General features: G+C 45.1%; 1 protein-coding gene across 2 annotated transcripts; it reads right to left on the bottom strand.

Annotated features, from left to right (window-relative positions):
• Nucleotides 1–13,209: 13,209 nt before the first annotated feature.
• On the bottom strand, nt 13,210–67,709 carry LOC121002330 (sodium-dependent neutral amino acid transporter B(0)AT2-like). 2 transcript variants are annotated; one of them, XM_040433758.1, is made up of 12 exons: nt 67,592–67,709; nt 44,732–44,964; nt 40,360–40,517; nt 39,185–39,311; nt 37,231–37,403; nt 34,876–34,986; nt 23,685–23,926; nt 20,845–21,019; nt 20,567–20,768; nt 18,799–18,958; nt 15,597–15,759; nt 13,210–15,326 (listed from the first exon to the last, which is right to left on the bottom strand). In XM_040433758.1, exons 2-12 carry the CDS (start codon nt 44,916–44,918, stop codon nt 15,009–15,011), a joined length of 2,016 nt encoding a protein of 671 aa, XP_040289692.1. In that variant the 5' UTR covers nt 44,919–44,964; nt 67,592–67,709; the 3' UTR covers nt 13,210–15,008. The 2 variants fall into 2 exon arrangements, with proteins under 2 accessions (XP_040289692.1, XP_040289681.1); XM_040433747.1 differs by having other exon boundaries at nt 37,231–37,407; nt 39,186–39,311.
• Nucleotides 67,710–72,089: the final 4,380 nt, after the last annotated feature.

Here is a 72,089-nt window from a genome sequence, read left to right as displayed (position 1 = left end):
TATCCATGCATGCCTGCAAACACGTGCGGGCATGTATGGTATATATATGTGCATACATTAGACATAGCATCATGGGACGATGTGCGCAGATGTGCCCAGCATCTGCGCACGTCTGCCCATGGTGATCCGCAGGGGCTCATGGTGGCCCCTGTGGGAAATATGTGCCCCCTTATAGTGTAGGGGCTTATGCCCCCTTATAGTGTAGGGGCTTGTGCCCCCTGATGTAGGGGCTTGTGATGTGTCCCTTATTATATGTGCCCCCTTATTTATATATATATATATATATATATATATATATATATATATATATATATATATATATATTAATGTGGTTCCTTATATAATCCCCCTTAGAAGTATGACTAATGTATACATGTGTATGGATGTGCCCCGAGCATCGATACACATGTATATTCATATTATGCCCCCTTGTCATATCCCCATACCATATATATCCCCCCCCCTCCTTACATGGACACAGATGCATCAATGTAAATGTGCCCCAAGCATTTACATTGATGTAATCTGAGTGAAGGCGCCAGGATGACCGGACAAGGTCCGGTCATTCTGGTGACCTCAAAAGGATTCAAATTCAATAGAATTTGAATCCTTTTGTTCTAATTATCTGCAGTCCTGCTGGAGATAATTAAGCATAATAGAGAGAGAGGAGATACCTCCGCTCACTCTATTATGTGCATTCTGGCATCGCAATTCCCTTGCGATGTCCGGAATGCTGGGAGCTACAGGCAGGAGATCAAAGGATCTCCCGCCTGTCAGCAAGTGCACGCGGCGCGCGTGCAGGGACGCGCGGGCAGGCGCGGTGACGTCATCTCACCGCGCCGGCCCACGTGTCCTGCACTGTGGTGTGGGTGCGCGCGCGCGCCCCCTGGTGGCGCGGGAGTGCGGGCCGCCGGGGGGATAAATATCCGGCGGCCCTGGCACTCGGGCAGTTAGGAGAGGGCCCCCCCACCTTGAGAAGCGCATCGGCGCTTAGGCTCTGGGCCCCCACGTGGAGGAACGCGTCTCGTCCTCCGAGGGGGTGAGGATCGGGGCCCCCACTGGAGAGCGCATCGGCGCTCAGGACATCGGGACACCCCCCCCCCCCCACCTTATAGAGGAGCGCGTCCTGCGCTGACCCGACCGGACCCAACCCCTGCAGCCCTTACCCCCCCTTCAGGAGGAGAGCGCATCCTGCGCTCAGGAAGAGGGACCCTGCCGGACATCTCCACCCCTGGACGGACGAGCAGAACCCTAAGTATCACCCCCTTTATCCTAACCCGGTTACCCCTGGTCAACCCCTGGTTACCCCTGGTCACCCCTGGTCTCCCCTGGTCCCTGTGTGCCTACTCTCCCCTGGTTCACCCCCCCATAGCCCTGAATAACCCCTGATCCACACCACCTCCCCTGATTAACCCTTTATTACCCTGATCCCTGGTTAACCCTATATCCCCTGATCCCCTACTGACCCCTGGAACCCTAACCCTGATTAACCCCTAGTGGTTACCCTGGTCCTGTAGAGCATGCTTCTGCTCTGCAAACAATACCCTGAACCCTCTTGTAACCCCGTAGGGACAGTGAGTAGCCAGGCGGGTGGGCTGTTGATACTTGAATGTGTGAATTGTATAGTTAGTTGATGGGTAGAATTGGGAATAGGTAGTGTAGTTTAGGATGGTATATTTAGTGCTGTATTGTAGTGCACTGTGTGCGTAGTGTATTGTAGTGTACTGCGTGCGTAGTGTATTGTTAGTGTATTGCTTGGTGTAATAAATACTGTTATATTTGTACCCTTTTGTGTAGCGTGTACTTATTGGCGATAGTTTAGTAAGGCGCATGCAGCTAGCGTAGTGATTTAGTGTAAAGCATAGTGAAAATATTGTTATCTTATAAAGGCATAAATAGGTGGAGTTATCACCAGACGGCTCCTCCTATTTATGAATATTAATTATCGATATTTGCATAAATATTGGTGATTATTATTCCCCCTTTACACAGGTGGTAACCCTTATCTAACAGTGGGTGCATAAGGTCCCACACAAGTTTCCCGCTAACACCCAGAGTGGGGGCACATTCTGGGGGTTCAATATGGGAATCTCGCCCCTTGTACACACATGCTGCATTATCTGCATAATGCAGGCATTTCCAAATGGCCTCAAACCGGGTACGTGTCATGGCCGTACTGTAAAGTGGGGTCTGGTAGAGGACTTCCCCACTCCAGTAAGGCCTGACACTGTTTTTTTTCTTGACTGGGCCCATGTGCAGCATGAGGCCCCAAAACGTCTTCATCTCGGCTGCACTGACCGGAGTCCAGCCACCAGCCCTAGCCAAAAAGGAGCCCGGGTGTTGAGCAATAAACTGTTGGGTGTACAAATTTGTTTGCTCCACCATCAGATTCACAAAGTGGTCACAAATAAATAATAAAGACAAAAAAAAAGTCATATTCAGTGAAGCCCACTGTGGGAATCTGGATTCCTGGTTGGCCAACAAAGTCAGGATCACGGGCTCAAAATGCTCTGGGGTACACCAGACAAGTTCACAGGTAGGGGGCTCAGGTGGACTTATCTGGTGGGCCGGAAAACTAGTACGAGCCCCAGAGCTGCTCGTACTAGTGTGGGCCACAGGGTCCCTGGCATGGCGGTCCCCTTGCTCCCCCTGCCGGCGTCTCCTCCGCCTTGGGGGCTCATCATAATCGCTAGATGAGGAGGACGCGGATGACAAGAGGAAAGTGGGGTCATCCTTGTCCTCACTGGGGCTCTCGGAGTCTGAGGCAAGCTGGGCGTATGCCTCCTCGGCCGAGAACATCCGGCGGGCCATAGGGGAGTGTGTGTGTGCATGTGTGTGTGTGTGTGCGCGTGGAAAGCTTTATTCAGTGAGCGTGTGTGGGGGATGGGTGTTCGCGTACTTTGCCCTACACCTAACAGAAAAAAAAACAAAAAACGATTCAAACGCACTGATCAGCGGTGGGGTAGGCGACGCTAAGAGTGCCGGCCACAGTCAGCGCACGCAAAAAAAACCAAAAAAACACTTGCGCCCCAAAAAATGTGTGTGTGTGGTGGGGGGCAAGCTGCAGCACCCCTGGGGGGTCTAGGGTCGCACAACTGAGTGCTGTGGTCCCCAGACACCCGATCCGGGTGCTAAACTGCAATAAACCCCCCCCCCCCCCCCCCCACCAACTCTCCCTCACTATCCCTGCTTAATCTACCTCTCCCTCACTGTCCCTAACATGCTGTTTTTTGCCTGATGGCTCTGCAGCCGGAGGCTCCTCTCTCTCCCCACTCCACAGACGTGTATGAGCGGGGAGAGGAGCTCCGGCAATTCAAAACTGCCGCTCCGCCCGCCCAGCCAGCCAATCAGAAGCGATCCTGAGAGATGGAATGACCGCCACCTCTCAGGATCGCAGGATGGTGATTGGTGGTGTATTATTACACCACCGATCACCATCCTATTCCGGGTTATCGGGTCTGAATTGACCTGCGGTTTGCTGCGATTGCAGACACGGGGGGGGTGGGGGTGTGGGGGCAGGGGCCTGTCACAGGACCCCCCTGGGTATTGTACTAAGGTGCCTGCTGAATGATTTGAGAAGGCACCTTAATCCTATCACCGCCCGCCGGTGATCGGAACTACACAGGATGTACAGGTACGCCCTGTGTCCTTAAGTACCAGGACATCAGGGCGTACCTGTACGCCCTGTGTCCTTAAGAGGTTAAAGGTTTTATCCGGGAATTAATAAAATTGATGAATATACGTAATTATTACTTTATTATAAACACATTGCCAAATAGCATTTATTATTTATAATGGCTTGTTTTCTCTAGGGGCAAATCATCAGGGAAAATAAAATGGCTGTTGTCCTATTAGCACACACAAAACCCATCGTACTGTAACTCACAGCTGGACGGGGTCGTTCAATGCAGGGAGCTCAAGAACTGTGTCTCAGGTCTCCTCACCACTCTGGGTGTCATGAATTGTGTTCCTACACACAGCTGATAACTATGTAGGAACTAAGGAAGTGAAAGTGCAGACAAGAGTGGTGTGGGCCTGTGGTAATGTGGCATAGCAACACCCCCCACCAGTCTGTCCTTTCATTGTTAGTTCCTACACATACAGAGGTGAAGGTATCAGCTGTGTGTAGGATCGTAATTCACGACAACGAGAGCAGTGAGGAGACCGGAGACAGCTCTTGAGCTCCCTGCTTTGAACGAACCTGTCCAGCTGTGAGTTAGGACGGGTTTTGTGGGTACTAATAGGTCAGCGGCAGTTTTATTTTCCCCAATGATTGCTCCGTAGAGAAAACGAGCCATTGTAAATAATAAATGCTATTTGGGAATGTGTTTATAATGAAGTAAAATTTATGTATAGTGAGTAATTTTATTATATTAATTCCCGGAGAACTCCTTTAATTAAATGTATTTCCCCAGATCATACCCTGACCTCCTAAATAATTATGGACCCCAGAATAAATACAGACCCCCCCCCCCCCCCCAGACCAGACCTCCTAAATACAGACTAAAATAGACTCCCAAACCAAATGGAGGCTCCATAAATGCAGATGTAGCAAAAGGTAACTTGACACTTAAATGATTAAAGGGATTGTGAGTTTGGGGAATATAATATATATATATATATATATATATATATACACACATATACATATACATACACTGCTCAAAAAAATAAAGGGAACACTTAAACAACACAATGTAACTCCAAGTCAATCACACTTCTGTGAAATCAAACTGTCCACTTAGGAAGCAACACTGAGTGACAATCAATTTCACATGCTGTTGTGGAAATGGGATAGACAACAGGTGGAAATTATAGGCAATTAGCAAGACACCCCCAATAAAGGAGTGGTTCTGCAGGTGGTGACCACAGACCACTTCTCAGTTCCTATGCTTCCTGGCTGATGTTTTGGTCACTTTTAAATGCTGGCGGTGCTTTCACTCTAGTGGTAGCATGAGACGGAGTCTACAACCCACACAAGTGGCTCAGGTAGTGCAGCTTATCCAGGATGGCACATCAATGCGAGCTGTGACAAGAAGGTTTGCTGTGTCTGTCAGCGTAGTGTCCAGAGCATGGAGGCGCTACCAGGAGACAGGCCAGTACATCAGGAGACGTGGAGGAGGCCGTAGGAGGGCAACAACTCAGCAGCAGGACCGCTACCGCCGCCTTTGTGCAAGGAGGAGCACTGCCAGAGCCCTGCAAAATGACCTCCAGCAGGCCACAAATGTGCATGTGTCTGCTCAAACGGTCAGAAACAGACTCCATGAGGGTGATATGAGGGCCTGACGTCCACGGGTGGGGGTTGTGCTTACAGCCCAACACTGTGCAGGACGTTTGGCATTTGCCAGAGAACACCAAGATTGGAAAATTCGCCACTGGCGCCCTGTGCTCTTCACAGATGAAAGCAGGTTCACACTGAGCACATGTGACAGACGTGACAGAGTCTGGAGACGCCGTGGAGAATGTTCTGCTGCCTGCAACATCCTCCAGCATGACCGGTTTGGCATTGGGTCATTAATGGTGTGGGGTGGCATTTCTTTGGAGGGCCGCACAGCCCTCCATGTGCTCGCCAGAGGTAGCCTGACTGCCATTAGGTACCGAGATGAGATCCTCAGACCCCTTGTGAGATCATATGCTGGTGCGGTTGGCCCTGGGTTCCTCCTAATGCAAGACAATGCTAGACCTCATGTGGCTGGAGTGTGTCAGCAGTTCCTGCAAGACGACGGCATTGATGCTATGGACTGGCCCGCCCGTTCCCCAGACCTGAATCCAATTGAGCACATCTGGGACATCATGTCTCGCTCTATCCACCAACGTCACGTTGCACCACAGACTGTCCAGGATTTGGCAGATGCTTTAGTCCAGGTCTGGGAGGAGATCCCTCAGGAGACCTCCCTACAACGCCTGTGCATGCTCCTGATGAGGTGGCGGACGGTCATACAGGCACGTGGAGGCCACACACACTACTGAGCCTCATTTTGACTTGCTTTAAGGACATTACATCAAAGTTGGATCAGCCTGTAGTGTGTTTTTCCACTTTAATTTTGAGTGTGACTCCAAATCCAGACCTCCATGGGTTGAAAAATTAGATTTCCATTTTTGTGTGATTTTGTTGTCAGCACATTCAACTATGTAAAGAACAAAGTATTTCAGAAGAATATTTAATTAATTCAGATCTAGGATGTGTTATTTTTGTGTTCCCTTTATTTTTTTGAGCAGTGTATATATATATATATATATATATATATATATATATATATATATATGCATATATATATATATGCATATATGCAATATCACCTTTCCAGGGGTGAAAGGTAGGGGAATAGTCAGTCTATTACGCACAAGGAGGACTTAGGAGACAGAAGTGAGTTAGGCCGAGTTCACACGAACGTGTGTGACCCGTGCCTGTGCTGCGGGCCGCAATGCACGATCGCCGGCCATAGGTCAGCCGCATCGGATCGCGGACCCATTCACTTTAATGGGTCCGCGATCTGCCCGTTCCGCTAAAAGATAGGACATGTTCTATTTTTTTGCGGAACGGAAGTACGGGACGTAACCCCACAGAAGCACTCCGTAGTGCTTCCGTGGGGTCCCATCCCGTGCGGCCGTTCCGCGATTCAGGATTTGCGGACCTATTGAAGTGAATGGGTCCGCATCCGTGATGCGGAATGCACACGGAACTGTGGCCGTGTATTGCGGGCCGCAATACGGCCACGGATCACACACGTTCGTGTGAACTAGGCCTGATACTGACGGGTCCTGCCAGTTTTATTTCCACAGGTTGCATAAAACAAAATCATAAAACACAACACCTAGCCTTGTCCAGGCTCCAACTAAACATTAGGTCCCTCTCTAGGACGTTGCTGAGCTATCATCAGTCCAACCAAATAAACACACCGTCTGAACAGCAACCTGTGATACTTGCAGCTTCCTTGCATAGGACCTTCAGGGTCTCTCCAAGAGATGTGGCTTCTCCCTCTCCCAAGGATGAGAGACCAAATGAACTGGGGAACCTGGTTAACTAGCACCTTGTCAGGTGCTCCTCATTAGGGATCGACCGATTATCGGTTTGGCCGATATTATCGGCCGATATTGAGGATTTTGAACGTTATCGGTATCGGCATCTATTTTGCCGATATACCGATAACGTATTGGGAACACAGAACGCGCTGCTCTCAGCGCTCTCTGTGTTCCCTCCGCAGCACAGGGGAGAAGGAAGCAGTGTCTCCTCCCCCTGTGCTGCTGCTGCCGCCAATGACAGAAGACAAGAGGAGGGGAGGGGCTGTGGCCGCTGCGCCACCAATGAAGATAAGCCTTTCATTCATTCATATACAGGAGGCGGGAGCTGGCTGCAGAATCACATAGCCGGCTCCCGACCTCTATGAACGGCAGCTGCGGTCCGCGGTAGTTAACTCCTCAGGTGCCGCGGATCGCAGCTACCGCTCATAGAGGTCGGGAGCCGGCTATGTGATTCTGCAGCCAGCTCCCGCCTCCTGTATATGAATGATTGAGAGACTTATCTTCATTGGTGGCGCAGTGCGCCCCCCCCAAGCCCCCCAGTATTAATCATTGGTGGCGCAGTGCGCCCCCCACCCCAATCCCGGCCAATAGTAAAAACATTGGTGGCGCAGTGCGCCCCCCCACCCAGTATTACTCATTGGTGGCAGTGGCCACAGGATCCCCTCTCCCCTCCGATCGGAGCCCCAGCTGTGTAAGCCTGGGGCTCCGATCGGTTACCATGGCAGCCAGGACGCTATCACAGTGTGAGCTCCTATTCACCCTGATAGAGCTCTATCAGGGGGAATAGGACAAGGGTTCTAGTCCCTAAGGGGGCTAAAAGTTAGTAAAAAAAACACAAAAATATTAAGTATAAATGAAAAAGATTTATAAAAAAAAAATACACATTAACAATAAACAAAAAAATACACATTAACAATAAACATATTAATTTTCAGCAGATTTGTGTAGGAATTTTTTTTTTCTCAAAAATGAAAATTCCCAGAATATCGGTATAAATTATCGCCTATCGGCCTGAAAGTTGACAAATTATCGGCCCTAAAAAATCAATATCGGTCGATCCCTACTCCTCATCAGGACCCAGGCTAGAGGTTTTAACCCTTTCAAAAATAGCTTTCCTCAGCATATGTTAGGAAACTGGAGACACATATACACCCCCAATTACTTCACACTGTGAAATACCATGTGAGACACCACTATAACACACATACATACTATACATAATACATACACACCATGGTAAAAAACAAAACAAAAAAACAATCCCCCTCTGCTCCTGTGTTGAAGATGACAGGTGCCCTGCTGTTCTCTACTTCCTGTCACAGCAATGACGTCCTGACACAGGAACCTGGCATAGGGGAGCCAAGACAAAGAGGGGCAGTGAGAGGGAGGAGAGCGAGCAAGACATAGCTCTTTATTTAACCCTTTAAAAGGAATTTTAAAGATTCTCACAATTAGGGTCCATTCATACATCCGTAGTGTATTGCGGATCCTCAATACACCCAGCCGGCACCCCCATAGAACTGCCTATTCTTGTCTGCAATTGTGGACAAGAATAGGACATGTTCTATTTTTTTCCGGAGCCGCAGCCCGGAAGTTAGGGGGCGCGCTCCGGAAAAACAGATGCGGACAGCACACTGTGTGCTTTGTGCATCCATTCCTGCCCCGTAGAGAATGAATGGGTCCGCACCCGTTACGCAATTTGCGGAACTGATGCGGACCCATTCTACGGACGTGTGAAAGCAAGCATAAAGAGCACCTGTCACATGTGAGGTAGAAGAGTTTTTTTTTTGGTAAGGCACTAACAAACTCATATTGTGGCGTCTCACGCCCCCATAGTAATGTACATAGGAACTAAAGCCTTCACCTTGTAACAGCACACAGAGACCCTATAGGTCTGTATTACGGAGCTGTAGGCACTCCTTGAGCCTCCATGTCGCACCATATTCTGTCAAGAAAGCAATAGGGCAGATTTACCAAGACTGGCGTGTCATAATGGCACATGCCTCTTAACCCTTTCAGGACCAATGGTCATCAATGTCTCAGTGACCAAGCCTAGATTTGAACATTTGCTGTGCATTCCGTTATATAGCCATTACCCTTTTTTTTTTTTTTTTTTACATTCAGAACACATATTTTCAAATAATAAAGTCACTTTACCAAATATAGAGCATTTTTTATTTCACAAATGGATAAAAGATTTAAAAAAATATTTTATATGTTTTGACCATATTTAGGCTACTTTCACACTAGCGTTCGGAGCGGATCCGTCTGATGTTTCAGACGTTCGCATCCGTTCAGAACGGATGCGTCTGCATTAAAACTTAGAAAATTTTCTAAGTGTGAAAGTTGTCTGAGCGGATCCGTTCAGACTTTACATTGAAAGTCAATGGGGAACGGATCCGCTTGAAGATTGAGCCATATTGTGTCATCTTCAAGCGGATCCGTCCCCATTGACTTACATTGTAAGTCTGGACGGATCCGCTCGCCTCCGCACGGCCAGGCGGACACCCGAACGCTGCAAGCAGCGTTCAGGTGTCCGCTCACTGAGCGGAGCGGAGGCTGAACGCTGGCAGGCGGATGCATTCTCAGTGGATCCGCCTCCACTGAGAATGCATTGGGGCCAGACTGATGCGTTCGGGGCCGCTCGTGAGCCCCTTCAAACGGTGCGCACGAGCGGACACCCGAACGCTAGTGTGAAAGTAGCCTTACTTGCTTTACAATATGGATGACATTGTCATACATGTATAGAACATAGCGAGCTATTTCACCTACATTGCAGAATACCAAAAATATGTCTAAAGTGAAAAACTGCAATGGGTTCTGCCGGGGAATGAGCGTTAATTTTGCAGAGGCAAAATCCACTATGTTAGTATAGCCTTACTCATTTTAGGAACTCTCAAAACTTAAAAAGGTTACGTGCACCAAAATTTGTAGCATTTTTACTTAAAGGGAATCTGTCACCTTGTTTGAGCATATTAAGGTGTTACTACTGCCATGTACAATAAAATACCTTATTTTTTGCTGTAGTCTTCATTTTTTGTTTCATTAGCGATAGAATCCACATTTTATGTTATGCAAATGAGTGTCCAAGGTGCCGAGAGGGGCGTTATTATTCTAATCTGGAGCCCAGGAACTCCCCCGTACAGTGCCCAGCTCGCCTTCCTTTAGAGCCCAAGCACGCCTCTTCCAGCATAAGTAACTGCCCACACCCAAACTCTTTGCTGCCGCCCCCCTCCGCTATGTGCAATCTCACGCAGGCGCAGTACCGTGGACTGCCTGCGCCATGTAGAAGCTCCTGAGGGCAACCGCTTCAAATTTTCACACAGTGCCTTGCAAAAATATTCACCCCCTTTTGACTTTTTCGTATTTTGGTGCCTCACAACCTGGAATTAACATGGATTGTTTGAGGATTTGCATCATTTAATTTACAGACCTGAGGGGTTAATTGCGGCGGATAATAGAGGCCAGGTATGGAAAATGGCCGGCACATGCAGGCATATTAACTATATTCATTGGTGGCGCAGTGGCCACAGTCCCTCCCCTCCTCTCTGTTCTCATTGGTTGTGCAGCGGCCACAATCCATCCTCCTCCTACTCTGTTCTCATTGGTGGCGGAGTGGCCACAGTCCCTCCCCTCCTCCTCCTAGTCTGTTCTCATTGGTGGTCAGCGATAGCCGCACACAGTGGGGAGGGAGGGACTCAGGAGAACATGGCGAATGCCATGTTCTACCGCGATATGGCGATATAAACTAAATCTATCGTTGGCCAAATTTATATCGTTTATATTGCATATCATCTATATCGCTCACCCCTATCTTTGATGGCAGAAAAGTTAAATTTTAGTCTCATCAGACCAGAGCACCTTCCTCCATACATTTTGGGAGTCTCCCACATGCCTTTACGCAAACTCACAACGTGCCTTTTTGTTTTTAGCTGAAAGTAATGGCTTTCTTCTGGCCACTCTGCCATAAAGCCCAACTCTATGGAGCGTATGGCTTATTGTTGCCTTATGCACAGATACTCCAGTCTCTGCTGTGGAACTCTGCAGCTCCTCCAGGGTTACCTTAAGTCTCTGTGCTGCCTCTCTGATTAATGCCCTCCTTACCCGGTCCGTGAGTTTTGGTGGACGGCTGTCTCTTGGCAGGTTTGCTGTTGTGCCATGTTCTTTCCATTTGATGGTGCTCCTGGGGATCATCAAAGATTTGGATATTTTTTTATAACCTAACCCTGACTTGTACTTCTCAACAACATTGTCCCTTACATGTTTGGAGAGTTCCTTGTGTTCTGATCCATCACATAAAATTCAGATTAACAAAACATTGAACTTAAAGGGATTCTGTCACCAGTTTTTTACCCCCCCATTTAAAAATATGGTTATGTTCATGGAGTTCTAGCGATTCCTAATGTGGTCTTATAACCGAAATCTGTAGGCTCATTTTGTCTAAAAAACGTTATAACTAACCTGTCATTCATCTCACAAAGGTGCCCAAGGGGATGCTCATGTCTTCCAGATGCCGCCCGCACCCGCTCGTGCCCAGCTCCTCCTTTGCTGTCATCAGCGCCGCCTCAGAATCCTTTGCTACGCCTCCGGCTCTCCCTCACTCCCCCCTCCTTCTTCTCTAACATCCCGCGCGTGCGCACAGGCCTGTGCCTGATGCGCCCGTGCGGACTTCTCCGTTCGGCTTCATGGAGCGAAGTGCACATGCGCCGGCACTTCGCTCAACCGCCCGATGACCTGAACATTGGCGCCAGCCTGTCAGAGGCCTGTGCGCACGCGCGGGATGTTAGAGAAGAAGGAGGGGGGAGTGAGGGAGAGCTGGAGGCGTAGCAAAGGATTCTGAGGCGGCGCTGATGACAGCAAAGGAGGAGCTGGGCACGAACGGCGGCGGGTGCGGGGGGCATCTGGAAGACATGAGCATCCCCTTGGGCACCTTTGTGAGATGAATGACAGGTTAGTTATAACGTTTTTTAGACAAAATGAGCCTACAGATTTCGGTTATAAGACCACATTAGGAATCGCTAGAGCTCCATGAACATAACCATATTTTTAAATGGGGGGGGGGTAAAAAACTGGTGACAGAATCCCTTTAAGGCTGTAATGTATCAAAATGCGAAAAAAGTCAAGGGGGTGAACACTTTTGCAAGGCACTGTATATACACACGCAGTCAAGTCACATTATTATGACGACTTTCTCGTGTAGTCAGCAAGTAACTCATTGAGTCAGTCATGAGCTGGATTGGTGGGTATATAAGCTGCGTTAGTGTCATGGGTAAAAAGGTTATTGTGCAGCAGCTCATTGCCAAGACAACAGTTTGGTGAACCCTACTGCGTATCGGGCTCTGAAGTAGATGGATGGTCACCGCACTTCTGCTAACAAAGTTGCATCGGCAGAAAAGGCTTCAATTTTCATGGCAGTATCGGAATTGGACCTCCACTGATTGGCAAAGGGTTGTCTTCTCAGATGAGTCATGTTTTCTGCTTCAATAAATGGATTGACATTGGACAGTCAGGTGAGAAACATCAGAGAACAAAACACCCTGCAACTATTTCTGGAGGAACACAAGCTGATGGTGGTAGCGTTATAGTCTGAGGAATGTTTTTGTGGCATTTTTTGGCCCAACTGATCCAGCCCGTTCTCAACCAATTTGCATATGAATCCATCCTAGCAGATCATATACATCCACACATGCTGACTGTCTTCAGTAGGGCGGATGGGATCTTCCAGCAAGACAATGCTACATGTCACACAGCTAGAAATCAACAGTGTGAAGGACCTATGGCACCACACTGAAGGACCCAAGGATAAAAGACATAATAACTAAACTTCAAAACATATATTCATTTATTTAAAAAAAAATGTACAATTATGCATGTCCCGTTCACACACTAAGGCTAGGTCTACACGACGACATAAGTCGCGCAACATTTGTTGCGCAACATTTTGTTGCACCAATGTCGCGCTGCAATTTTTATAATGGCAGTCTATGGTGTCGCACTGCAACATGCGACATGCTGCGACTGCGACGCAACAGTCGCAGAAAAATCCATCTCGATGGATTTTCTGCAGTCGCAGCATGTCGCATGTTGCAGTGCGACACCATAGACTGCCATTATAAAAATTGTCGCGCGACATTGGTGCAACAAAATGTCGCGCGACAAATGTCGTCGTGTAGACCTAGCCTAAATCTCTATTTTGCTCTCACCGGTAGCATGAAGCAGTGACAGACACTCCGAAATCACCAGTCTGTGGTTTATCTGCTAGTTAACACCTCTGCTGAGAATTTACAAGTTAATGCTGGCAGTGTACGAAACAGAACAGGTATATGCTGTCGGAAAAGAGTCGGGCTTATGCCAGAGTCCCACCCCCTCTCTGCCCACCCAATGATGATTGACAGTTCTTACTTTAGTTGTTGGGCAATGGGGAAAGAGGGAAACGCACGTATTCCCTGAACTCTTTTCTGGCAGTGCAGGACTCTTCTCTGGCGAGCACTGACAACATTAAGTTCTCAGCAGCAGCACAACTTTAGCAGATGAAAGACGATTTCTGCCTGTCACTACCATATACTGCCTGCCGTGAGGATGGCATTAAAAAGGGCGACAGGTTCCCTTTAACAGTTGGCCAGCTAGGACATCCCAATTCCCAAAAGCATCTCCGCCGCTGATGAGCTGGCTGCCAGAAGTACAGCTTATCTGGCAGAAGGTGCCACATGTATTTTGTATAGAAGCTGTAGTATTGGATAGAGTGGCTCCAAGTAGAAGACCCCTGTTCTCTATGACGTCCCCTTAATTGGCCATATGGACAGGGGCTGTGCTGCAACATTTTTTAGAAAACCAGGGGTTGTGCAAAACTTGCAGTTGATTTGTTACACAACAGCTTCTTTCATTAAGAACTCCATGGTAAAGGTGATTTCGACAGTATGTGCAAAACCTTGTGGGACCCTCAAATCCACCAGACATTGTATGGCTGAATCTACAGTGCAGCCTGGGCCTTTAAGATCAGGGGGCAGCAAATCACTGCAGACTTTTTTACGAGAACAGAAACCATCCAAAAAGCTGGAACTAGCAGCACATTTCTGTGCACCTTGACCCCATAGTTTAGCCAATGATAGTCTCTATATGCCCTGTCAGTTACCTTATACTCTGAACATGACTGGCAGAGAACCGAGGAACTCACATACATAACAGACACCTGGGCGCACATCTGATAACACTATAGCAAGCACTGTATATTACAGTAAGGAGGTGAGACATAAAATAAGAAAAGCTTCCCCTATAAAATATAAACATTATTTACTCCTAAAAGCCGTAGCTTGCTCAAACCCATAAATAATATCTACAGGTCTATCGGAACAGATGAATGGTGTAGTACCGCCAACTTCAGTTCTGACAAATAGCTATATATCTATCCATTTGTTCTTCAGTATTGTCTTTCAAGCTTTTGCAAAGTAAATCACAATATGTTCTGATTTTTATCTCCAATTAAAAAAACAATATATATATATATTACATATGGTGCAATAGAAAGAGCTGTTGTAACAGGTAGGTCCCTTCTTCGTAGGATCAGTAACTACAATCCAGCAGCAAGGTAGAAAATTGGCTCTGGTCACACCACATTACGGTGATGAAAATCATCAGATTAGTTTTGGTGGTTTTCTGCCTACATCAGGCAAGGCTCTTCCAGTCTGTGATTGGCATAAGAAAAGTGCTTGGGGTGAGGTCACTGTTCGCCATTTATACCATTCGGTGAGAGAGGTAGGAACTGAAAATACTGGCGAAAACAGCCAAGACCCATAAAGAACCAGTCTCTGGTTATTTGGCACAGTAAGATTTTCAGAGTGGCACTACCAGGCATCTATTTGCCCCGGCCCCCTCCAGGCTAATGAAAAGTTTGATCACCAGCTCTGGAAGTCTGCTTGGCACCACTTTGGAAAACATCTGAAGGTGCTTCAGAGACCTTGACCTACTTAACTGGGTTTGCCATGAGTTTAGCTCCTTACATTGCCCTTGTCCTCCTCATCTCCTTCGGTAAGCAGTTTTCCACTCTCTGCAAGATCTTCCATCTCCACATGTAGGTAACCATTCGAACACCTTGGAATGCCCTCTTCGATGGGTTCCAGCACTTCGTCAACAGTACAGCCCTGACTGTATTCACACTGCCCATATGTCTTTGTTCTCCGACTCTGTAACCAGTCTTGTATAGTTTGTTTCAGGAATACTAATGGGATGGGCAAGGAAGCCAATACGATCAAGCTGATCAGGATGCCAAGAGCCCATGGTGGATACTCCAACTTTTTTTCAGCTGCCTAAAGGATAGAGCAAACAGAAGAAATATAAAAAACAAATTAATTTAGTCGGGGCTTTGTCAAAACTATTCTCAGCATCCATTTTTGATCCACTATGAAACAGAAGTCCTCTTTTCTGCTAACTGAGACTTCCGCTGGATGGTGGATCATAACATGCATGGTGGGGATAGGTGTAAACGTATGAGCAAAAGCCAAAGTGAATTAGATTGATCACTGGAATCATCTAATTGCTCTAGGTTCCCAGAAACACACAACAGCATACAGTCATACCTCTTCCATGTTCCAGGACTGGTACGTGGGGTGCGCAATACACATTCTAATCAAGCTGGCAAGTAGGAGACCAATCATGGCCAAAATGCTGAAGTACTGCCACATATACTTGTACACACACCATGGTCGGAAGCCCAACATTCCTTGAATATCATCCATAAACCTGAACACAAATGAAAAAAAGTGCATGTATATACTGACAGCTGCAAAAATAGTGGTTACATATCATCGTGAAAATCCATCTCTGAACACCATTTAGTTTTATCATCTAAAAAGATACAAAATTCTGTGCTGATTAATTACAAATATATTAATTAGACTATAATATATTAGACTATAATATATAAATATATATATATATATATTAATTAGACTATAATATATATATATATATATATATATATATTCAAATAAAGACATATAAAGATAGTGTATTTTCCGAGAAAAAATGGCAGTGCGTCTTACAAAGCGAATACTAATGAGCGATTCCATTATGGAAGTGCTCATTAGAATGTAGGAGGCACTGGAGGCAGTGAGTATAGCGCTGCTAGTGCTGGCTGTACTTACCGCTCCCTGCTCTTCTTCTAGGCATCAAGCTGCACTGTGTCCTGACTGTGTATAGTATCAGGATGTAGTGCAGCGCAACACCGGCAGAAGACCAGAAAGCACTCTGAGTACAGGATGAACAAGCTGCCCGGAGCAGGATAGACAAATTCTTTAATTCTTTTATGTCTGATGTGATGTCTGAAGAGGATTGGGGGTCTGATCTGATCTGTGGTCTGGTGAAGATTGGGGGGTCCGAACTGAGGCCTGATAAAGATTGTGGGGGTCTGATGAGTCTGATATGAGTTCAGATTAAAAATATTTTTTTTTTCGGATTTTCCTTCTCTAAAACCTAGGTGTGTCTTATAAATTGAAAAATATGCTAGTTATAAATCGGCAAAATTGCTAGACCTAAAATGACAAGGGGTTAAAAGGTTGAGGTAACCTTCAAAGTTTAACACTGGGAATAGTGAAAAAAAACTAAGGAGCAATCTCTCATCACCCTATAGTTTCCCATCTCAGACATTCATGCAAACCCACAGGATATGCCATAAATGTCTGACAGATGCAGATGTCACCTCCGAGACCCGCACCTATCTCCAGAATGGGGTCTCCCGACCCCCTGAACGGAGAGATGGCAGTACATATGCAGTTCTCTCCGTTCACTTCTAAGGGAGTTCTTTAAACAGCCAAGTTTGCTTACTCTGCTGTTTTTGAAATCCCAATATAAGTGAATGGAGAGAGACGTGCATATGATCGCCACAGGACAAGTCCACTGAGGTCAATAATTGGCTGCAGTGGTCACCTGGGGTATACGGTATATCACTGCTGCAGCCATGTAAAACAAAGAGCAGTGAGGAGGGAGACTAAACTGGTTAGTATAGTTTTTGTTATTTTGGTTACAATTTCTTGCATTGGGAAACCAGTGACAACCATTACTTAGAAGTAGGGATCGACCGATATTGATTTTTTAGGGCCGATACCGATAATTTGTTAACTTTCAGGCCGATAGCCGATAATTTATACCGATATTCTGGGTATTTTTATTTTTGAGAAAAAAATTTTTTTTCCTACACAAATCTGCTGAAAATGAATATGTTTATTGTTAACGTGTATTATTTTATTTTTTTGTAAATCTTTTTCATTTATACTTAATATTTTTGTGTTTTTTTTTTACTAACTTTTAGCCCCCTTAGGGACTAGAACCCTTGTCCTATTCACCCTGATAGATCTCTATCAGGGTGAATAGGAGCTCACACTGTCCCTGCTGCTCTGTGCTTTGTGCATACAGCAGCATGGAGCTTACCATGGCAGCCAGGGCTTTAATAGCGTCCTGGCTGCCATGGTAACCGATCGGAGCCCCGCAATTACACTGCTGGGGCTCCGATCGGAGGAGCAGGGGAGAGGGGATCCTGTGGCCACTGCCACTAATGATTAATACTTGGGTGGGGGGGGGGGGGCGCACTGCACCACCAGTGATTAATACTGGGGGGCTTGGGGGGGGGGGGCGCACTGCGCCACCAATGAAGATACCTCTCTCATTCACATACAGGAGGCGGGAGCTGGCTGCAGAATCACATAGCCGGCTCCCGACCTCTATGAGCGGTAGCTGCGATCCGCAGCACCTAAGGGGTTAACTACCGCGGACCGCAGCTGCCGTTCACAGAGGTCGGGAGCCGGCTATGTGATTCTGCAGCTCCCGCCTCCTGTATATGAAATAATAAAAGACTCATCTTCATTGGTGGCGCAGTGGCCACAGCCCCTCCCCTCCTCTTATGTTCTCCCCTCTCATTGGCGGCAGCGGCAGCACAGGGGGGAGGGAGACACTGCTTCCTTCTCCCCTGTGCTGCGGAGGGAACACAGAGAGCGCTGAGAGCAGCGCGTTCTGTGTTCCCCATACGTTATCGGTATATCGGCAAAATAGATGCCGATAACTGTCAAAATCCTCAATATCAGCCGATAATATCGGTAAAACCGATAATCGGTCGATCCCTACTTAGAAGGCAAAGCAGTAATGGAATCCCAGGAGTAGAAGTACGGCACAGTCATCAGAAAGGGATTAAAATGCCTCTGTAGTGTGCTTTTACTACTAAAACTTCAATCATATGATATTAGGGTACTTTCACACAAGCGTTTTTGTTTTCCGGTATTGAGTTCCGCCACAGGAGCTCAATACCAGAAAAAAACTGATCAGTTTTATCCTAATGCATTCTGAATAGAAAGCAATCCGTTCAGGATGCATCAGTTCAGTCCCTTTTAAGTTTTTTGGAAGGAGAAAATACTGCAGCATGCTGCAGTTTTATCTCCGGCCAAAAATACTGATCACTTGCCGGAATGCCGGATCCGGCATTAATTTACATTGAAGTGTATTAGTGCCGGATCCAGCATTAAGTGTTCCGGCAAAACGGATCCGGCTTTTCGGTCTGCGCATGTGCAGACCTTTAAAAATGCAAAAAATAATAATACCGGATCCGTTTTTCCGGATCACACCGGAGAGACGGATCCGGTATTGCAATGCATTTGTCAGACGGATCCGCATTCGGATCCGTCTGACAAATGCCATCAGTTTGCGTCCAGATTGCCGGTGACGGAACAGCCTGCCGGAATCCTCTGCCGCAAGTGTGAAAGTACCCTTAAGATAATGATAAGAAAATGGTACCTGTCTGCCCCGTACACCCAAGCCACAGCCACATTTTCAAAGATCACAACAATAATAAGAGGCAAAGTGGCTGAATAGTCATCAAACATGGAGACGAAGTACGATCCGGATCGCTGAACGAAGATCAACCCAGTCAAAAGACCAAATATACAGCAGAAAACTAAAAAAAGCAGAACACACAAAGTGAATAAAGGTTGTTATAGAATTCAGAAGTTTTACATAAGATGTACAGTGCTACAATGTGTTCTATGGAGGGGACTCAGCTCACAGACTGATGTAAAGGCAAACTTCTAACATGTCTCTATCACAGACGTTTGTTAAAGAGGGTTACATTAAACTACACCAAAAAACTATATGCCATCAATTACTGATCGAGGGCATCCAACTACTTTAAAGGGGTTTTCCCACAAATAATTATCTCCTATCTATAGGGAATGGGATTCTGATTGTAAGGGGGTCCAACAGCTGGGACCCTTTAGAAAAACTAGAGCCGAGCTCCCTGTTACTCCATGTGAACGGAGCAGTACTGTACATGTGTGCCAACCATTCCACTCATGGGACTGACGGAGATAGTTCTGAGCACAATCTCCATCAGTGGCCATGTATGTATGGATCCACTTCTCATGAGCGCTGTAGGTCCCCAGCATTGAGACACTTCTTTCTTGTTCTGTGGATAGGGGATAATTGTTTTTTTTTGTGGAAAAAAAACAAACTTTTAAAGTAGAGAAAGGGCTGGTTAATAGCTGTAGCTCTTCACATAGTCTCCCTGCACAGTGACACTGCCAGGAATAAGTGGAGAGACCTTGGTTCTCATGATTAGTGGCGGTCTCAAAGGTTAGACCTCCATTGATTATAATGTTATGGCATAATCTGGTGGTATGCTATAACATTATAAAATTGGACAATGTTTCTAATGGTTTTATAATGCCGATATACCCATTATTGACACTGCTTGCCATGTGAGAGCTTAAAGGGCATTTGTCAGCAGATCTGTACCTATGAAACCGGCTGACTTGTTGCATGTGCACTTGGCAGCTGAAGGCATCTGTGTTGGTCCCATGTTCATATGTGCCAGCATTGCTGAGAAAAATGACAGGGATCAGCAACCTCCGGCACTCCAGCTGTTCTGAAACTACAGTGGGATTTACAAGAACAGCAGAGTAGGTTTGCATGCTGGGAATTGTAGTTTCACAACAGCTGGAGTGCCGAAGGTTGCTGATCCCTGCACTAGGAGCAACAGGGGCGTTGTCATTACACCTAGAGGCTCTGCTCTCTCTGCAACTGCCGTGCCCTCTGCATTCTGATTGATAAGGCCAAGTGGGATGACGTTTTTTACTGCCTGGCCTTTTAAATAAAGGTGGAGACAGTGTGGCAGCTGCAGAGAGAGCAGAGCCTCTAGGTGTAAAGGCAATGCCCCCGTTGCTCCTAGAAGCAGCCACAATGAATGTTCAAAGCATTGCAGTGACTCATTAATTGGCACGGTTGCCTTGCAGCACTGGATCCTGCATCAAATTCGACCAAAGACAACATTTGCATGGAGATAGCATGTTTTTCATTTTTTGTGAGGGTCTTCTTGGATACTTCTGTTTTCTCCCACATTCCAAAAACATCCCGAGAGCTTATGTGGCTTCCTATAAAATTGGCCCTTGTGTGTAGGCGTGCTTGAGATGGGGAACTGGGGACATGGACTGATATGAGTGATGACCATCTCTGTACAGTGCTACAGAATACGTTGGCACTATATTAGTAATATAAATAACGGCCTTACTTGTGAATAAGGTTTTCCTCTTGCGTAAACATGTAAAGTTGTCAAGCAGTGGGGTGATTATTCCTTGCATGTTTCCAAACATAGTGCTGAGACCCAAGTTCAGTAACATGAGGAAAAATAACAAAGACCAAAATGGGGAGGCAGGAAACCGAGTCATTGCTTCTGTGAAGGCGATGAATGCCAATCCCGTTCCTTCCACACCCTGCAAGGTAGAACACGAGGTTTACACCAACAGTATTGACGCTACACCAAGAAAGTATTGTGAAAAGTACTCAAACCTTGTTCATCTCATCTTCTATCCGGCAATTTGTAATGCCATGTTGCGTCAGGTTGGCCACAGCATCCACGCTTGTGTACCAGTCATTGTACTCTGTAAGTGTCATGTTGTCCAACAGTACAGGGAAATCAAAGAAGGTGCGATCCTTAATTAAACCCCTAATCTTCTCCAGGTTTCTATAAAATAGCAAGAGAAGAGTGAAGTTCACACAATGTGGGAGACCAGACAATCTTTTGGATCTGCTGCATCATGGGTATTACCAGCACCGCATGGGACACTACTGATTCATAACGGGGTCTGTTGGGTTATTGACTGCCCATATGATGTGTAAAGGTACCAATAAACCTTCACTAGCTGTTGGCTCTAAGAGCTGGATGTATAACCATCATCTCTGAATTCTTGACAGCTCATAAACACTCATTTAAAAGAGAATGTGTCATCAGAAAGTGACCTGCTGTTTAAAGGGATTCTGTCATGAGATTTTAGCCCTATAACCTAAACATATGCCGATGTCCGTACTAATAACATGAATCCTAAACTGGCCTTATTAAACCTGCTTGCAAAAAAAAAGGTTTTTTATACCCTGTCAATCGCCTACCTAAGGTGCCCAATGGGACGTCCGTTAATACAGGGTCCCCGACCATCTGGTGCCCAGCGCCTCCTTCCCAGTCTTGATCGCCGCCCTCCCTGTCTACAGTGCCGCCTTCCTCACCTCAGCGCCGCCTCTGCCAGATCCGGCACCTGCGCACTATGCTCAGCCTGATGCGCCGCGGGATCCTGGCAGCGGCTTCGTTAAACGAAGAGCGCATGCGCCCGGCCTGATGCGTATGCGTACTTCGCTCAACGAAGCCGCTGCCAGGAGTCCGCGGCGCATCAGGCTGAGCATAGTGCGCAGGTGCCGGATCTGGCAGAGGCGGCGCTGAGGAAGGCGACACTGTAGACAGGGAGGGCGGCGATTAAGACTGGGAAGGAGGCGCTGGGCACCAGACGGCCGGGCACCCTGTATTAACAGACGTCCCATTGGGCACCTTAGGTAGGCGATTGACAGGGTATAAAAACCAGTTTTTCGGGCTAATAGAGCCACAAGCAGGTTTAATAAGGCCAGTTTGTGATTCATGTTATTAGTACGGACATGGGCATATGTTTAGGTTATAGGGCTAAAATCTCATGACAGAATCCCTTTAAATCACTCCTATGTATAAAGAAATTTTGATGATGTTTTTAATTTTCCATGTATTACATATAAACAAAATAGATATTATCCTCCCACTATGTCTTCTTGGTTTGTACAGATCACTTTACTGCACTTTAACTCATTCTAATCCGGTCTGTAAAGATATCACCTCTGTGTATAGATAACACAAGATCCACCCATTCCCAAAAGGTGATTGACAGATCTTATCTATTCTTTCCTTGTACAATGACCTCTGCACAGGTCACAGAACATGCCTAGAAAACTCTCCCATAGAAGTCAACGAGGTCCCCTCCTGAACATTGTGTCTAAATGCTGTTAAGAACAGCTGAGGCAAAAATCTTGTTCAGGAAATCAGAAAAATTTAAAACAAAGTAGAAAAAAGGAGATGTGTGGAGATCTGGTTTTAACTAGCAGATACAATTTGTGGCATTTTCCTGTAAGCCATATTCTTATCAGTGTGAAACTGAAAGTAAGGTAACCTGCAGATGAGGTGAAACTTAACCCTGTAGCACAAAACTTAATAAAGAGCAACATAAAAAAATATTTTTAGCCCAAAATGCAATCATAAAAAAAATCCCCCCCCGAAGGTGTTCATAGCCTTTAAATCCATTACTGTGAAAAGAGCACTCCTGTACACGCACAAGTCCTTCGTTTCTTGTCGATTTCAGGAACTCAACTATAAGATACTCATGCGATGGTATAGAACTCCAGTGAAGGTTCACCGACTCTACCCTTCGGTCCCCGACACATTCTGGCGCTGTAATGCAGCGGTGGGCACCATGCTCCATATATGGTGGGAGTGCCCAGGAGTCTCTACTTTATGGTCAGATGTTTTTGCCCTATACAATGCTTTACATCACCCAAACATCACACCCTCGCCATTGATCGCCTTACTGTCCATATATCCGGGGCGCCCCCAACAGATAAGAGGGACACTTAGAATCTTTATTCAGGCCATGAGGCAAATTATTCCCTGCAGATGGCGGTCCACAGACAGCTTGCAGAGAATATCCTGCACCTCAGCCCTAGATACCCTAGTTGGTTTGGAGGAACTTGGGTCAGAGGCCCATAACCGACTACAGATTTTTTTTCTCGCTTTTGGGACCCATGGTTCCAATTTCGAAACTCATCCCGTTTCGCAATCTGGTTGACTACTGGTACTATTGAGACTCACGGTTCCTGATGTGGCTCCTGGGACACTAGGTAATAAAGAACATTCTCAGCTTCCTTACCGGCTATTCTATGTCCTCCCCCCCTGATCTTGTGTGCCTGCTAACCCTGATTCCCTACAGCGGGTAAATTGAACAGCATTACATTACTCATACAATATACGTGTTACCTGCACCCCTCTCAACACCACCCGCCCCCTAGTCTGTCCCCCCTCCCCTCTGTCTTTGTGTATTTGTACCTCCGATTTCATACAGTTGGTAAATCGAATAACTGTGTATTTCTCATGCATTATGCTTGTTCTTTTGGATTATAATTATTTCACCTATATTTGGATTAATGTGAACGCGCTGACTATTCTATTCATTTTTTCTACCTAATAAAAAATGATTGAACCATAAATCCATTACTGTGGAAAACTAGAAAGATCATAATGCACCTAATTATCGTGGCAACAGAATCAGAAAAAGACAACTTACTCCAAAAAACACTGATTTGCAATGTCATTTGCGCGAAATCCCAGGACAGCAAAAACAACCAGTGTGGCCAGTATAGAGGTTATGAAGTTGATAAATGACACTAAAATGGCATCAAAGTGGCAGTTATTGTGGCGATCATTGTAGCTGGAGTAGGCAATCACACTTCCAAATCCAAGACCCAAGGCAAAGAAGACCTGGGTAGCTGCCTGTCGCCAAACCTGTATGTCTCCCCAGATTTCCAGCTAAAAAGAAAAAAAACAATACAATACACATTTTAGTTCATTTAGGGTCCATTCACACGCCCGTAGAATGGGTCCGCATCTATTCTGCAAATTGCGGAACGGGTGCAGACCCTGTTGTGCCTTTTCATAGGTAAATACATTGATATCCAATTCATTATTGTCAAGATGGATGTTCATTTCCTTTAAGAGCCATGCTCGACTATAGTTGCAATTTTGTATGTCTTGAGTAGGCCAAATTAAGGTCACACAAAGGTTTATACTCTTCAGTGTTATCCTTCCCATGAATGTACCAGTCTGAGAAGAGGCCTTCTTGTCTACTTTTAAATTTATGACTGGAGGTAAAGATAAGCTCTATGCAGCTGGTGATAATTACCTATACAATTAGGCATTTATTAATGAAGCAAAATATATAATATGTATGTATTCATTTAATGAGCCTTAGTTAGTCCTTAGCATAAGACAATCAGTAGGATATATATATATATATATTTGTTTATATTATATTGTTATATGTTACGAAGACAACATGTATCCAGTATATTATATATATATTTCTCATTAGGGGAATATCTGTCTCAAGAAGAGTGTCTGTGAAGATGTGCGTTTTGTAACAATTAATCACATCTTTGGTATGACAGAGGAGGTACTGATCTCTCTGTGAGAAAACAAGTTATTTATGATCCATAAATCAACAGTGTGAGAAACTTTAAGTGAGACGCCTAGAGGTCTGTCTCTAATTGCTACAAGTGTCAGAATTAATCCCTATGGCTTGAATTAAAGCTTCTAAGGTCAAAATGTATATTCAGACTTATATAAGTTAACCCTTTATACTATGATGCAAATAGCTTATACAGTAGTGCCACTTAGGTATCAGTAGGTGACATTACAACAGTAGCAAAAGTGCATTCTGGGTAAGGTTATGATGTCACATCTTTTATCAATGGTCACGCCCATCTGACAATGATTGGAAAGTTCCAAACTAGGAAGGTGTGTCTAACTGATAAGTTTGTGATCATAAACCATACACAGGAGGTAGAGCAAAAGAAAAGAAAAAGGAGAAAGAAAAGAAGGAAGGAGAGGAGAAGTTGAGGTCTATCAAGATGAAAGCCATAATGAGATGCGCTATGATGGACCACCCAGCTTTCCTAGGAGCAGAAGTGAGATTCCTACTAGGACTTGGTAAGAGACACAGAAAATTATATTTCATTTTATTAAGACTAATTTGATAGTGTGGGTGAAATTATACCATCTAGATTGGCGAATAAATAAATAATTTAATTAATTGATCATCTCCATATTGAGATGTAGTCTTAGGATATTGTGAGGCTTCATTCTACCTGCAGAAGAATCTAGACTCATAATCTAGCAAAACATTATATAATTGCTTTTATATATATTATATATATATATATATATATATATATATATAGATATGGGAAAGTGAGGAGGCAGCACACTGTAGAAACGAGGGGTGCACGACTGGCCAATGCGGACCAGCACCTAGGTCCAGTAAATGGAAAGGAAAAGAAGCCAGCAGCACTCCAGATAATAGAAGAAAACTTGTGGTTTATTGACCCAAAAGATGAAGCTTCATCTTTTGGGTCAATAAACCACAAGTTTTCTTCTATTATCTGGAGTGCTGCTGGCTTCTTTTCCTTTCTATATATATATATATATATATATATATATATATATATATATATATATATATATATATATATATATATTAATAGAACATTCTTCGCCAAGCTAAGTGATGGATTCCCACAGGAAGGACTTATTTCAAGTCCCTCCCATTTAAGATATGGTCTAGCAAGATCCTAGATCCCTGTTATTCGTCTTAATAGTCTTACCAAAGTTATATATGTGAAAATAGTCCAGGATGGGGCGGAAGGACACAGTTGTCTCTTCTAAGTTATATCCTTGGATGGATTTGCCCATCTTGAAGTCATGTGATGTATAGTTGGTTAGAGGGGGGCAGAATGTATTTAGCATTCTATATTGATGTCTAGGATTAGACATGCCCATCCTGATATCATGAGGTTTTCTCTGAACAGAAGTATAACTTAGGTTCCTACTTTGATATCCTAACCTAATAATAGCTTGGTTATAATGTGACAAGTTATTTCCACTCACATGCATTAAGCTTGTAATGCTTCATATTAATGCTATATATATTCATTTGCATGTATCATTGTGTTTATTTACTTATATATGTTTATAACCTTGTAACCAATAAATCTGCATATTTTTATAATACCTGTGTATTATTGTATAATGCAGAATTACATTTTATCATTAACATCATCTCACGTCAAAAAGAACTTATTTATCTGAGGAAATAGTCGGACTCAGATGTGAATTGTATCAATTAGGTTGTCTACAATTCACCAGGTCATGATTTTAAAGGGTTTCTATCACTTGGTATGACATAATTAGCTGTCAGACACTAGCGATCCGCTAGTGTCTGCTCTGGCCAACCATCCTAATATAACTGTTTATTGGGCAGCCGTTTTGCTAAAAAAATAACTTTTATAAATATGCTAATGAGCCTCTAGGTGCTATGTGGGCGTCATTAGCACCTAGAGGCTCCGTCTACCTTCATACACAGCCACCGCCCAGCGCGTCCCTCCAGCCCGCCCATCTCCTGCTGAATGCGATCCTCCGTGTGACGCAACGGACGAATTCTCGCGCATGCGCCGTGCGCGGCTGTATTCGGCGCATGTGCAGTGAATGTCTGACCGCTTCCCTGCTCAGACATCTCCACTGCGCCTGCGCCAATGACGTCATAGTGCTCCAAGGAACAGGCGCAGTGGAGATGTCTGAGCAGGGAAGCGTCAGACATTCACTGCGCATGCGCCGAATACAGCCGCGCGGCGCATGCGCGAGAATTCGTCCGTTGCGTCACACGGAGGATCGCATTCAGCAGGAGATGGGCGGGCTGGAGGGACGCGCTGGGCGGTGGCTGTGTATGAAGGTAGACGGAGCCTCTAGGTGCTAATGATGCCCCCATAGCACCTAGAGGCTCATTAGCATATTTATAAAAGTTATTTTTTTAGCAAAACGGCTGCCCAATAAACAGTTATATTAGGATGGTTGGCCAGAGCAGACACTAGCGGATCGCTAGTGTCTGAGAGCTAATTATGTCATACGAAGTGATAGAAACCCTTTAAGAATTTATGACAAATTTAATAAATTTAATTTTTTATGGTTAATAATTTTTATGACCATAATTAATAATTCTTAATTGAATTATTACCACCCGACAACCCATTCATTCTCTATGGGGCAGGAATGGATGCGGACAGCACACAGTGTGCTGTCCGCATCCGCATTTCCGGAGGGCGCCCCCGATCTTCCGGTCCGTGGCTCCGGAAAAAAATATAACATTTTGTGCCGGACGTATTGCGGATTCGCAATACAGTACGGACATGTGAATTACCCTGAGTCGGCAATGAGTCTGATATTACTGGTGACGCTTCTAAAAGTGCTGGGACCCCAGCGATCAGCTACTATCTGTGGGACACCTAGCAGTAAGTGTTCAATTTCCACAGTGAACATTAAAGGGGTTGTCCCAGGAAAAATATTCTACATTTTTCATATGAATACTTTTGTAACTTCATGTAATTAACCCCCTCCAGACATTTTTCACCTGTCTGACAACCTAATTTTTTTTTTGTGACACATCATACTTCGTGTTGGTGGTAAATTTGGGTCGATATACTTTCATTTATAAAAAAAAAAAAATATATAATATATATACATCTCTATATATATATATCAAAATTTACAGCAAATTTTGAAAAACTTCTAAATTTTCTGAGTTTGAACTTCTCGGCTATTAAGACAGAAAATGATACCTTGTAAAATAGTTATTAACCACCTCAGCCCCCAGTGCTTAAACACCCTGAAAGACCAGGCCACTTTTTACACTTCTGACCTACACTACTTTCACCGTTTATTGCTCGGTCATGCAACTTACCACCCAAATGAATTTTACCTCCTTTTCTTCTCACTAATAGAGCTTTCATTTGGTGGTATTTCATTGCTGCTGACATTTTTACTTTTTTTTTGTTATTAATCGAAATTTAACGATTTTTTTGCAAAAAAATGACATTTTTCACTTTCAGTTGTAAAATTTTGCAAAAAAAACGAGATCCATATAGAAATTTTGCTCTAAATTTATAGTTCTACATGTCTTTGATAAAAAAAAAATGTTTGGGTAAAAAAAAAATGGTTTGGGTAAAAGTTATAGCGTTTACAAACTATGGTACAAAAATGTGAATTTCCGCTTTTTGAAGCAGCTCTGACTTTCTGAGCACCTGTCATGTTTCCTGAGGTTCTGCAATGCCCAGACAGTACAAACACCCCACAAATGACCCCATTTCGGAAAGTACACACCCTAAGGTATTCGCTGATGGGCATAGTGAGTTCATAGAACTTTTTATTTTTTGTCACAAGTTAGCGGAAAATGATGATTTTTTTTTTTTTTTTTTTTTTTTCTTACAAAGTCTCATATTCCACTAACTTGTGACAAAAAATAAAAACTTCTATGAACTCACTATGCCCATAACGAAATACCTTGGGGTCTCTTCTTTCCAAAATGGGGTCACTTGTGGGGTAGTTATACTGCCCTGGCATTCTAGGGGCCCAAATGTGTGGTAAGGAGTTTGAAATCAAATTCTGAAAAAAATGACCTGTCAAATCCGAAAGGTGCTCTTTGGAATATGGGCCCCTTTGCCCACCTAGGCTGCAAAAAAGTGTCACACATCTGGTATCTCCGTACTCAGGAGAAGGTGGGGAATGTGTTTTGGGGTGTCATTTTATATATACCCATGCTGGGTGAGAGAAATATCTTGGCAAAAGACAACTTTTCCCATTTTTTTATACAAAGTTGGCATTTCACCAAGATATTTATCTCACCCAGCATGGGTATATATAAAATGACACCCCAAAACATATTCCCCAACTTCTGCTGAATACGGAGATACCACATGTGTGACACTTTTTTGCAGCCTAGGTGGGCAAAGGTGCCCAAATTCCTTTTAGGAGGGCATTTTTAGACATTTGGATACCAGACTTCTTCTCACGCTTTGGGGCCCCTAAAATGCCAGGGCAGTATAAATACCCCACATGTGACCCCATTTTGGAAAGAAGACACCCCAAGGTATTCAATGAGGGGCATGGCGAGTTCATTGAAAAAAAAAAAATTTGGCACAAGTTAGCGGAAATTGATTTTTTTGATTTTGTTCTCACAAAGTCTCCCTTTCCGCTAACTTGGGACAAAAATTTCAATCTTTCATGGACTCAATATGCCCCTCAGCGAATACCTTGGGGTGTCTTCTTTCCAAAATGGTGTTATTTGTGGGGTGTTTGTACTGCCCTGGCATTTGAGGGTCTCCGCAATCATTACATGTATGCCCAGCATTAGGAGTTTCTGCTATTCTCCTTATATTGAGCATACGGGTAATGAGATTTTTTTTTTCCGTTCAGCCTCTGGGCTGAAAGAAAAAAATGAACGGCACAGATTTCTTCATTCGCATCGATCAATGTGGATGAAAAAATCTCTGCCAAAAAAAGAAAAAAGAGGGGAAAGGCGTCTGCCAGGACATAGGAGCTCCGCCCAACATCCATACCCACTTAGCTCGTATGCCCTGGCAAACCAGATTTCTCCATTCACATCAATCGATGTGGATGAATAAATCATTGCCGGGATTTTTTTTTTTATATATACAAAGTGTTTGCCAAAGTATATGAACACCGCCACCTCCTCAGCTCATATGCCTCGGCAAACGTATCTTTTACTGCAGAGGAGAAATCTCGTCTTGCAGCGCCGCATACACCGACTTGCGTGTAATCTGACAGCAGCGCAATGCTTCTGTCCGAATGCACATCAGTGCTGCAGCTAGTCGATCGGTTGGTCCACCTGAAAGGTAAAAAAAACAAAACAAAAAAGAAAAAACCAGGCCGCAAAGCAATAACTTTATTAACTGTTGAACAGAACATAGAAACTTTTTTTAAACTTTTTTAACTGAACATTTAACTTTTTTACTTACCGGTATTTTTTTTTTTGTTTAGTTTTTTTTACCTTTTATAGAACAAACCTCTCCTTCCCCATGGGACAATGTGCAAAGCGCAAATCGCCCAAAGATGTGGCGAAGTACATTATGCACTTTATCCCAGGTGAAAGGAGAGGTTTGCAGCAGCTGTGAGTGAATGGGCCCTAATAGCCCTGTGTGCCTGTCCTGGTGAGATGTGATCCCTATGCTAAGTGTACCTGTGTGTGGTACTTCCGGAAACACTCTCCATAGCATAGGGCAGGGTGGTCAGCACAGTCAGGACAGAAATAGCGGGTGTCACGCCTTATTCCACTCCTGCTACAGACACGACATCTTTTTCGGGGTGACGGTTGGGTTGAGGTACCAGGAACGACACTGGGGAAATGTCGCTCGTGTAGACGGCTAACTACACTGGTGGATGGGGCCACGGAACCTCCTGGGTAAAGGAGGTTCTCGATGATCTCTTCCTGGAATTTGAGGAAGGATCCTGTTCTCCCAGCCTTACTGTAGAGAACAAAACTATTGTAGAGCGCCAATTGAATTAAATATACAGACACCTTCTTATACCAGCGTCTGGTTCTGCGGGAAACTAAATACGGAGACAACATCTGGTCATTGAAGTCCACCCCTCCCATGAGCGCATTATAGTCGTGGACACAGAGGGGCTTTTCAATGACACGGGTTGCTCGCTCAATTTGGATTGTCGTGTCTGCGTGAATGGAGGAGAGCATGTAAACGTCACGCTTGTCTCTCCATTTCACCGCGAGCAGTTCTTCGTTACACAAGGCAGCCCTCTGCCCCCTTGCAAGACGGGTGGTTACAAGCCGTTGGGGGAAGCCCACGCGACTAGTTCGCATGGTGCCACAGGCGCAAATCCGTTCTAGAAACAAATGCCTAAAGAGGGCCACACTTGTGTAGAAATTGTCCACATAAAGATGGTACCCCTTGCCGAATAAGGGTGACACCAAGTCCCAGACTGTCTTCCCACTGCTCCCCAGGTAGTCAGGGCAACCGACCGGCTCCAGGGTCTGATCTTTTCCCTCATAGATCCGAAATTTGTGGGTATAGCCTGTGGCCCTTTCACAGAGCTTATACAATTTGACCCCATACCGGGCACGCTTGCTTGGGATGTATTGTTTGAAGCCAAGGCGCCCGGTAAAATGTATTAGGGACTCGTCTACGCAGATGTTTTGCTCAGGGGTATACAAATCTGCAAATTTCAGGTTGAAATGGTCTATGAGGGGCCGAATTTTGTGGAGCCGGTCAAAAGCAGGGTGGCCTCTGGGACGGGAGGTGGTATTGTCGCTAAAATGCAGAAAACGTAGGATGGTCTCAAATCGTGTCCTGGACATAGCAGCAGAGAACATGGGCATGTGATGAATTGGGTGCGTTGACCAATATGACCGCAATTCATGCTTTTTTGTCAGGCCCATGTTGAGGAGAAGGCCCAAAAAAATTTTAAGCTCGGAAACTTGGACTGGTTTCCACCGGAAAGGCTGGGCATAATAGCTTCCCGGGTTAGCGGTTATAAATTGTGTGGCATACTGGTTGGTCTCTGCCACGACTAAGTCCAAGAGCTCCGCAGTCAAGAACAGCTCAAAAAATCCAGGGCCGAACCGATTTGAGCCGTCTCAACCCGAACTCCAGACTGGGCGGTGAAAGGGGGAACTACTGGTGCGGCTGAAGTTGGTGACTGCCAATCAGGATTTGCCAGCACCTCAGGGACTCTAGGGGCTCTACGGGCCCGTCTTTGCGGTGGCTGCGACGGGGTAACTATTGCACGTGCCACCGTACCAGCTTCAACTGCCCTTCTGGTGCTCGCTACTTCACCAGGTTGTACGGCAGTGCTGGTACTAGGTCCAGGAAGGGCTGCGCTGCTGGTGTATGCCTCACCACGTGATCCGGCAGCGACAGCCCCACTCTGCTGCTCTTGAAGCGGATCCTGCGTAACCTGTGGTCTAGCGACATGGGGCCGGGTACGCCTGGTGCTGCCAGGGACCTCCACCTCCTCGTCCGAACTTTGGGTCAGAGAGCCACTGCTTTCCACAGGTTCATATTCTGACCCGCTAGATTCGTCAGATGAGGGTTCCCACTCCTCATCCGACTGGGTCAGAATCCTGTAGGCCTCTTCAGAAGAATACCCCCTGTTTGACATTTTGGACTACTAAATTTAGGGGTATTCCCTGAGACTACCCAAGAAAAAAAGCAAACCTGTCTTACAAAGGGGAGGCTAGCGAAGTACCGGAGGCTGCTGCGGTTGATAAAAAATATCAAAACTGATTTTTTTATCGCCGCAGTGCGTGTAAAATGAATGTGCAGTGATCAAAAAATAATAATTTTTTGTCACTGCGGTGGGGCGGGCGTGGGTGAACGCACGTGTGGGCGACCGATCAGGCCTGATCGGGCAAACACTGCGTTTTGGGTGGAGGGCGAGCTAAGGTGACACTAATACTATTATAGATCTGACCGTGATCAGTTTTGATCACTTACAGATACTATAAAAGTACAAATGCTGATTAGCGATACGCTAAACAGCGAATAAAAGTGACTGCGGTGCGGTGGGGTGGGCGCTAACTGACGCTAACTACCTAACCAAGGGGCCTAAACTATCCCTAAAACCTAACAGCCAATACCAGTGAAAAAAAAAAAGTGACAGTTTACACTGATCACTTTTTTTCCTTTCACTAGTGATTGACAGGGGCGATCAAAGGGGTGATCAAAGGGTTAATTGGGGTGCAGGTGGGTGATCTGGGGCTAAGGTGTAGTGTTTGGTGTACTCACAGTTCAGTCTGCTCCTGTGCTGGATCCAACCGACGAAAAGGACCAGCACAGGAGCAGACAAGCCATATAACAGATCATATTTACTAATATGATCTGTTATATGACTTTGGATTGGATTTTTTGAAAATCGCCAGCCTGCCAGCCAATGATCGTTGCTGGCAGGCTGGTGACGAACTTGTTCTTTGAATTTTGCCGGCCCGCGATGCGCATGCACGGGCCGGCTTGGAGCGAAATCTCGCGTCTCGCGAGATGACGCGTATATGCGTGACTCTGCGCAGCGCTGCCACCTCCGGAACGCAATCCTGCGTTAGGCGGTCCGGAGGTGGTTAACAATTACCATATGTCTACTTTATTTTGGCATTTTGTAAATGTCGGAGGATGCGCCTAATTTATGACAAGGTGCAGGCCTCTTTATAAATTAGACGCATCTTCCTGCAGTCCATGAGACCAACCAGATATCTACGACAGCTCAGAGCTGTCTGGCTTCACTTATGCCAGAAAAGTGGCGTAAATTAACATAAATGTGTCGTGACTGCTGGCCATGCCCCCTTCCCATGTTGCTTTTTAGAAAAAGGGGAGATGCGACCATTATTTTAAAAGTCACAGTTAAAAAGTCGCACCTGCAACTTTTTAACACCACTTTTCAGACGTACAGGGAATGATAAACCTCACCCATTAACTTTATGTTACAGAGATACCAGTTTTAGGGTATGTTCATATCTGCATTGGAGCCTCTGTTGGTTTCAGTTCATGTCAGTAATGTGCCGAATCCGGTACTTCTGATATTTCCGTTCTTCTGCTCCTTTAATGGAGCAGAACAACAGAAAATAGCGCTGAAGTGAATGAACCTTTAATTAATTTTTTTTTTTAAAGTTTTGCCACTTTTACACAATTAAAGCATTTTTGAAAAAAAAATGTTTTTAGTGTCTCCATTTTCTGAGAGCCATTTTTTTTTACATTTTTTCGTGATGGTCTTGACGGCTCGTTTTTTTGCAGGATGAAATGGCGTTTTCAATTGGTACCATTTCGGGTAACCAACTTTTTGATCGCTTGATAATATGATTTCTGAGAGGCAAGGTGACTAAAAAATGGCTGTTCTGGCATATTTTTTTATTTATTTATTTTTTAACGGGGTAGATCGTGATATTTTTATAGAGTCTGTCGTTACGGACTCCGAATACATATATAGGTCTATTTTTTTCTGTCTTTTTTTACATCAGTAAATGGCTTGATAAGAAATAAATGTAGCTACTGAATTATTCAATAATATATATTTGTTTAGCGTCACCTATCTCTCTGTCTGCCTTGCTGAAGTGGACGCACATGCTCAGTTCCATTTTAACTGCTACCAGCAATAACTAATGTTAGAAACTGTAACACTTACAGGCAGAGAGCTGCAGCAGAAAGGACGTGCCCCCACGAAAGGACACGCCCTGAGTGGTCTGCTTGAAATAAATCTAGCAGAGAAATTGGAGCAATGAATGGGGAGATCTCTGGATCCATGTGAGGTACAGGGCTGGTTCTAACTGTTAGAAAAACATTGCCATGTACTATGTTATGTCTGATTTTCATTTTTTATATTATTCATGAAATAACCCTTTTAAGCATTTCCTAGTGGCCACTCAAATCAATGGGTTATCTGTGTAATGGAAGACAGGTCCTCCAAAGCTGTGGATGCTCTTTGTAACCCCTCCTCACTCTAAGGGCTCATTCACATGACCGTATGAATGAATCTGCATCCGTTCCGCAATTTTGCAGAACAGGTGCGGACCCATTTATTTCCAGGGGGCCGCAAAATATGCGGGCAGCACAATGTGTGCTGTCTGCATCCATAGTTCTGTTCCGCGGCCCAGCAAAAAAGATAGAGCATGACAAGCGGACAAGAATAAACTTTTTCTATCATAGTGGTGGCCATGTGCGGTCTGCAAATTGTGGAACGCACACGAGCCGGTATCAGTGTTTTGCGGATCCGCAATTTGCAGACCGCAAAACACTACGGTCGTGTGAATGTAGCCTAACCATGAGATGAGGATGTTGAACAGAGGACCCTTCTTACAATTCCCTAGTAGAGGATCCACCAGACAACCCCTTTAATACTCAGAATTGTACCTTTGGTGTAAACATAATTTTGATCCCATCTAGAGCACCGTCCAGTAGAAGTCCACGGATGAGAAAACAGAACAGGACAACATAGGGAAAAATGGAGCTAAAGTACATCACCTGAAAATAGAAATAGGCCGCAATTAGGGCAAGTTGAAATATGCAATGCAGTACTCATCAGTGCAAATAATCTACATTCATTACTATGTGTACTGAGCTCGCCAAGCCAAGAGCTGAATAAGATCTAGAAGCTGCTGGCTGTACCTGTGGCCTGCAAAGGCTACCTGTATTCAGTGTATAGTAGGTGAGATGTAGTACCTCCTGAAATAAGGTATGCTGAATTTTGCCCTTTTAAATTGCATTTGGGTCCATATGCAATAAATCACAGGCTCTCTCTGAAATGCCGATTTGCTTACTAGTGTTAGGAGGAAAGCTTTTTTACTAGGATATGCCATTGGTACCTAATCAGTGGTGGTCTGGTTGCTGGACCCCCACCAATGGCTAGAATGAAAGGGCCAGCAGTCTCCTAGCTATATCCCAGACACTGCGCCACTTCTGTTGGAGGGGTGCAGTGTTAGAAAAGGGGCATGGTTTGAGGTTTCAGACGTCAGACCCATATTGATGGTATTCATGCCATCAATAGGCTCTAAAAGTCTATGGTGGACGTTCATCCTCTTCATGCGCAGGTTAAAGAACTGCTGCCATGTAACGTTCTGAATGAATAAAGATGCTGTTCGAGATAATTAAAAATCTCAGACAACCCTTACAATGTCTTGAAATAAAAGTTTAAATAAAAAATTAAAATTAGTTTCCCCAGTGCTGTTCTATGTGGCGCCAGGTGCTCCCACCACTGTTCATTTACCAACAGCGGCAGCATACGGCACGTCAACTCTGCTGCCAATCACTGTGCTCAGCAGTAGTCCGCTGAGTGATCAGGGCACCACTGCGGACGAGCAGTGGTGGGAGTACCGGACCGATGCTGAAGAAATGGGTTTTAAAAAACTCTCTTATTTTAAGATACCATAGGGGATGTCAGAGATTTTTTTTAAATTATCTTCGATAACCACTTTAAGGAGGACTTGTCACCTGTCCTGAAATGTCTGTTTCAGTAACTACTAACTGGTGTTTGCAATAAAGGTCCATTGAAGTTTTACTAGTTGGGGGTGTGTGCCTGCATAGTCTGACATTATCCAATCAGTGCTGCCAGTGCAGGGACACACCCCCAACTGGTGAAAACCAGTTGGCCCGTTACGGAGGACTGGTGGCAATTCATTCATTAATTTCTGGTGGGAATAATAGAAGAATGACAGAACACAGAGTGCTAAGAATAGGCGAATGGTGAATGCAAGCAGTTACTAAAACAGCAGATTTTGCACTGAAAATAAGTAATGTACAGTACCCTGCATGGAAATTGGTTTTTCAAATCATCCCCGACACCTCACTATTACACACCAGTCACAGTGCTCTCTGTTGTATACGAGTCATACAAAGAGAGAGGTGGGGGGGGCTTCCTATGTTGGTATCGGACAAGCAGGAATAGGCTATATGGCCTTGACATCAAAATAGATAGGCACGGACATATCTACCCTTAGGGGACATTAGTGATGCCCAGACTGTCACAGGCACTTATGGTGAACATTTAAGGATACATTTTATCAATGCTTGGTGCCATAGCAGCTGCTCCTGCCATAATCTTCTGACAGAACGTACTCTATTGTTTGGGGTCAGATGCTTTGTATCAATGGTGGCCCCCAGCAGTATGTACACGTTGTGTACCTGGCCTGTTACTGCGTGGTACACCGGCAAATTAAAGTGCCCTCCATGGTCTTGTGCATTTACATTGGTGTTGGTGCTTGGGGTGGGGAGGTCATATCTACCCACAGATTCTTTTCTAGACTATGTCCAGTGAGGGAAATGTGTTAGGACTTCCGATTTGGCACAACTTATTCCGTAATGCAAGTGTCCTATTCAATTTGACCATTAATACAATAATCTGTGTCATTGGGCATGGCTTTGTATTGGAGTATTTATCATATGATGCCTCCCTGACATCTCTCCCTGTATAAGATGCTTTTTCTCTAACGGTGTGGTGGTCTCTGCCACTGTTTTAGGGACCCCCTGGGGTATACTAGGTGGGTCCCCGATACGGGATCTCTCCTATTGACAGTTCATTCCTAATAACATCCCGTCCTGCCTTCATCAAGATTTGGTTTTCACACAATGATTACCATAAAGGTTATACTTTAATGGAGGTTTTTCTGTGACTGTGAAGAAATGATAGACCTTCTATTATGTTCCATATTCACCGACAGTTGACAGGGCAGATTTGTGGGAAAATCAGAATCAACTAATGTATGATCTTACTTTCCCAGAAGACTTGATTCCTTTGAACATTCCTCCACACACCAGAACCCAGGCGAGGACCAGGCATCCGGTCATTGGCCAGTTCATCTCCGAGGGCCCAATGGAGTCAGTGATCTTCAGGGCCTTTCTGTACCAGAAGTATGTAGTGGGTGAACTCTTGGCACACTCTGCTTCTACGAGGGATACAAACATATGCAGAAGATTAATACCTTAAGTGCAGAGAGTAAAGGGAATTCACCACTACCCACAACTCTGGGAATGGAGGTGAAAGTGACCAGGAAAGGGGTGATCACAAACCTATCACTATTTATCAGTAGATCAACTGGCTTTGTGGTGTCCAGCCACATGCACTGGGCTCACGTGGATCCGGCAGATCCTGAAATCAGAATCTACGATTCATATAATGGATTATGTAACAGATCCCATTGACCTTTAATGGATTACGTTTTTGGGTGTTTTCTGTCCATCAAATGCAAACAAAAAGCTGATGGAACAGAACCAGTGTGAACAGAGCTTTAAAACTATATTACACTGGCCGATAATCGCTAACGGGCATTTGTATGAACGCTAGTTAGTGATCATCTTGCAGTGCAATACTGCCGCCGATTCGGCGCTTGCCAGCAGCAGAACGTGCTGTCTAATAGCGATCTGCCACCGGCAAACCACTAGACAGTATGGGGGCAAGAGATGGCATAACGATCTCTCCTCCCCATGCTGCGGAAGAGATCTCTGCATGTACAGCGGTCTCCTCTGCTAGCAAGCAGGCGATTGCCGGGAGGGAACGCTTCCCTCCAGACAATGGCTTGCTGATCTGCCTGTCTTATGGTCCATTCACACATCCGCAAAACACGGACAGCGGCAATGTGAGTTCCGCATTTTGCGGACCGCACATTGCCGGCACTAAGAGAATATGCCTATTCTTGTCAGCTATTGCGGACAAGAATAGGACATGTTCTATTTTTTTCAGGCTTGGAATTGCGGACCCGGAAGTGCGGGTCCGCAATTCCGATCGGGGCTGCACGTCGTGCAGCCCCATAGAAATGTATGGGTCCGCAATTCTGTTCCGCAAAATGCGGAATGGAATTGCGGATGTGTGAATGGAGCCTTATACAGGGTTTAGACAGTGAAAATCAGTCTTCCCTGTATGAATAAAGACCTCTGCCAAGTTCAATGACAACAAAAGTTGTCATTGCAGTCCAAAAAAAAAAAAAAAAAAAAAAGTTTTAACCATGAACTTATTTTAACTCTTGGCCATACATATTAAAGGGAACCTGTCAGCAGATTTGTACCTATGACACCGGCTGACCTGCTACATGTGCGCTTGGCAGCTGAAGACATCTGTGTTGGTCCCATGTCCATATGTGTCCGCATTGCTGAGAAAAATTATGTTTTAATATATGCAACTGAGCCTCTAGGAGCAATGGGGGCATTGCCGTTTCACCTAGAGTCTCTGCTCTCTCTGCAACTGTCTCCACTTTGGCAAGGCCAGGTGTGATGACTTTCACACTGCCTGGCCCTGTCAATCAATCAAATTGGTGTAGGTGTAACAGCAACGCCCCCATTGCTCCTACAGGCTCATTTACATATATTAAATTGCATTGCATTCTCAGCAATGCGGGCACATATGAACATGGGACCAACACAGCTGCCTTCAGCTGCCAAGTGCACACGTAACAGGTCAGCCAGTTTCATGCCCTTTAATGCTGCATGAACTTGCCAATTTCAGAGTCTGGCAATGACTTATTCCCTTTCCCCGGTGAGAACACATGCACACTCGGGCCAAACAGATTGTGCATGAGAAGGTTGGGAGGAACAGCTCCAGAATGTGCATAGGGAGCCTCACAAGAATTTGACACAATTATATCAACATTTCCATTTACTTCTATGGAATAGCTTAACAGAAAGCTGTGCGATTCCTCGCACAAGATAAATACATCCTCTCTACACTACTCACCATTTTGTGTCTGGTTGACCAGGGTGGGGCAGTTTTCCCATGGCAGCGGGTACTGGAAAGAATTGAACATGTAGAACAGACTCCATCCAATAATGACATTATAGTAAAGAGCCACAAAGGAACACACCTAAGGAGAGAAAGAGGCATCTACTTACTGCTCTTCAATTACTTAAAAATTATCTCAGCTGTAGGGGGCGCGACTGCGGCCAAAGTCAGGGGGAAGGGGTACAGACAGCAGAGACTGGAGACGGACCAAGCTGCTTGTCGTGGTAACAGAGGTGAGGTTCAGGATTTAGATCATTGGTATTTTCATTGGCACAAAGAGGACAATATTAATGACTACTGTATTGGGGCAAATTAATACTGTGTGGGAGGGTTAGGATTTGGTCCAATAATTATGATTAGATAATCACTCAGGAGGAGAGAGAGTGACTCAGCTACTAGATGAGCTCTCTGAATGGCTTTCTGCAACTTGCCATGTACTGTGATACACAGAAGCTGCAGAAGTGATATGAAATGGTTGAACATTTTCAGTAAAAACCCAAATGCAAAAATAATTCTGAGTCCAAAATACACATATTTCAGTAAAAGAATACCCCCAAAGGTGTCCTTAATCTTTAATTTATTATAATTTTTATTTTGGCAAAAATGATTGGTGGGGGTCTCAGTGGTAGTTAGCCCCTATCCTGGGCATATGGAATAACTTTTTGTAACCGGAATACCCTTTTTAGTGTGGTTTTCTGCAGCAATGTGTGAATGCACCCTAATATTGTCTTTTGTTGTAGGGGCCATGTGACAATAGGGAGTCAATAAAGTAACGCTTTTCCCACTGGCTGGCTAACAAAAGCATGAAGCACAAGGTAAAAGGAAGGGGAGCAAAAGAGAGCCAAAATCTTGATTTAAAGATATGGTCATTGAGAAATATTTCTCTCTCTCATATATATATATTTCCAAAGAAATGAATTCAAGATACAGTGTATTACACTGCTCTACATATATAGTCATTTTCTGTGAAATCGGTAAAGGAAACAATATGATAATAGCAAACAACCTAAAAAACGTCAACCCTCTGTGTTGTGACTGATCATAAGTGATCAAAAGTAGTTTGGATCATTAGCGATAATCATTATCTCATTGTCCAGCTTTAGTGTCTGATATTTCTGTGGCCGACTTACCAGACAACTAGCAAAGCCAATCCCAGCTAATCGTGGGCTGATGTGTTTCCAGACCCCAATGCTTCCCTGACGAATACTCTGCCCCGCAGCCAGTTCCAAGAAGAACAGGGGGATCCCGATGATGAGAAGTAACAGAAAGTACAGTAACAAGAAGGCACCTTCAGGACAAAGAACAAACCAGCATGATGTGGAACGTCATCACTTATATTCTGCAACATATCAAATAGACCGGGGATGCCCAACCTGCGGGCCTCCAGCTGTTGCAAAACTACAACTCCAAGTGTGCCTGGACAGCCTATAGCTATCAGAGCATGTTGGGAGTTGTAGTTTTTCAACAGCTGAAAGGCTGCAGGTTGAGCATCCCTGATATAGACCGTCAAATGATCCGTAATGGTTACCCTGTACAAGGACAGAGGTGATCAGAGCTGCAGGGCCTCATAAATTCCTAGTAATTTTTGCAGATTATATATAACCGCAGCATATAGTTTATCTGAGTCTACAAAGAGAATTACTGACAACATTACATCAGGCAATACATTTTGTACACATGAAATTAAGACTGCATTTATTTAAATGAACCACTAGGTGGCAGTACTGTACCAGGAATGATCCCCCTAATGAGCCTGGAAGACAATTTGTATAACTTAAGGGGAGGGTGGGTTCTATGCAATTTTTTGAGTGATGGCCTATCAGGATAAGGGCTCATGCACACGACCATATGTATTTTGCGGTCCGCAAAAAACTTATCCGCAAAAAATACGGATGACGTCCGTGTGCATTCCGTATTTTGCAGAACAGAACAGATGCCCCTTCATAGAACAGTACTATCTCTGTCCGTAATGTGGACATTAAGGCCTCTTGCACACGACCGCATGGTTTTGCGGTCCATTTTAAACGGATCAGTTTTTCAGTTTCAGTAGTGTTTACGTTCTGTTTTTCCATTTGGTTTCCGTTTGTGATCCGTTTTTTGCGGATCGGAAACGGAAGCATACAATAATGTTTAAACAGCAAGTACATAAAAAAATTAGGCTGGGCATAAAGTTTTTAATAGATGGTTCCGCAAAAACGGAACGGATACAGAAGACATACGGATGCATTCAGTATGCATTTCGGGTTTTTTGCGGAACTATTGACTTGAATGGAGACACGGAACATGATTTGCGGGCAATAATAGGACATGTTCTATCTTTGAACAGAACGGAAATACGGAAACGGAATGCATACGGAGTACCTTCCGTTGTTTTTGCAGAACCATTGAAGTAAATGGTTCCGCATACGGACCGCAAACGGAACACAAAAAAAAGGAATGGAAACAGAAAAAAATACGGTCGTGTTCAAGAGGCCTAATAGGACATGTTCTATTTTTTTGCGGAACGGAAATACGGACATACAAAAACGGAATGCACACGGAGTAACTTCAGTTTTTTTTGCGGACCCATTGGAGTGAATGGTTCTGCATACGGTCCGCAAAAAAACCAGGACGGACATGGAAAGAAAATATGTTTGTGTGCATGAGCCCTAAGTCATCAATATCAGATTGACGCCATGGATGGCTGCAGCACTCTCTTCAATGGGAGCAGAGCTGCAGTAGTTAGCTGTGTCCACTACACAGTGAAGTTCTAGCGCCAGATCTACTGCAGAACAGCTGATCGGCAGGGGTAATAGGAGCTGGACGCCACCCGATCGGATATTGATGACCTAAGCAAAGGATATGACATCAATATAAAAATCCCAGAGTTTAAAGGGCATTTCCAGCAGTGATGGCCAGTTCGCAGTGTTCGCCAACGAACACATGCGGGCTGCCATCTTGACTCACAAGTCCGGTGATGCACAGGTAAGCCCTTACCTGTGCCGCGAGCCGGTCTGAAATCAAATGCGGTCACCAGGAGCAGGCAGTTCCGAGAACAGCAGCCGGGGGCCTTCATCGGGCTGTTCTCGGAACTGCCTGCTCCCGGTGACCGCATTTGTTTCAGCCCGGCTCCCTAAGGACTTACCTGTGCATCACCGGACTTGTGAGTCAAGATGGGAGCCTGCATGTGTTCGCTGGCGAACACTGCGAACTGGCCATCACTGATTTCCAGTAATGCACTCCTACTTCTCTAATCAAAAGTTTTTTTTTTATTATACAATTTTATTCAGCTTTTTCCAGTTTTAACCACGTGCGCCATTAGGGTACTTTCACACTAGCGTTAGTCTTTTCCAGCATAGAGTTCCGTCCTAGGGGCTCAATACCGGAAAAGAACTGATCAGTTTTATCCTAATGCATTCTGAATGGAGAGCAATCCGTTCAGGATGTCTTCAGTTCAGTCTTTTTGACTGTTCAGGACGGAGATAATACCGCAGCATGCTGCGGTTTTTTCTCCGTCCAGAATTCCGGAACACTTGCCTGAATGCCAGATCCGGCATTTTTTTCCATAGGAATGTATTAGTGCCGGATCGGCATTCAAAATACCGCAATGCCGGATTCGTCCTTCCGGTCTGCGCAGACCGGAAAAAAAAAATAAAATAAATAAATGCCGGCTCAGTTTTTCCGGATGACACCGGAAAGACGGATCCGGCATTTCAATGCATTTGTAAGATGGATCAGGATCCTGATCAGTCTTACCAATGCCATCAGTTGGCATACGTTTTGACGGATCCGGCAGGCAGTTCCGGCGACGGAACTGCTTGCCGGATAACTCTGCCGCAAGTGTGAAAGTAGCCTAACACAGTTACATTTATCTGTCACATAGCTATGTGTTACATCAGGCTTACCCTCAACATAATACTTATCTCTGTCTGTGCCTGCCCCTAAACAATATTTTGTATACCATTACCAGTGTTTGTACTGTATGATGCCAACCTTGGTGAATTTAGCCATGCCTTACCAAATTTGACTCTCATCAAATCTCAATTAAATCTCAATTTCAGAGCACCAATTACTTCTCTGGCTATTATTTTCTCAACCTGAGTGGCCAGAAGTTTAAGGCCTTCATTCACACGACAGTATTTCTGTCCACATTCTTTGCGGATTGGAAGCGGCCCATAAATCTCAATGTAAACAGCACACCGGGTGATGCCCGCATCCGAATTTCTGTTCCGCAAAAAAGATAGAACATGTCCCATTCTTGTCCGTTTTGCAGATACGAATAGGCATTGTTACAATGGAAACACAAAAAACAAAACAAAAACAGATGTCATCTGTATTATTTGTTGACTGCAAAATACATACGGTTGTGCGAATGGACCCTAAAAGTGATGGCAGACGACACAGCCAGGATTGTGAGCTGCCATGCTGTATTTATTGCTTCTACTATATGACCCTGGTCATCCAAGACAACGTCCTATATAGTTGTGTCTGTCCCCATATGAGGGACTAAAACAAATCCTAACTACTAAGGACCACTATGTACATCTATGCATCTACCAGGGGGTATCTGTGGATTACCGGGTAGCTTAAATGGCCACAGTGATAGATGAGGTATAATGGTGTTCAGTTCAGAGATGTCACGGGATGCAAACTATTCACACAATGAGGGCGCATTCAGAAGACCGTAGTGTTTTGCGGATCCGCAAAACACGGATACCGGCCTTGAGCGTTCCGCAATTTGCTGACCGCACATTGCAGCCACCATAATAGAACATGCCTATTCCTTTTGCGGACAAGAATAGGACACGCTCTATCTTTTCTACGGAGCCGCAGAACGGAACCACTGATGCGGACAGCACACAGGGAGCTGTTCGCATCTTTTGCGGCCCCATAGAAATGAAGGAGTCCGCACCCGTTCCGCAAAATTGCAGAACGGATGCGGACTCATTCATACTATACGGCTGTCTGAATAAGCCCTGACATTCATATTCATACTGTACGGCTGTCTGGATGAGCCCTGACATTGAAAGCCACATATTAGGACATGTATTTTTTCTTCAGACCTCAGCATGTCCTATTCCTTGAGTTTTTCCCAATATAAACTTGAAAAGATGGCTTCCCTGGATTCAGATTCATAAAGTGCAATTAGAATTGTGTAAGTGAACTGTAATAAACCTGGAAGTGAATGCTACACGTGGCACACTCCTTCATATTTACTCATCCAGGCGAAGAGCGCAGCACATGGCACTGGAAATTCATTTTTTAGAGGGGAGATCAGATACTGCAAGTCAATAAAAGGAGTGTACACCTAGAAATAAGCCATATCCACACGTCTACTATTTAGCAGATCAGACTTCTTCCCCAGTGAAATAAACATGAACATTCGGCTAAGCCAAGCATGTTTGTAGGAAAGGTAGGCATCAATCCAAAAAAACAAAACAACAACACTTATCTTCCTCGTGTATGGACGATTAAACATAAAACTTTCTGCTCAGTTTACTATGATTTTACAAACAACCTCACCTCCTCCATTCTGGTGACACAGGTAAGGAAACCGCCAGACATTTCCAAGACCGACAGAGAAGCCAACCTGGGCAAGGATATACTGCACTTTACTGCCCCAAGTGGGGCGGGAGGTGGGTTCAGGCAGCAGATCACGGTTGGACTCCCCTGCGACGCTGCCCTCTAATTCACTAAGGGATTTTTCCATTGGGTGATGTCACTACAGCGTTTGCTAATGTCCGTCGTCTTAAAACCTGCAAAAAAATGGAAGAAAATCACAGTCATTCAGAGGTATCTACTGCAGGGGTTACATGCCATAAAGTTACGGGTTGTATGGAAAGACGGCAAGCTATGTCCTGTAAGGACCCATCCCATCTTCAGCACTTTTAGAGACTGACTAAGCCTCTTAGGCTACTTTCACACCTGCGTTCAGTGCGGATCCATCTGGTATTTGCACAGACTGATCCGCACCGATAATGCAAACGTTTGTATCCGTTCAGAACGGATCAGTTTGCATTATTCATTCAAAAAAAAGTCTAAGTCAAAACGGATCCGTCCTGACTTACATTGAAAGTCAATGGGGGACAGATCCGTTTTCAAATGCACCATAGTGTGTCAATGAAAACGGATCCGTCCCCATTGACTTACATTGTGTGTCAGGACGGATCTGTTTGGCTCAGTTTTGTCAGACGGACACCAAACGCTGCAGAGCGTCCGCCTCCAGAGCGGAACGGAGCCAAACTGATGCATTCTAAACTGATCCTTATCCATTCAGAATGCATTGGGGCTGAACTGATCCGTTTTGGACCGCTTGTGAGAGCCCTGAAACGGATTTCACAAGCGGACCCAGAAACGCCAGTGTGAAAGTAGCCTTATCTAAATCGCCCCATTTGATAAACCAACTGTTGTCCTGTTGCATTATGTGATTTATTCCAGTCATACAAGAAGCAAAATGACAGATTCTTCTTTTGCACTGAGCCACTCCTGATCAGAAAGTGAATGGAGCGGAGACACAGTACCTACAGTGAGGAACAGAAGTATTTGAACACCTTACATTTTTGCAAGTTCTCTCACTTAGAAATCATGGAGGGGTCTGAAATTCACATTGTAGGTGTATTCCCACTCAGAGACAGAAATGAAAAAAAATATATATAATTCAGGAAATCACATTGTATGATTTTTAAAGAATTTATTTGTCTTGCACTGCTGAACATAAAGTATTTGAACACCTGAGAAACAGCATTCTGGCTCTCAAATACCTGTTACTGTGCCTTTAAAAAGTTCACCTCTACTCCACTCATTAATCTAACTTAGTAGCACCTGTCTGAGCTCTTTAAAGACACTGGTCCATCCCACAGTCAGTCAGACGCCAACTACTACCATGGGCAAGACCAAAGAGCTGTCAAAAGACACCAGAGACAAAATTATGGACCTCCACAAGGCTGGAAAGGGCTACGGGGCAATTGCCAAGCAGCTTGGTGAAAATAGATCAACTGTTGGAGCAATTGTTAGAAAATGGAAAAGGCTAAAGACGACTGTCAGTCTCCCTCGGACTGGGGCTCCATACAAGATCTCACCTCATGGGGTATCACTGATGATAAGAAAGGTTAGGAATCAGCCCAGAACTACAAGGGAGGAACTGGTCAATGACATGAAGAGAGCTGGGACCACAGTTTTAAAGGTTACTGTCGGTAGAACACTACGCTGTCATGGTTTCAAATCATGCACTGCACGGAAGGTTCCCCTGCTCAAGTCATCACATGTCCAGGCCCATCTGAAGTTTGCCAATGACCAGCTGGATGATCCAGAGGAGGCATGGGAGAAAGTCATGTGGTCAGATGAGACCAAAGTAGAACTTTTTGGTCTAAACTTCACTCGTCGTGTTTGGAGGAAAAAGAATGATGAGTTGCATCCCAAGAACACCATCCCTACTGTGAAGCATGGGGGTGGTAACATCATACTTTGGGGGTGCTTTTCTGTGAAGAGGACAGGACGACTGCACTGTATTAAGGAGAGGATGAATGGGGCCATTTACTATGACATTTTGAGCAACAACCTCCTTCCCTCAGTCAGAGCATTGAAGATGGGTCGTGGCTGGGTCTTCCAACATGACAACGACCCGAAGCACACAGCCAGGATAACCAAGGAGTGGCTCCGTCAGAAGCATATCAAGGTTCTGGAGTGGCCTAGCCAGTCTCCAGACCTAAATCCAATAGAACATCTTTGGAGGGAGCTGAAACTCTGTGTTGCTCAGCGACAGCCCCAAAACCTGACAGATCTAGAGGAGATCTGTGTGGAGGAGTGGGCCAAAATCTCTGTTGCAGTGTGTGCAAACCTGGTCAAGAACTACAGGAAACGTTTGACCTCTGTAATTGCAAACAAAGGCTTCTGTACCAAATACACTGATATTCTCAGGTGTTCAAATACGTATGTTCAGCGGTGCAAGACAAATAAATTCCTTTAAAAATCATACAATGTGATTTCCGGAATTTTTTTTTTCTGTCTCTCAGAGTGTAAATGCACCTACAATGTGAATTTCAGACCCCTCCATGATTTCTAAGTGGGAGAACTTGCAAAATCGCAGGGTGTTCAAATACTTCTGTTCCTCACTGCTGCAGTCACTCTACCTTCCATCTTTTATCGACTTCTTCTCAACATACATTTGGTAGAGTTGCAAGAAGCAGAGAACACATAGGAGAGAGTATGTCTGCAGGAGCAGACTACACTGGGTGTGCTTGTTGTCTGTTACCATGGAGACACCCAGGCCTACATCAGAGATGCAGAAACCAAACCATTAATTTAGCTAATTATGTAAAAAAAAAAAAATTATAATATGAAAAAAGAGAAAAGTACGAGAGTAAAACTGCACCCATTATTGCCCACCAGCTGCAAAACATTTCTGGCATTTCAAAAGGTGTGTGTCATAATTTACTAAATTAACGTGTGTGCCAATCTGGAATCTACATACCCGCCTCACTTCCTATTGGCCGTGGTTCCTGAGATCACAGCGCACGACAATATGGCAGCATGTTCAATTATTGATGAATATTATGCAGCAGTAACATGAGCACTGGAGCAGCAACATCATGATGTGGCTTAGAATAAAAAATAAATAAAAAAAAAAACAGGGAAGAGAAATGTTCTTGCTCAAGGCAAACAGAAGGATATTGGCCAAGTTTCCGATTGGCTTGTTCCTTGCAGCCACGCTTAGACTACTACGTTTTTAACCCCTTAGTGACCAAGCCTGTTTGGCGAACCTTTCACCACTCCTGACATTCCTGTTTTTATAGCTTCATGCATTCCCCATGTAATAACAATTCTGGAGCATCTACTCTTATGTCTGTATGTTGCACCATTCCTTTATTATTTCTACTAGAAGTTATGAATGATATGCTAGCAGTCTGCAGTAAGGGTACAGAGGAAAGGTAACCAGTTGGGGGGGGGTACCTGCACAGACTCACTCTATCCAATCAGTGCTACCATTGTCAGACTGTGCAGGTACATGGAAGCAGAACTAGAGTCCCCGCTATCGGAAAATATTTCCACCTCTGAAGCGGTGTCGGATTCTGCGTTTTCAGAGCATAGAAATTCATATGCCTGCTCTGCACTATATAATTTGTGAGCCATTTAATTTTTTACTAAAAAGCTCAGAAAGAAAAAAAAAAATATTATATATATCCCAACCTAAAAATTTAATGTAAATGTTCGCTAGTAGCAGTGCGTCCACTGACCGACAATTATGGACGGACCCCAACAGATGCTCACTGACCGACTAAGAGATGGACAGTGACAGATGGCCTCTGACCGCCAGTGACAGATGGACACACGGTCCCTAATGAAAGGAGGTAACTGACCGTCCCTAATAGACGCCTAATGTCGGACACCCACTGACCGACTGTAACAGACGCTTAGTGACGGACGCCCACTACCCGCCAGTTACGGACGGACAGTTTATAAATAGATTTTTCATTTTTTCCCCACAGTAAATCGCACAGCCAGGACAGACGTCTGATCTCTCTCTCTCTCCTCACAGAACTGCACTGAGGGGAGAGAGAAGCACAGCCCATGTCCTGGCTGTGTTAGTAAAACTAATAGATAGGTTTATCATGGAGACCACATGATCAGGGACCATTACTATTGGTCCCTGATGGTTATTAAAATGTTTGGGGGCCATATTGCTGGGGGACCCGATCGGGGCATAATTCAAAACTCTCTCTCCTCTCAAGAGGAAGCTGGGGAACCCAATCCTAGAACTGGAGACTTTCTCCCTCTTATGTAAGCTCCGCTGCCGGCATTTTCGGTGATCGCCGTGACACACTGTATCACGGCGATAACGTGATCAGAGACCGCTTGTCACGGCCTCTGGTAGCTGTGGGCACGGAGCTCCAGCGCTTGATTTAAGCGCTAACTTGAGCAGAACTGGCGCTCCAGCCCAAGGCCCCTTAGTGACCGCTGTAAAAACATGTATGGGTAGTCACTAGGGGGTTAATTCAGGTTTTGAGATCCGGCAGAGGATCTCAAAACCTGAATTAAAAGGATCTGCTTCATTTAATACATCCTGACGGCTCCATTTAGGCCAGATCCGGTTGTGTTAAATCAAACCTGAACAAACCTGATTAGGCATGAAAATCATTGGCTACTTTCACACTAGCGTTTCTATTTTCCGCTATTAAGATCCGTCATAGGGTCTCAATACCGGAAAAAACACTTCTGTTTTGTCTCCATTCATTGTCAATGGGGACAAAACGTAAATGAACATTTGGTTGCGTTCCCATACCGGAGAGCAAGCTGCGGTTTTCTTTCCGTTGTGGGATACGGAGCAAAACGGATCAGTCATGACCCACAATGCAAGTCAATGGGAACGGATCAGTTTTCTCTGACACAACAGAAAACTGATCCGTCTCCCATTTACTTTCAATGGAGTTCATGACGGATCTGTCTTGGCAATGTTAAAGATAATACAACCGGATCTGTTTATAACGGATGCAGATGGTTGTATTATCAGTAATGGAAGCGTTTTGCTGAACCCTGCCTGATCCAGCAAAAATGGGCGCCTGATCTGCTTTTTTTCTGTAATGAAAAAAACGGATCCTGCACCATTGACCTACATAAATTTTCATGCCTGATCAGGTTTGTTCAGTTTGGTCTATTTCAATGGAGAAATCTATGGCACACCAGAAGTTCTTTTCAAGTGATGCTTTAATACATAACGTGCAATTTTACATCATTTTGTGTTTCGTTTTATCCGGAATATATATCAATGTAACAGGCCATGAGAATAATCCCAACGTTTCGGTCGGATAACGACCTATATCAAGGGATCTGTGGCCTCAGTTGGAGGAGATTTGCTCCGGATACCCCAAAACACAACTGAACTGCACTGATGCAGCCTGATCAGTTTTGTCCCCACCGTCAATGAACGGGGGAAAAACGGATCCGTTTAATTCAGGTTTTGAGATCCTCTGCCAGATGTGAAAGTAGCCTTATGGGTTTATTACAAATTTTTCTGATAATTTCAGGTGTCATTTGCATAAAATAAAAAAATAAAAAATCGCTATAGACATCAATTCACTGTTAGCAGAATTGTCACCTCTGATTCCCCATTAACACAATTTATTTTTAAATAATACGAAGGAGATAAGCAGTTACCAGCCAATTCAGACACCGCTTATCTCCACAGGCTGCCTATAACTCTGTGGGAGAAGTTTGAGGGAACAATCCCTCAAACTTCCCTCAATCATATCACTACCAATTACTGCAACGAGCGCCGATCGACTCAGCCAAGCATGCATATATATACTTAAAGTGTAACGGTCATATTTTTATTTTATTCGCTAGTTTATTAGAGCTAGGCATGTATACCTGAGTTAGTCTATCAATGATGGTCAAAAGATCTGTAATTACCTTATAATAACAGCTTTCATTAATGTCTCCTGTTCCTTTCCACTGCTCCCTTAAAAGACAGTTGCTATGGCTCATCTGTCTCCGGCTAGGAAGACAGAGGGGCGGTCCTTCACACTGCATGCCTGCATTAGGCTTCAGAGTGAGGAGGCGTGTCTCAGTAATCTAATCTGATTGGCTGGCAGGGAGCTGCTGGCTACAGCAAGTGTGTATGGGAAGTGAGGGAAAGCAGTTTTGGCCTCAGAGAACTGGCAGAGGAGCCATCTTGAGAGGGTCCTCATATTGTAAAATGTTTAAACAGCCGTAACTAAGGGAAAAACTCAAGGAAAACAGTGGTATGTGAAGAAACTAAAGATTGCTTTATGCATAATGCTGCTGCAGCAGTGACATATGCTAAAATTGATTTTTCTGATGAAAACATGACAGTTACCCTTTTAAATATGTAGTAGAGGGGAGAAATGCCACTGCTAGACACCTCAGCCATTGGGGGAAGGCCACCATACACATTAGATAGTGGCTGAACCTGCGGAAATCAGTGGGCCTGGAATATACAAATCTAATGAGTACAGGCTGATTTTGTGACAAATGCCTAGGAGCAATAAATGTGTAAATGACATCAGTGCTCCCTGCGCTCCATTATACATGTTCCCACCCATCCCAAAAACCTCACACCGCTCCTAAGAGTAATTACCGACTTGCACTTACCTGTAGGGACAACTTCTATACAACTACTTTGCATTAGTGACATAAGTCTACTGAATGTGATGTAACTGCTGCATTTTCTATGAGGAGACTGCTCCAAAACCCAATCCACCAAGCAACCTCTGACGTCTGACCCCCTGAGATCCATAGTGAAGACCTTACGTACTTCTGTTATCTTTGGCACTAATAAGGTAATTTCCACACAGGAAAAATCCAAGACATAAGGCTTTGTTCCCATCAGGTTTTTCCTCTGTGCTCAGTGTCTGCTAGCGTACATGCCAAACATGTCCATAGCCTTTCAATGCTAGGTGGAGGCCAAAAGAGTGTTATACGTCCCGGCCTTCCATCATGCATCATGTGAACAGCATCTAAACATGGCACTTATCGGTAACGTGGCACCTGGGCTGCATACATGGCAACACATAGACTGCCTGGCAAGTGGAAGACAGGAGACCCAGATGTATTAAAGGGAGAGATTAGAAAACAGGCTATGCTTTTTTCTCTCCGCATCAATCGTGCCCAATGGGCTGTGATTGGTACTGCAGTATTCACTTGAATGGGGTCGACCTGCGGTTCCAGACATGGCCCACTGGATGAAAGTGGCAGTATCTCAGGGGTAGGGGGAGATCTTTTTTAGTCTCTAAAACGGTGAGTGTGGTGTTATGCCATACGGTCCAATTATGGTCAGTGAAAGAGCAAACAAAAGCAAAGGATGCTGGGGGTTGTAGTTTTACTACAGATGGAGAGCCATAGGTTGCAAACAGTGTTGTAGATTAACAAAATTGAGGGGAATATGAGGGTCAAGGAAACCTGAATAAAAAATAAAAAAATCTCACATCTGGTCTTTGATCTCACATGGTCTATTTCCAACACTGGCTCTGCATGTAGGCAGAGATATCTGTGACCACAAACTGGGAATTTTCAATGATGTCTAACAAGTGTGGGGTTTCCCTCTGGTAGACAGGATTAGCGGACGCAGTATAGAGGCAACAACAAGTTCTTTGGATCAAAAAGTTCAGGTGTTTTATTCACACTTTAGGCAAGTGACAACACAAGCAGTCATAAACAAGCAAAAAGTCACCTTGCGGTGTTGGTGGTAATTCACACCATGCGGCAATTCTGCCTCAAAGAGTCCTTGATCATAGCAGCACCAACCTGTTTTCACGTCAAACAGGTAGCAAGCCTTCATCCAGACACAAGGCTCCCAGATCCCAACACAGAGACCTCGCTTCTGAGCCCAGCTGCCTATTTAAGGACAGCCAGGTGCTGCCAAAACCCGGATCGGCACTTAAAATCCGGTCCTGTATGTGATCTCACCTGGTTGTATATCAGCCCAGCAGCACATGCTGGGAGGAAAATACCTGTTTTCCCAGACCGAACCTCTCACTGTGTCACACAAGATTATTAAGCACCGTGGCAAATCAAGTTATCAGCGTGTAGATATACTTCCTGCTAAAAACACAGGTATCAATGTTAACTGATGGGTGGTGGATTATCAGATATTTTGGATTACTGGATGGCGATAGATAAGTAAAAAAACTTCTTCTCCCTGGCTGTAGCTCGGTCCAATCACAAAGGAAAGCGTCACAGACAGGGAGAAGGTGAGCTTTTTTTTTTTTCTCCCGCTGTGATTGGACCGCTCTAAAGCCAGGGAGAAAGAGACGCCCATTGAGAAACAGGGCCATCTCCTCCTCCCTGTACAGATGATATTCATTAGCATAACAGGCGGGAGAATTCAACAGGGGCACAGCGGGCAAACGAAGCGGCGCCCAGAAAAAAAAATAGTAAGCGCTCTTAGATCCCTGCTCTATGCCCTACTAACCTGCAACTTATTTCATAATGTGTGGGCCCATGAAAGGTCCTCTTTAAAGGGGTTTTTCATGTTAGAGGCTGCAGTTTTCACGGCCTTTTCAAACAGATGTGTGGACCCCCACTGATCTCCTATTGATGATCTATCCTAAGGAAGAATAGACCATCAATATCTAACAACCCCCCCCCCCCCCCCCCTACTCCACAGGGCTTGTCCTTCTTACATAACATGACTATACGCTTGCTTAGATTACACATTTTGAAGGGGGGGGGGGGGGGGTCTTCTATGTGGGTCTCTTAGCTGTGAACATGACCATGATGTAATTTGGCAACTTTTCCCATTTTTTTATACAAAGTTGGCATTTGACCAAGATATTTATCTCACCCAGCATGGGTATATGTAAAATGACACCCCAAAACACATTGCCCAACTTCTCCTGAGTACGGAGATACCACATGTGTGACACTTTTTTGCAGCCTAGGTGGGCAAAGGGGCCCACATTCCAAAGAGCACCTTTCGGATTTCACCGGTCATTTTTTACACATTTTGATTTCAAACTACTTACCACACATTTGGGCCCCTAGAATGCCAGGGCAGTATAACTACCCCACAAGTGACCCCATCTTGGAAAGAAGACACCCCAAGGTATTCTCTGATGGGCATAGTGAGTTCATGGAAGTTTTTATTTTTTGTCACAAGTTAGTGGAATATGAGACTTTGTAAGAAAAAAAAAAAAAAAAATCATCATTTTCCACTAACTTGTGACAAAAAATAAAAAGTTCTATGAACTCACTATGCCCATCAGCGAATACCTTAGGGTGTCTACTTTCCGAAATGGGGTCATTTGTGGGGTGTTTGTACTGTCTGGGCATTGTAGAACCTCAGGAAACATGACAGGTGCTCAGAAAGTCAGAGCTGCTTCAAAAAGCGGAAATTCACATTTTTGTACCATAGTTTGTAAACGCTATAACTTTTACCCAAACCATTTTTTTTTTACCCAAACATTTTTTTTTTATCAAAGACATGTAGAACAATAAATTTAGAGAAAAGCTTATATATGGATGTCGTTTCTTTTGCAAAATTTTACAACTGAAAGTGAAAAATGTCATTTTTTTGCAAAAAAATCGTTAAATTTCGATTAATAACAAAAAAAGTTAAAATGTCAGCAGCAATGAAATACCACCAAATGAAAGCTCTATTAGTGAGAAGAAAAGGAGGTAAAATTCATTTGGGTGGTAAGTTGCATGACCATGCAATAAACTGTGAAAGTAGGGTAGGTCAGAAGTGTAAAAAGTGGCCTGGTCTTTAAGGGTGTTTAAGCTATAGGGGCTGAGGTGGTTAACCAACCGTTGCTTTATTAGATCTGATCCTTACTGCCAAGGGACTACCTCAAGTAATAGGCGTCTAAGGCTACTTTCACACTTGCGGCAGAGTGATCCGGCAAGCAGTTCCGTCGCCGGAACTACCTGCCGGATACGGCAATCTGCATGCAAACGGACAGCATTTGTAGACTGATTCGGATCAGTCTCACGAATGCATTGCAAGAATGGATCCGTCTGTCATACGGACAAACGGATCAGTTTCTATTTTTTTTCACATTTATAAAAGGTCTGAGCATGCGCAAACCGGAAGGACGGATCCGGCATTGCGGTATTTTTAATGTTGGATCCGGCACTAATACATTTCAATGTAAATTAATTAACGACTGAACTGAAGACATCCTGATGCATCCTGAACGTATTGCTCTCCATTCAGAATGCATTAGGATAAAACTGATCAGTTCTTTTCCAGTATTGAGCCCCTAGGACGGAACTCGGTGCCGGAAAAGAAAAACGCTAGTGTGAAAGTACCCTAATACAGAAAAATGGCTGGTAGATAGTGAAGGCTTCAAAAAAGTGACATATCCCTGTAGTGTCCTACACAAGCCTCCCCCACAGTTACCCTGTACTCCTTGCGGGCCTCTCTACTAGTCATTTGTCATGGTCCTATGTCTCTGCACTGGCAGGATGCAGCCACGTTTTATACTTGTAGTATTCTGTGGCATCACTATAAAAGGTTCAATAAAGCTATCTCAGAAGATGAGAGCGCTGCAAGCCCCGAGAGGAAGATCTTCAGATGTTACCTGCTAATAATGGCCTAAACACATATTGAGATTGTGCTGTGGTTTTGCTGGGACTTCTGAAAGCCGTGCAGCATTTGAATAGACCCTAAAAATTTCGATCGGTGGAGGTCTGTGTGCTGACACCCACAGCGATCGCTATCGTATTCTCTCTCCTTGCTGCTCAGGATGGAGTGGAGATGGGACTATTGACTTTTATGGAACCTAGAGGTCACACTACATTTTTTCTGGAAGAGTAAAAAATACTCTTCTTACCATTTTTGAGGAGTATTTTTAGGCGAGGAGGAGTACAAAAATTGCAGTTATTTATATATTATGTAGGCCTATATAACATTAAGATGTTGCTATTTATGCAGGGAAACCATTACCAGTCTCCTCTATAATGTCTTCCATGCAGAAATAGCAAATTTTGACCATTTTACATTTCTCTCTCAGAAGACTGAATCCCTACCTTTCTTCAAGCACCAAATCTGTCACGTAGGGATCGGAGCGGTTGATTGTGCAAAACTCAATGCAATACGAATTGAACAGGGGCGTCTGGTCGTTATGGCAGGGAGCAGTGGGTGGGGTCTGGGACGAATACACAGGAGGCAGTTATTATACACAGTATATTGGACTGTTATACAGTACGGTGTACCCTATAGTCCTCTCTGTGGTCTCTGGACACTGCGCTCCAGACATAAAACATATGGGAAAATAGACCTCTCAGTGGTCCAGGGTACTTAGGCTACTTTCACACTTTCGTTCGGGGTTCCGCTTGTGAGTTCCGTTTGAAGCCTCTCACAAGCGGCCCCGAACGGATCCGTACTGCCCCAATGCATTCTGAGTGGATGCGGATCCGCTCAGAATGCATCAGGATGGCTCCGCTTGGCCTCCGTTCCGCTCAGCAGGCGGACATCCGAACGCAGCTTGCAGCGTTCGGGTGTCCGCCCGGCCGTGCGGAGCTAAACGGATCCGTCCAGACGTACAATGTAAGTCAATGGGGACGGATCCGTTTGAAGTTGACACAATATGGTGCAATTTCAAACAGATCCGTCCCCCATTGACTTTCAATGTAAAGGCTGGACGGATCCGTCCCCCATTGACAGATCCGTCTGACTAACTTTCACACTTAGAATTGTTTCTGAACTATAATGCAGACGGATCCGTTCTGAACGGATCCCAACGTTTGCCTTATAGGAGCGGATCCGTCTGTGCAGACACCAGACGGATCCGCTCTGAACGCAAGTGTGAAAGTAGCCTTACATAGAAAAACAAATAGCCAAGAGGCTAAACAAAACCCTGTTTCTGACCCTTATGTTAAAGCAGAACTTTCATTGGATTGCTCTAATACCTAAACACCTAAAGGAAAAAAAGAATTTTAAAAACCTGCTGTTTCTCTAGATGACCTTTTGTTGATAGTAGTGTTAATAGAGTCTCAAAGGTTTATAAAAGTAGGGTACCTATGAGATTTTAGCTACGCCCCTGCACGTTTGAACACAGATCCTTACCTAGACAACTATTACACCCACTTAGCAGTGTCCATTTCCCCATTCACTATGTCATGGTACAGGAGTGACTTGCTTGCCACGTTTTACTTCCTAGAAACCATTCTCCAGGAAATTCTCGGTGACAGCGCACAAGTTACACCGGACTGTTACAATGGATATAGATGCCTCATTCCTTGGACAGCTCCAGTGTGGATACTCCTTCCTGGTGATCGGAGCTAGGCCAATCCATGTGATGAAGCAAGAGACAAAGGATTTCCCATGCAACTGCCGGATGTGAAGGAACAGGCCCAGCAGGTGAACCAGAACACTGCTAAGTAATGGAGAAGAACAAACGTCGAGAAGGATGTGAGGGAATGGTGAAAGCCAGCAAATGCTGTATGAATAGCTGGAGCCTGACGGACCTTGGTAACAGACATGGGTGGAATAAGTTCTAATAAAACAAGCATTTGTATGGAGAACCATCCGTGCAGCTGGAACGTTATCACACCTTCTTTTGCTGCTACAACAGCATGGTCCCCACAGCTCCCACAGGATTACAAGGGAGATGTTTCCTTCCCTCTATTGTCTGCAATGGGTTTTTTGCAATCTGTCCAGCAAATTTGGTCCAGACATGACCATGACAATTTACAGTACAGAATACATACGGATGGCAGTTACAAAACCTGTTAAAAAGGTCCTCAAAAATAAGCAGATGGCAAGGTGTCCAACTGCTGGGAACCCCAACAATTAGCAGTCAATAAAATTAAGAATTAAATGGTTCCTGTAGAAATCAGCAGGTTGCCCATGTCACACACAGATGTCCTGGGTATACTTTGTGGCTACTCCAGCTGAGGAAAGTACCAGAAGAGAGATTTCATCATATATGAAAATGGGTCGCCGCCCCCCCCTTGTATCACAAACCTTCCTGTCACTTTAAATAACTTTATTATGCACTATAATCAACTAGATCACTTAAAGGTGATTGTGGACTGAATAGCTTCCTAGTGAGACAATGTACACATAGAAGCTGGTCATGGGGCCACATTATGGTGGGTAAAACGGAGAACATTTTACAACCATGTGGCACTATGTAGCAGATGCATAGTGGAAACAAAACCTTAGGCTACAAATTCAGAAGAAATGAAGAACACGATAGGTGATTACATTGGCAAAGTTCTATAAACGTGGGCAACCACTGGGAGGAGTAAAGAGGTCCTGGGGCTAAATCACCGAAGCCCAGTATGCAACATCAGAGCGGAGTTGGACTATCCCAATTAACTGCACGGACATCTAGACTATGTACACCACCTGGCCTCCCCTGCATAGAGGGGATGAGAAGGTTGCACTTGTACACAGGCTCTTGTGCCTGAGGCACCTGCTAGTTCGGACTTCAGCAGATGGCTTAGAGGCCACAGCTAAGCAATATCTTATCATGGGAATATCCCTTTAAGAACGGCAAGACAAAATTTGTAAAATTCCACCAGGCATAATGTTTTATCCATCCTTTTCCTAAGCTGCCTTCAACGTGTTAAAACATGTTCACTACTAGTATTAAATAATCTGTAATCCCTGTACAATGTAAAATATGATCATCTGAGCCAATCTACAACTCCTATATCCCACACCGACCTCCAGCTTCATGAATGTTAACCTACTTGGGAGCACAAAGGTGAAGATGCTGTAATGCAAGAAGCTTAGACCCAAACTTTGTCAATGCTACAAGTACACATTACAGTACAAGACACCCAATGGCCACCCAATCCTCCTTACAGGGTCTCAAAAAGTCAAATAAGAATGCTTAAGCCCTCTGTACCTGTGGTAGTTTCTTCTATCTGCAAAGACCAATCACCATGATGTGAAAAAGACTGCAGTGGGAAAATGCCAACAGATGGGACCAAGAGAGCTCAGGGTTCCTCATATTCACACCACCTTTCCAGACTGAAGAAAAGGGACACTTTTGGCAGATACCTCAGATACAATCTCTTTCCCACGATCTGTCAGATGGTAGACACCCTTTTAGTTCTGTTCAACTAGCTTGGGTATAGAGGAGATACAGTATTTCATAAGAAGCATAGTAAAGCGATGATACCACTTACCATCAAAAAAGACCTGGAACGTTCTAAAAAAATATGCAAGTCGTTTCATACCTTGAGGAGAGCAGTGCTCCAGTAGGATGGCTGCGTATCTAGTAGAAGGGTTGAAGGAACCCAAGGATGGGCAGAAAAATGCAATCAATTAACCAATTCACACATGTACAGTAATGTTCAACTTGGAAGTATGGCATCTAGTTTGTGGTTGCATAGTTTCAACAACTCCACTACTAGTAATACACAAACAGTGAGCAAAAATATCCAACCTCCATTTCACTTTGAAGGCCATACAAAGAAGGGCAAACTATCCTTGGAAGTCAACAATTACCCGTGCCATCCACTGTTTACAATGGCCTATATTCAACTATCTAGAGGTTAGAGTTACGAGTCCCAATTTCAGCCCCATCAAATACCTTATGAAAGGGTGACAGTAAAACCCAAGTGATAGAGAAGGTATCACAAGCTTGTGAAATGCCCCAGCAAAATCACCGCAACAACAAAGGTGTTCAGTTTCTTACTTGAAGGACGGTTTTAAAGTCTACGTCTACAACCTTCTAATGCTTTCTGCAAGCCAGGGTGAAAGTGGTATCTGCAGACCTTCAAGGGAAAACCCTGCATGAGACTCCCTCCTGACCCTCCCCCATTGGTATACATCCACAACTCATGACATCAGGTAGGAATGAGGTTTTTACTTTCTTCTGTCCCGTGACAGCATGACATACAAGAGAAAGGTCATATGTATCACGGAGAGAACTGGTGCAGAATTATTCACAAGAGAAATGATATTAGTAGTATTCTCCTTTTCCAGATAACTAAACTGCATTTCGGGCACTTTTTAACCATTTAGTTCCCAACGACAAAGACAACCTTTAACTATATTCCCTCTACGGTTCGGCCCTCCTCAGCCTGTTTGCAGTCACACGATCACAGCCACCCTTCCTTCCTCCAGTGACGGTGACATCCTGTGCACCCATCTGAAGGGTTCGTTGTGCAAAGGAACTCCCCCAATGAATGCCATGTCATCAACCTGTGTCGCACACCGGGCAACTGTAAAATACATAAATGGGCAAATATATGACAGTCTACATCTGCTAGTAATGTATAGCAGACAAGTGACCAGTTATTGGCCGAGAGGCCATTTCCTTTTGAGCCAAGAGGGACCAGGACGTAGAGATCAGCAGGAAATGGGAAGCGAGAAAATGGGGCAGCGGGAGATCAGCTGGACAACCCTTTTCACTTGAGAGTCGCTTTTCCTAAATTCTTTAGTAGCAGGGAAGAAGATATGTGCTCCAAAAACTATGAGGTGGTCTTCACATGACTTCTTAGGCTTTATTCACACAACAGTAGGACATGTCCTATTTTTTGATAGCCAGTATTCATCGTCCTTTAAAAAACAGACACGTGAATACACCCACTGACTGTCATTGTTCTGAAAATTGACTGAGCTATAATCAGTGACTCCAGATTAGCTAGTCAGATATCCAGGTCACCATGCTTTACACTACAGGTCTGCTCAACCCTTGGTTAGTCAGCACATGGAATGTAGGACAAGTACAGGATACCTACAAATCTAGAAGCAACTAAGGCCTCTGTCACACGAGCGTGACGGATTGGCTCCGGATGCGTTCAGTTTTTTCTGAGCGGGTGCAATGCGTTTTTCATTCGCGTGATAAAAAAACTGAAGGTTTACAAACAACATCTCTTAGCAACCATCAGTGAAAAACAAGCAAGTGCGGATGCAATGCGTTTTTCACTGAAGCCCCATTCACTTCTATGGGGCCAGGGCTGCGTGAAAAACGCTAACTATAGAACATGCTGCGTTTTTCACTGTTTCTTCTTTTTTTTTATTTCCCTGTCCATCTCATTGAGGTGGATGAACATGCTCAGTTCAATACTTCAATTGTCTCCTGAGCTGTGATAGGGAGAGAGCTGCAGCGTAAAGCACACGCCCACTGAGCTGCCAGCTTGATATAAATCTAGAAGAGCAACTGGAACAATGAATGTGGAGATCTCTGGATCCATGTGCGGTATAAGGCTGGTTCTAGCTTTCTTAGAAAAAGATTGACATATACTATATGATGTCTGATTTTTTTTTTTTATTATTATTATTTTTTTATATTAATCGTGGCATAACCTCTTTAGTGGACTTTTATTTAATGTGTATGCCCAGCTTAAAAACCAGCAAATTTAAGAAAGGAGAACACGGACCAATGTGTATACCATCCAAGAATACAGAGAGAGAGTCATTGGTGGCTGTTTTATCATTTAGGTATTTGATGGAGAAGCCTCAGTAAGGCCTCATGCACACAAACGTCTGTTCCGCATCAATGGGTCCGCCAAAAACCCCCCCAAAAAAAACAGAAGTTACTCTGTGTGCATTCCGAATGTCCGTTCCGCAAAAAAATAGAATATGTCCTATTATTGTGCGCATTACGGACAAGGATAGTACTGTTCCATTAGGGGCCAGCTGTTCCGTTCCGCAAAATACATACGATCGTGTGCATGAGGCCTAAACCTGAGTCACACCCTAGGAAGAGGAAACTTCTATCTGATACCTTAAGGCCCCTTTCACACGAGCGAATTTTCCGCGCGGGTGCAATGCATGACGAGAACGCATAGCACCCACACTGAATCCTGACCCACTCATTTCAATGTGTCTGTGTACATGAGTGTTGTTTTTCACGCATCACTTGTGCGTTGCGTGAAAATCGCAGTATGTTCTATATTCTGCGTTTTTCACGCAGCGCTGGCCCCATAGAAGTCAATGGGGCTGTATGAAAAACTCATTGCATCCACAAGCAAGTGCAGGTCCGATGCGGTTTTCACTGATGGTTGCTAAGAGATGTTGTTTGTAAACCTTCCGTTTTTTATCACGCGTGTGAAAAACGCATCAAAACGCATTGCACCTGCGTGGAAAAAAACTGAAGAACTGAACGCAATCGCAGACAAAACTGACTGAACTTGCTTTCAAATTGCGGTCCGTAATGCATGGGCAGCAACTGTGAGGGTCGCCGCATGCGGATCGCGGACCCACTTGAATAGGGTCCGCAATCCGCATCAGACTGTCCGCACGGCAAATAAGTAGTGCATGCCCTATTTTTTTTTGCGATGCAGAGGCACGGACAGAAAACCCACAGAAACTCTGTTCCGCATTGCATCTCCCGGATTGCGGACCCATTCAAGTGATTACACGGCCGGGCAACGGCCGTGTGCATGAGGCCTTACTGTACTGTACAATTGCGGTCCCCAATGAACGGGCGTCATCCGTGCAGCAGGACGGACCCATTTAACTTGATTGGGTCCATGGTCTGTCCACACCGCAAAAAAATATGACATGTCATTTTTTTTGTGGTGTGGAACAACGAAAAGAAACACCACGGAAGTACTCTGTAGTGCTTCCGGTGTTCAGTTCCGTGACTCCGTTCCGCATCTTCAGACTTGTGGACCCATTCAACATGTCCTATCTTTTTGCGAAACGGCCGGATTGTGGACCCATTAAAGTGAATGGGTCCGTGATCCGCTGCCCCACCGTGGGTGTTCGTGGATTGCGGCCTGCAATTTGCGAGCCGCAGCACGACCACGGGGAGCACACGTTCGTGTGCAAGTGGCCTTACTGAAATCCATGTAGTGCCCAGTCCTCCAAAGAAGCCCCTCATAAGTGGTAGCTGGTTCCGGATCCAGATCCTGAAGTCTGTGCTGAATCTTAAGGTCCATTCACACATCCATGTGTGTTTTGCGGATCCACAAAACACGGACAGCGACAATGTGCGTTCCGCATTTTGCGGACCGCACATTGCCGGCACTAAGAGAATATGCCTATTCTTGTCCGCTATTGTGGACGAGAATAGGACATGTTCTATTTTTTTCAGGATCGGAATTGCGGACCCGGAAGTGCGGGTCCGCAATTCCGGATCGGGGCCGCACGTCGTGCGGCCCCATAGAAATTTATGGGTCCGCAATTCCGTTCCGCAAAATGCAGAATGAAATTGCGGATGTGTGAATGGAGCCTTATCTGAAGGAACAAACTACTTAAAGGGGTTGTGTACAAGGCACTTACTAATGTATTGTTATTGTCCATATTGCCTCCTTTGCTGGCTGGATTCATCTTTCTATCTCATTATACACTGCACGTTTCCATGGTTATGACCACCTCTGCAGCACAGATATGAGGTGGTCAGGACGGGAGATGCTGTATGCATGCTCGCATGGTCACGGCCACTGCACTTTTTTCTATAGTGTGCAAGCACAGCCACAGTTGATGGATTGCAGGGTGGTCGTAGCAGGTGATACTAGGGAGGCTTGTCCCCATCGTGGCCTGCTGTTAGCTGCCTCTCCCCCTTCCCCCGCTGACGGGAAGTGGGGTAAGTATAACCTATATGAGGGGCCCAGGCATTGGGGGAGGGGTCATTATAGGGGTCTTTAAATGTGAAGCCAGACCTCACGGTGGGCACTAAATCTCTCACTGTACATTCTGCAATGTGCTTTTAGAAGCCCGACCGTCCCATAAAAACCACTGAACTCACCTTTAAATTATTCCGAGATAAAAATAACCCTGTTCCTGTAAGTAGATATGGATGAAGAATGCGGGTGGTGAAGAAACGGTCTTTAATTTACCAAGTGAGATGCATGGCGACTACATTTTCCTCAGGCACACCTGGTAATTACAGACCAGAGCCGTACCCTAAGCTGGCATGTCACTTCACACGCTCACCCTCCCTCCCATGAAGCTGACCAGTAAGTCTATTTTTCTGTGCCCAGTGTCAAGTATCTGTTGAGCAAAGGTCATTTCTCAAGTCATGGTAGTCCTTCCGTTGACATAAGCTTGCACATATCATGGATAATGGACAAAATCCTTAGGCATTATAGCTAAATGGTAAGGTGCCCCTTGGTGGCCAGGTGAAAAGAGCTAATGCCACAAGACTCAAGGGCAGAGGGCAAATATGTAATGTCCAGTACCTGTCGGTATGACCTCTGTGAGGTGCATGAGGGAAGCCTGACTGGTCCGGCGTCTATTGTTGGGTATATCGGATTCCTTTTCGGCCCAGCAGATAAGACTAGTAGCTGACACATGAATGCTTATTGATGGGGGAGTTATCTAAGGCATAATGCCAGCTTACGGGTGCTGTCTCAGCCTAGATAAAGGTGGCACATCACCAGGATATGCTGATAATGTCTAACCTCTGCAAATCACAGCACATTGCGGATCCGTTTTAGATATCAGACCCCGGCATATCAATGGTGGCATCCTCTTGCTGTGGAAATTTAGGATTACATGGCACCTATTCAAGTAAATAGGCAACTATGTAATATGATACATCATCATGTTCCCCCTGCAGTGGGACTAACACAGGAGTTTGAGTGAGGGACCCTCTAGGATGCCTAAATGTCCTCATAATTCAAAACCCTACTGGGGCGTCACCTCTTGGCCAGCTGTAATCCCTATGGACGACTATCCTGTTGAGAAACGTTATAGCCGGCTTCTCTCGGCCTGAACTGACTGTTCACAGGGAACTACAGATTGCCTCCTAATAACGATAAGGCCCCTTTCACACGAGCGAGTTTTCTGCGCGGGTGCGATGCGGGAGGTGAACGCATTCCACCCGCACTGAATCCGGACACATTCATTTCTATGGGGCTGTGCACATGAGCGGTGATTTTCACGCATCACTTGTGCGTTGCATGAAAATCGCAGCATACTCTATATTTTGCGTTTTTCACGCAACGCAGGCCCCATAGAAGTGAATGGGGCTGCGTGAAAATCACAAGCATCCGCAAGCAAGTGCGGATGCGGTGCAACTTTCACGCATGGTTGCTAGGAGACAATCGGGATGGGGACCCGATCATTATTATTTTCCCTTATAACATGGTAATAAGGGAAAATAATAGCATTCTTAATACAGAATGCATAGTACAATAGGGCTGGAGGGGTTAAAAAAAATAAAAAATAATATAACTCACCTTAATCCACTTGATCGCGCATCCGGCATCTCTTCTATCTTCATCTTTGCTGTGCACAGGAATAGGACCTTTGATGACGTCACTGCGCTCATCACATGGTCCGTCACATGATCCATCACCATGGTAAAAGATCATGTGATGGACCATGTGATGAGCACAGTGACGCCATCAAAGGTCCTATTCCTCAAAGAAGAAGACAGAAGAGATGCCGGCTGCGCGATCAAATGGATTAAGGTGAGTTAAATAATTTTTTATTTTATTTTTTAACCCCTCCAGCCCTATTGTACTATGCATTCTGTATTAAGAATGCTATTATTTTCCCTTATAACCATGTTATAAGGGGAAATAATACAATCTACACAACCTTGAACCCAAACCTGGGTTCGGGTCTGGGTACTACATTCAGTTTTTTATCATGCGCGTGCAAAACTGAACAACGGAACAGAATCGCAGTCAAAACTGACTGCAATTGGGTACCTACTCGCGCGGGTTTGCCACAACGCATCCGGACCTTACCTGGACACACTCGTCTGCAAGGGGCCTAAGACTTGGCGGACTCGTGGATAAGGAAATATCCCCGTTTCTTTGAACACATGTATGATGGGCCTTCTGGAAGTTTCCAGGTTCATGGTGCTGTCAGTACAGTAAGACGCTTCCTGCCAGTCCACAGGCTGCCCGCTCTTCCGTACATGAGTACTAAGGCACAGATGACTATAGCTGGTGCCCACCGGACTGTAATAAAACCCTGGGTCATAATAAGCAATAGCAGTGATTCACCAGCTTCCTTCTCTTAGGATATAGATGGTGGAAAATTCCATTAAGGTCTCATGCACACGGCCGTGCAATACACAGGGCACCGGCCGTGTGCACCCCGCATCAAGGATGCGGACCCATTCACTTCAAGGGTGGCTGCAAACCCAGGGATGCGGTGCGGAAGCACGAATCGGAACTCCACGGAAGCACTACGGAGTTATTCTGTGGTGTTTCTGGCCGTACCTCCGCACCGCAAAAAAGTAGTGCATGACCGTCCCATGCGGATCGCGGACCCCATTCAAGTGAATGGGTCTGCGATCTGCATGCGGGTGCCCGTGCGGAGTTCGTGGGCATGAGCCCTAATACAGAGTCACGGTGCCAAGAAATCAGCACAAAAACTGGATTAATGTGGCGGTATAAGGCCTCATGCACACGACCGTATGTATTTTGCAAAAAATACGGACGACATCCGTGTGCATTCCATATTTTGCAGAACGGAACAGCTGGCCCTTCATAGAACAGTACTATCCTTGTCTGTAATGCGGACAATAATAGGACATGTTCTTTTTTTTTTTGTGAAACGGAAATACGGACATACGGAAACGGAATGTACACGGAGTAACTTCTATTTTTTTTGCGGACCCATTGAAATGAATGGTTTCGTGTACTGTCCGCAAAAAAAAAAAAAAAACACGGAAAGAAAATATGGTTGTGTGCATGAGGTCTAAGGCAGAGAAAGGTGTGGTTCGAGTACTTTTTAAGCCCCCCATGCCCAATCACTACCCTCAGCTCTGTCAAAAAATCTGGTTAATATGATAATGTGGCATGACAACTCCACTGACAAGCTGTGGTCGCAATCATATTACTATAGATTAAAGTGGAATATTGCTCGCTATCGCCACTAGTGTAATCCGATGGTAGCATGCAACCTACACTAGTAGACGGCGGCATATACAATTCTCTACGGTTCTCCTATGAATCCACTTACAGAATACAGACTGCCACCTGCTCTGTAAGGACAGCGTCCATGCTTTACTTTCAGGAGACTCCAGACTGTATACTAGGGTATACATTAGGAATAAGTAACGTAAGTGCGAGGACGAATCTGGCTTATATAACTATGCCCTAAAGCGATCATCTACTTTGCTATGACTGAGAATTCCTGGTCAGCCCCAGCCTTCCTAGAAACCGTCCAATGTGTACAGTAACCTGCTCCAAGCCACCGACCATCTCCCCTACACATGACCAAGAAGAACGCACCGTCCCTATGAGAAGACGATAACCTGAACACCCCGGCCATTACTACAGATATGAGGGACAGCGTAACCTTGTCCGGGACTCCCACAGGAGACTGGAATGTAAATAACGTTCCCTATCGTACGCCGGAACCACAATAACCGCACTACATAAAAACACATGGATCCTATGTAACACCCCAAGATGTTGAGAAACTACTACTTTCAGTATGCTCAGCAATGCGGTGAATGCTCGCTCTGCACATCAACCTCTCTGTCACCTGATATTTTGCGATGGATCAAAACGGGATGTATTTTACATGTCATCCCTGAGATAAGCGGCGTCGGGGGATTCTAGCAGACGATTATCTCCCTCCTATAGAAAGAGCATAATAAGGGGGTGTCAGAGAAGGTCAGTCATTTACAAATACCAATAAAAGTACCGCAACATACCTCACGACAACATAATATCCTGCGCAATATTGAGAGAAAAACGTAACCATCTATTTCTTTCTCCATCGTTTCAAAAAAGGTTTTCCTTGAATTTAAAAAAAAAAAACTGGCGGCTGCATAAATAATGTCAGTCCCATATCTAGGAGGCACAAAAAATAAGAAATAAAAAATTATGTAACTTTAGGACAGCCCGTAACCTAGCAACAGCGGCACTCCTGCACAAGTGACCACAGTAAGGGGACCATCAGGACCCCCTGACATGGACACGTCACAGCATTCTCCACAGTCACGTCCTAAAATAGCATAAAGCTAAATGTAACCCACTGCCCCTGGCAGCGCCACATGCTTTCTTTGACAGCACGTCAGTCGGGTACTGTAGTAGTATACGTACCTGTCAGGCCGTATTATTATCAGTGGGGGAAATTATCTGTACGCAACCCGCCGGACCTCCAGAATAATGACAGTAGAACACGCGTGGAAGATATGCTACAAACACTAGAGAACCGGCTCCCACAGTCCCGCCTCCATTTGTTGTCTCCATTGCCACTATATGCGAAGCGCCGGGGTCTACGGTAAGATGGCGCCCGCTCAACCATAAGTTATTGCATCAGCCAAATCTTATTGGAGAATGAGTCCTCACCCTAAAGACAGCGTGTGCCAGGGCAGCCACGTGTCACCCTGCGGCTCTGCTGGTCCCTGTTTTCATCTGTGGCACGAGGGTATATTGGGGGACTGCAGGGTTATAACGTTGTCACTCATTGCCAAACGTGCAGCCTTTATTTCAGGTCGCTGTGGGGCAGCATTTTCAATGAAGGCATGTGAATCAGGAGTAACTGTCAGGCTGCATTCACACATGTGGATTTTTTTGCAGGATTTCTCAGAAAATCTTTTGTTGTAGAATTTTACTGAAAATCAGTTCTATTCGTGTGAATGGAGCAGCAGCAAGCTCATGGATTTCTGCAAGCCCCATATAGGTGACTGTAACCAAATCTGTAGGGTGTGAAGAGTACACCAGTATCAAATACCCCACCCCCAATTTCATAGTAAGCAAAGAGGCAAACCACACCACTGCGTTAATTGTTTTTGACGTTAATGGGGTTTTCCAGGCTTTTAATATTGATGAGCTACCATCAGGATAGGTCATCAAAGTCAGATCGTCATACAGCTGATCGGCCAAGTGTCGGACCCCCAGCGATCTGACATTGATGACCTAAGGATAGGTCATCAATAATAAAAGCCCAGAAAACCCCTTCATGACCCTGCCATATTTCACCTTAAAGGGGTTGTCCGGGTTCAGAGCTGAACCCAGACATACCTCCATTTTCACCCCGGCAGCCCCCCTGACTTGCGCATCGGAGCAGTTCATGCTCCGATGTTCTCCTTTGCCCTGAATTGCGCAGGGCAAAGGCATTTTTTGGAGATCCGGTGACGTCCTGGAGCTCTCCACAGGCCTGCCAGGATGCCCGGTGTCGTCACCGGCACTGATGGGCGGGATTTAGTGCTGCCCTAGCCAGTAAAAACGGCTAGGGCAGCGCTAAAGCCCGCCCATCAGAGCCGGTGACGCCACCGAATACACTGCCGGGCGGAGGTTTCCGCCTGGCAGTGTGTTATTGAAAACAAAAGAGACCTTGCTCTGCGTGATTTAGCGCAGGGCAAGGGAGCGCATCAGAGCATAAGATGCTCCGATGCTAGCCTCAGGGGGCTGGCTGGGGGAAAATAAGGGTATGTCCGGGTTCACCTCTGAACCCGGACAACCCCTTTAACCACCTCCGGACCGCTGTACGCAGATTCGCGTTCCGGAGGTGGCAGCGCTGCGCACAATCACGCATATACGCGTCATCTCGCGAGACGCGAGATTTCGCTCCAAGCCGGCAAAATTCAAAGAAGAAGTTCGTCACCAGCCTGCCAGCAACGATCATTGGCTGGCAGGCTGGCGATTTTTAAAAAATCCAATCAAAAGTCATATAACAGATCATATTAGTAAATATGATCTGTTATATGGCTTCTCTGCTCCTCTGCTGGTCCTTTTCGTCGGTTGGATCCAGCAGAGAAGCAGACTGAACTGTGAGTAGCACCAAACACTTCACTGTAGCCCCAGATCACCCCCCTGCACCCCAATTAACCCTTTGATCACCCCTTTGATCGCCCCTGTCAATCACCAGTGAAAGGAAAAAAAGTGATCAGTGTAAACTGTCACTTTTTTTTTTTCACTAGTATTGGCTGTTAGGTTTTAGGGATAGTTTAGGCCCCTTGGTTAGGTAGTTAGCGTGAGTTAGCGCCCAGCCCACCGCACCGCAGTTACTTTTATTCGCTGAATAGCGTATCGCTAATCAGCATTTGTACTTTTATAGTATCTGTAAGTGATCAAAACTGATCACGGTCAGATCTATAATAGTATTAGTGTCACTTTAGTTCGCCCTCCACCCAAAACGCAGTGTTTGCCCGATCAGGCCTGATCGGTCGCCCACACGTGCGTTCACCCACGCCCGCCCCACCGCAGTGACAAAAAATATATATTTTTTGATCACTGCACATTCATTTTACACGCACTGCGGCGATAAAAAAATCAGTTTTGATATTTTTTATCAACCGCAGCGGCCTCCGGTACTTCGCTAGCCTCCCCTTTGTAAGACAGGCTTGCTTTTTTTCTTGGGTAGTCTCAGGGAATACCCCTAAATTTAGTAGTCCAAAATGTCAAACAGGGGGTATTCTTCTGAAGAGGCCTACAGGATTCTGACCCAGTCGGATGAGGAGTGGGAACCCTCATCTGATGAATCTAGCGGGTCAGAATATGAACCTGTGGAAAGCAGTGGCTCTCTGACCCAAAGTTCGGACGAGGAGGTGGAGGTCCCTGGCAGCACCAGGCGTACCCGGCCCCGTGTCGCTAGACCACAGGTTATGCAGGATCCGCTTCAAGAGCAGCAGAGTGGGGCTGTCGCTGCCGGATCACGTGGTGAGGCATACACCAGCAGCGCAGCCCTCCCTGGACCTAGTACCAGCACTGCCGTACAACATGGTGACGTGGCGAGCACCAGAAGGGCAGTTGAAGCTGGTACGGTGGCACGTGCACTAGTTACCCCGTCGCAGCCACCGCACAGACAGGCCCGTAGAGCCCCTAGAATCCCTGAGGTGCTGGCAAACCCTGATTGGCAGTCACCAACTTCAGCCGCACCTGTAGTTCCCCCTTTCACCGCCCAGTCTGGAGTTCGGGTTGAGACGGCTCAAATCGGTTCGGCCCTGGGATTTTTTGAGCTGTTCTTGACTGCGGAGCTCTTGGACTTAGTCGTGGCAGAGACCAACCAGTATGCCACACAATTTATATCCGCCAACCCGGGAAGCTTTTATGCCCAGCCTTTCCGGTGGAAACCAGTCCAAGTTTCCGAACTTAAATTTTTTTTGGGCCTTCTCCTCAACATGGGCCTGACAAAAAAGCATGAATTGCGGTCATATTGGTCAACGCACCCGATTCATCACATGCCCATGTTCTCTGCTGCTATGTCCAGGGCACGATTTGAGGCCATCCTCCGTTTCCTGCATTTTAGCGACAACACCACCTCCCGTCCCAGAGGCCACCCAGCTTTTGACCGGCTCCACAAAATTCGGCCCCTCATAGACCATTTCAACCAGAAATTTGCAGATTTGTATACCCCCGAGCAAAACATCTGCGTAGACGAGTCCCTAATACATTTTACCGGGCGCCTTGGCTTCAAACAGTACATCCCAAGCAAGCGTGCCCGGTATGGGGTCAAATTGTATAAGCTCTGTGAAAGGGCCACAGGCTATACCCACAAATTTCGGATCTATGAGGGAAAAGATCAGACCCTGGAGCCGGTCGGTTGCCCTGACTACCTGGGGAGCAGTGGGAAGACAGTCTGGGACTTGGTGTCACCCTTATTCGGCAAGGGGTACCATCTTTATGTGGACAATTTTTACACAAGTGTGGCCCTCTTTAGGCATTTGTTTCTAGAACGGATTTGCGCCTGTGGCACCGCGCGAACTAGTCGCGTGGGCTTCCCCCAACGGCTTGTAACCACCCGTCTTGCAAGGGGGGAGAGGGCTGCCTTGTGTAACGAAGAACTGCTCGCGGTGAAATGGAGAGACAAGCGTGACGTTTACATGCTCTCCTCCATTCACGCAGACACGACAATCCAAATTGAGCGAGCAACCCGTGTCATTGAAAAGCCCCTCTGTGTCCACGACTATAATGCGCTCATGGGAGGGGTGGACTTCAATGACCAGATGTTGTCTCCGTATTTAGTTTCCCGCAGAACCAGACGCTGGTATAAGAAGGTGTCTGTATATTTAATTCAATTGGCGCTGTACAATAGTTTTGTTCTCTACAGTAAGGCTGGGAGAACACGATCTTTCCTCAAATTCCAGGAAGAGATCATCGAGAACCTCCTTTACCCAGGAGGTTCCGTGGCCCCATCCACCAGTGTAGTTAGCCGTCTACACGAGCGACATTTCCCCAGTGTCGTTCCTGGTACCTCAACCCAACCGTCACCCCGAAAAAGATGTCGTGTCTGTAGCAGGAGTGGAATAAGGCGTGACACCCGCTATTTCTACAATCAAAAATTTTTTATTGAAGAATATTCATAGAAAAAAAAACCAAAGGTACAAAGTACACATATGTGATGAGTGTATAGTACAGCTAAACTGCTCAACACGCGCAGGTGAGTGCAGTTATAGGTGGGCAACACGTCCTGTATAGATGATAAATATGAGTTTACAAGTTGAGTTTACAAGTTGTACCGAAATAATATACGAAGAAAACCAGACAATAATAATAAAACATACAATAATAATAAAAACATACAATAATAATAAAACATAGGCTCTACAATTCCTCAGGGAGTTTCGGAGAGGAGGGGAAAGAGGACCAACCTGTA

This window comes from Bufo bufo, chromosome 1 (assembly GCF_905171765.1).
Source record: "Bufo bufo chromosome 1, aBufBuf1.1, whole genome shotgun sequence".
Classification (NCBI taxonomy): domain Eukaryota; kingdom Metazoa; phylum Chordata; class Amphibia; order Anura; family Bufonidae; genus Bufo; species Bufo bufo.
The sequence above is the reverse complement of the archived record's forward strand: the minus strand, read 5'-3'. Positions and strand labels throughout refer to the sequence as shown.

Excerpts from the sequence above, each read along its gene's own strand:
- LOC121002330 (XM_040433747.1), bottom strand. The coding sequence starts at position 44,918 with ATGGAAAAATCCCTTAGTGAATTAGAGGGCAGCGTCGCAGGGGAGTCC. Across the intron at positions 21,020-23,684 it reads GCAAATCAGTGTTTTTTGGA|AAACCTGGAGAAGATTAGGG; the intron begins GTAAGTTGTCTT and ends GCTATTTTATAG. Across the intron at positions 20,769-20,844 it reads TAGAAGATGAGATGAACAAG|GGTGTGGAAGGAACGGGATT; the intron begins GTTTGAGTACTT and ends TCTACCTTGCAG.